General features: G+C 51.1%; 3 protein-coding genes and 2 pseudogenes across 5 annotated transcripts; 2 read left to right on the forward strand and 3 right to left on the reverse strand.

Annotated features, from left to right (window-relative positions):
• Positions 1 to 7,525: 7,525 nt before the first annotated feature.
• LOC126938704 (uncharacterized protein FAM215A-like) lies at positions 7,526 to 7,863 on the forward strand (annotated as a pseudogene).
• Positions 7,864 to 12,718: 4,855 nt separating this feature from the next.
• LOC126938310 (leucine-rich repeat-containing protein 37A3-like) lies at positions 12,719 to 16,833 on the reverse strand (annotated as a pseudogene).
• Positions 16,834 to 22,313: 5,480 nt separating this feature from the next.
• LOC126938311 (uncharacterized) lies at positions 22,314 to 28,708 on the forward strand. Its single transcript, XM_050762366.1, has 5 exons — positions 22,314 to 22,408; positions 22,469 to 22,540; positions 23,346 to 23,368; positions 27,874 to 28,150; positions 28,312 to 28,708. The coding sequence occupies exons 1-5, from the start codon at positions 22,314 to 22,316 to the stop codon at positions 28,463 to 28,465; spliced, it is 621 nt and encodes a 206-aa protein (XP_050618323.1). The 3' UTR covers positions 28,466 to 28,708.
• Positions 28,709 to 30,824: 2,116 nt separating this feature from the next.
• On the reverse strand, positions 30,825 to 34,071 carry PPY (pancreatic polypeptide). Of its 2 annotated transcripts, XM_050763166.1 has the most exons (4): positions 33,984 to 34,071; positions 31,478 to 31,668; positions 31,164 to 31,235; positions 30,825 to 30,973 (listed from the first exon to the last, which is right to left on the reverse strand). In XM_050763166.1, exons 2-4 carry the CDS (start codon positions 31,666 to 31,668, stop codon positions 30,949 to 30,951), a joined length of 288 nt encoding a protein of 95 aa, XP_050619123.1. In that variant the 5' UTR covers positions 33,984 to 34,071; the 3' UTR covers positions 30,825 to 30,948. The 2 variants fall into 2 exon arrangements, with proteins under 2 accessions (XP_050619123.1, XP_050619122.1); XM_050763165.1 differs by lacking the exon at positions 33,984 to 34,071 and having other exon boundaries at positions 31,478 to 31,835.
• Positions 34,072 to 43,663: 9,592 nt separating this feature from the next.
• PYY (peptide YY) lies at positions 43,664 to 44,493 on the reverse strand. Of its 2 annotated transcripts, XM_050763168.1 has the most exons (3): positions 44,222 to 44,493; positions 44,042 to 44,116; positions 43,664 to 43,905 (listed from the first exon to the last, which is right to left on the reverse strand). In XM_050763168.1, exons 1-3 carry the CDS (start codon positions 44,437 to 44,439, stop codon positions 43,881 to 43,883), a joined length of 318 nt encoding a protein of 105 aa, XP_050619125.1. In that variant the 5' UTR covers positions 44,440 to 44,493; the 3' UTR covers positions 43,664 to 43,880. The 2 variants fall into 2 exon arrangements, with proteins under 2 accessions (XP_050619125.1, XP_050619126.1); XM_050763169.1 differs by having other exon boundaries at positions 43,684 to 44,116.
• Between the last annotated feature and the right edge of the window lie 9,961 nt (positions 44,494 to 54,454).

The following is a 54,454-nucleotide window of genomic DNA, read 5'->3' on the forward strand; positions in this document are numbered from 1 at the left end:
TTTCCTCCTTGCCTCAGCCTCAGAGGTCAAAAGGGTGCAGGTAGTATCTCTCCTTCCCCCAAAATCAAGATTTTTCTATGGTGGTGTTCAGCCCAGAGTTTTGGGAGTCAAGGCACAGAGAAAAGTAAAACTCAAGAGTGTTACAAATTTTCAGCAGATAAGGCTTTGCACTGAGTGATGTTGCACTTCCTATAATGACCAGCAGGGGCCACCAACAGCTATCCCTAGTCTATCTACACCTACCCTCTGCCGTGGTTCGCCTCCACACCTGCGACTCGCGGCTGCTTAGTTCTGGAAACCTTATTTATGGACTATACTTCTCAGTAAGGAAAAGAGAAAAATTTGGGTGGGGTGCCGTGGCTCATGCCTGTAATCCCAACACTTTGGGAGGCCGAGGCAGGCAGATCATGTGAGTTCAGAAGTTCAAGACCAGCCTGGCCAATATGATGAAACCGTCTCTACTAAAAATGCAAAAATTAGCCGGGTGTGGTGGCAGGCACCTGTAATTCCAGCTACTCTGGAGGCTGAGGCAGGAGAATCGCCTGAACCTGGGAGGCCCAGGTTGCAGTAAGCCATGATTGTGCCACTGCACTCCAGCCTGGGCGACAGACTCTGTCACACACACACACACACAAAAAAGTAAATGTAGAGCCCTTAATGGACTACATAAAATTATATAAATATTTGTCTATAAACTATATTTGTTAGTCAATTAATTAGTATGAATATTAGAAATCACACACGTAGGGATTTTTATTTTTATTTATTTATAAATAAATAAATATATTTTGAGACACGGTCTTACTTTGTTGCCCAGGCTGGAGTGCAGTAGCGTGATCATAGCTCACTGCAGCCTGGACCTCCCAGGCTCAAACGATCCTCCTGCCTCAGCCTCCAGAGTAGCTGGGACCATAGCTGCGTGCCACCACACCTGGATAATTTTTTAAAATTTTTTTATAGAGATAGAGTCTTGCCATGTTGCCCAGGCTGGCCTTAAACTCCTGGGCTCAAGTGATCCACTTGCTTCAGCCTCCCAACGTGTTGGGATTACAGGTGTGAGTCACTGCACCAAGCCAGGATTAATTTTTTAACTATAAATAGAAATTCCAATTTTGTCTTCCCATACCAAAAGGACCATCTTGCACACCCCTAGGTGCACACCCACTTTGGAAACCACTGTTCTAAAGGAAAAGCTGTGCCGCCCTCCCTAGTCCCTGCCTCAACAGGGCATCCAAACAGGAATGGATCCAGACAGCTTTGCCTTCCCACCAGGACTAAACCGAGGCCTCCGGGAAGGACCAAATTTCCTGGCCTCTTGCTCATCACGCAACCTCAAGACAGAAATTGAAGCCCCCTCCACCACTACCACTACCACTACCACTACCACCAGCCTGGCCCGCATTCATGTCAGATTGCCTTTCTAGAGAGCAGAGCCCCAGAACCTCTCTTGGAAGCAGCATCTGTTCCTCCACCTGGCCCAACAATTACACTTTGCCTTGCCTCTTGATTTTAGTCTGGCCACTTCCCTATTGGGGTGGGAAGTTCTGGAACCAGGCAATTTTGTGTTGAAATCCTGGCTCAACCCCATCGTATGTGTGTCTTAGGCCAGTTAAATAACCTTTCCAAGCCTCAATTTCCTCATTTGTATAATGGGGATAACAACTTTGGGAGAGGATGGAGGTAGAGGGGCTGCCACGTGCCAGGCACACAGAAGGTGTTCCATAAATGCAGTTCCATTCTGGGAGTAGGTCTAGGCAGGCTCTAGCTAGGTGCCAGTGGGCTGTGGGTGGTTAGTCCTTATCTCTGGCTGTCTGATGTGTCTTGGCTGACCTCAGGTTCTCCTGCAGAAGGCAGGATCCACCCCAGGGCTTCTGGAGCTCCAGGTATCTGTTACAGACAGCATGTCCTCTTCTCGCTGCCCACACACTCTTTACTGGCACCTTGCCCACATCCATCTGTGCCACCCACTTCTCTTTTCCTCCTCTCCCTCCAGTGCCTCCACTGAAGTGCCAAGGGCTTTGATATGGGCACCACGTGAGGGACCAGTAACAGGTGGCCCATTGCCAAAGTGGAGAAGAGCTTGCAAAAGTCGGTGCATCGGGGTGTGGGGTGCATGCCTGTAGTCCCAGCTACTCAGGAGACTGAGGCAGGAGGACCCCTTAAGCTCAGGAGCTCAAGACCAGCCTGGGCAACATAGGGATACCCCAATATCTCAGTAAGAGTAATAGTAATAGTAGTAATAATAATAATTTTTAAAAGTCAGTGCAAACTCGGAGTAGAGGGAGTCCTGCTAACCACCCCAATGACCCAATGTCTATTGCTGAAGCCCCCCTACAAACCAACCACAATTTGAAGTGTCCCTATAGACCCTGGACAGGGCAGAGATTGATGAAGGAGTGGGTGAGGGAGTGCAGGAAGCTTCTGGACAGCAGGAGTTGAAGAGGGGATCAAAGCACAAAGCAGACCCAGTTAGACGCCCTGGGGACCACATGAGGCACTTGAGTTGCTCTTTGGAGACAGATTAGAGGAGTGTCCCCGCTTGAACTAGTGACCTGGAGGAGAACTGTACATATACATACACATTGCATGCGTGCACACACTCACATATACAGACACACACACATACACACCCACTCTCACATATACACACACACACCCTACACACACTCACATACGCACACACACTCACATACACACATTCTCATATACACACACATACACACTCATATACCTACATACACATGCACACTCAGACACACACACATATATAGACACACTCATACACACACACTCACATATACACACACCCCTACACACACTCACACACACACTCAAATACACACACCACCCTCACACACTCACATATACACACACATACATATCCCTACATACACTCACATACACAGAGACAGGCACTCACACTCAAATACACACATACACACACTCTCACACTCATATATACACACTACACACTCAGACACACGTACATATACAGACACACACACATATACACATACACACATACACCTACACACTCACATACACACTCAGACACACACACTCAAGTGCACACATATATAACACTCATACACTCACATTTACCCATTCATGTACACACACACAGATACACACATACACCACACACACACTTATATGTACACACATACACGCATACACATACACACATATACACTCACAGACACTCTTGGACACACACTCTTGGACACACACATACACTCACAAACACAGACACACACTCAAATACACACACACTCGTACACACTCTCACATACACATACACGTACATGTATGCACACATCCTATGCTGCTTCCCTCCCCACTTGTCCTGGACCAACGCAGTGCTTACAGAGTAGATTGGAGCCCAGACAGAAGGGGGGTCGGGGCTGTGGAGAACACTGGGTGGCCTCAGGCAAGCCACTTGTCCTGGGCTTTCCCTGCTGTTAAATGGGCAGGATAATATCCATCTTGCAGGCTCTACGACCACTGGCACTGCCTGGGCTGATAAAAATGCTTTGTGAGCCATGATGGGGGAGCCCTGGGCACCCAGGCCGTGCCCTGGCCAGGAAAGAAATGCGGGACAGCCCATCCCAGAGCTATTCTCTGCTCCTCCCCTGCCTTGACCACCCAGCGACTCTGTCCCCAGTCCTGCTTGGCACCAACTGCCCAGGTCCAGCCTCCCCCATGTCCCACAGGGATCTTCTTGTTGTCCTCCTCATTGGGGTTCAGCCACCCTGGGCTCACCCTGTGCACCTCTCCTCTCTGAGGTCCCTGGGGACAGAGCAGGGGACCTCCTGCCCATTCCCTGCCACCCCATAGGGGTTTCAAGCCCTCTGGCACCTCCACTTCCAGCTCCCTTCCCTGAGGTACTGGTGTGGGGAGATGTGGAACCCTGGGAAGGGGAGAAGCCACCATCCACTCCTCCCCAAAAATTGCCTTTTTCCGGGCCAGAGCCATTGTGGGGGGCTGTCCCCACCCTCACCAGTACAGACTGTAGGGGCACCCACCATCACCCAAGGCAGACTGGGAATCTGCAGTTCTTGGCAGCAGACCTCAGATAAAGAAACAAGCAAAGAGGTCAAGTAATTTGTCCAAAGGCATCACACTGGTCAGTGTAGAGCTGGGGCTTGACCCCAGGCAGTTGACCTCAGGCTCCGCTGCAGATACTGCACCTCGCTTTGCAGGTACTACCATTACCTTCATTTTATAGATGAAGAAGCTGAAGGTCAGAAGAGTTCAATGACTTGCCCAGGATCACACAGCAAGCGAGTAGTGGAGCCACACTTAGCAGGTAAACTTAGTAAAAAGCTTAGTAAAGAGATTGACTTAGTTTTCCATCAATTATTTTTCAATTGACAAAACTGTGATAACTCACAAAAACAGCTGAACATAAACAACATGTTAATTTGACTTAAGACTATATATATATATAATCAGTGTTTAAAGAAATAAATTCCTGGAAACAATTTGTAATCTTTCTTGTTAATCCTTAGCTGCTCATCATGACTGAATCTAATCTCGAAGGCATCTAGACTTAAGATACCTTTACTAATGCACCCTAAATCTTTTATTAGCTTGACATCAGACACAGGACTTGAGGACAGCTTAGCAGCTCTTGACAGCAACCGGCAGGAATGCTGTAATGTGAGAGTCTTCTGGCTTTCAGAGGCCACTTTCCTCCTCCAGGGCAAAAAACTTAGCTGTTTGGCCTTGGTTTTTGCATCTGTAAAGTGGGAGGTTGGGGGATAGGAACTAGATTACTAAATTCCCTTCCAAATCCATCCATCTAAAGAGACAACTTTGCACTCTGCTCATCAAAAAGATAAAAATTTTCTTCCCAACAGGGATTTCCAAGAAGTGGCCTCTTGGTAGATATTTCTTGAACTATTATTCCATTCAATAAATACCTATTCCCACCTGACTGAAGTTCTTCGAGGACAAAAATTATATCTTAATGATCACTGTAACTCCAGTACCTTATTCAATGCTGGCCATCAAGTAGGTGCTCAGTATTTTTTAATTAATTAATTTTGAGCTGAGGTCTCAATAGGTTCCCCAGGCTTAATCTTGAACTCCTGGTCTCAAGGGATCCTCCCACCTCAGCTTCCTGAGTAGCTGGGACTACAGGTGTGCGTCACCACACCTGGCTCTAGGTGCTCAGTTAATACAAGGTGCGGAATCTCTGGGGGGCAGGGCAACACAACAGTGGTTTGTAATGTTCCCCAGGTGATTCACATGTACAGCCAGGTGAGGCCTGCCAGGCAGCTACATGCAGAGAGGACCCCTGAGACCTCTTTCCTCAGAAGGTAGCTGTGGTCATGGAGGGCACTCAGGGTGGCAAGGCCTGCTCCTGAAAAAGCCATGAAAACCCAGAGATGGAAGAGGCCATCAACGAGGGATGGCCCCAACAGTGCTTCCCAGGGCCCACCTTGCAAAAGGGGCTTCTGTTTAGTACTAAAGACATGGAGTTCAGAGAGGCTGATAACTGGCCCCTGACCACACCCAGCCAGCAGCTCCAGAGCCTCTGGTCCTCACAGTTCCTGGCATTGTATCTGAGAGTAGGGGCAGAGCTAATGCCATCACTAGGAGTCACTTCTGTCCCCTAACTTAGGGGAGACTGCCCTGTCCTTACAAAGGAATGTGTAAGCACAGCTGTTCAACATCTGCATAAGGAAAGATGTTTCTTTATGCATTTCTGGCTCCACCCAGACTTGTGACTTAACCAGTCCCGTGGCCCCCACCCAGAAGCAGACTCAGCAGTCAAGGACCATTTTGCATACCCCTATGTCTGCATGCCCAACCAATCAGGAGCACCTGTACACCTAGACCCTGCTCACCAAACTATCTTTGAAAAACTAATCTTCAAGTTTTGGAGGAGACTAATTTGAGTAATAACTGTTTCCTGTGTGGCCGGCCTTGTGTCAATTACTCTTTCTTTACTGCAATGCCATGGTCTCAGTGGATTGGTTTTGTCTGTGCAGCAGGCAGGAAGAACCCATCAGGTGATTACAGTACCGGCACCCCCAACCGGCTTTGGGAAGAATCCAGCCAAAAAGCTTGAGGCCTGCAGCCTCAGGGTGAGAACAAGACAAAAGGGGGATGGAGGGAGATAGACTCGGTGTGTCTCAGCTCCAGAGCAGCCCCCCAAGCTTCCCAAAGGTTTGAATCCTTCCAAGCGTTTACGCAAATCATCAAAGGGATTCCTTGAGGCAAAAGGTTTGAGTCTGCAGTTCTGAGACCCCCAAGGATGTGAGGAGAGACCCAGGCCTATCTCCTTTGGGAGGGGCCCCAAACTTGGGGGAAGGGGTACTGGATGCCAGCTGAAACCCAAACATAAAATTCTAAGCTCACCCAACCATCTGAATGGACTCCTCCTCTCCTCTCAGCAAAGGGCATTCCAAAGTTAACCTGAAAACTAGTTCAGGCCATGATGGGAAGGGGGGCCCAGCCATGCCTAATTATACCATCCCTCCTTTTGGACTTACTGATAGAACAGACTCTTTAAGTCTGATAAGAAACATTTACAGTCTATTCTCTCTGAAGCCTGTCACCTGGAGGCTTCACCTGCATGATAAAACCTTGGTCTCAACAATCCCTTATCTTAACCCAAACATTCCTTTCTGTTGATTTTAAATCTTTAGACAATAATTTAACTCTTTCCACAATTGCCAATCAGAAAATCTTTGGATCTACTTATGACCTGGAAGTCCTCTGCTTCCCCAACCCCATTACAGTTGTCCAGCCTTTCCAGACCAAACCACTCTACATGTCACATATATTATTGATGTCCTATGTTTCCCTGAAACATGTAAAACTAAGTTGTGGCCTGATCACCTTGGGCACATGTTCTCAGGATCGCCTGAAGGCTGTCATGGGCCATTGGTCATGCATAGTTGGCTCAAAATAAATCCCTTCAAATATTTTACAGAGTTTGACTCTTTTGGTTGACACACCAAGCTCAAGCAGGAAGAACCGGGCTCAAGAACTGTCTCTCTCCTTTCTCTCTGTTAGGCATGGGTGGGGAAGGGAGTGTGGTGTTAGGTATGGGGGGAAGGGAGTGTGGTGTTAGGCATGGGGGGAAGGGAGTGTGGTGTTAGGTATGGGGGGAAAGGAGTGTGGTGTTAGGCATGGGGGGAAGGGAGTGTGGTGTTAGGCATGGGGGGAAGGGAGTGTGGTGTTAGGCATGGGGGGAAGGGAGTGTGGTGTTAGGCATGGGGGGAAGGGAGTGTGGTATTAGGCATGGGGGGAAGGGAGTGTGGTGTTAGGCATGGGGGAAGGGAGTGTGGTGTTAGGCATGGGGGAAAGGGAGTGGGGCTGTGTGCAGAGGAAGACGTGCTTCTTACCTTGTCAGGGTCCCTGACCTGATGGCGACCTGTGGCGGGGTCTTCATAGTGACAGACACCACTGCAAGGGCAGACCGAGTGTGCAACCCCCAAAGCAGGGCTCCTCATGGGATAGATAGACTATTGGCCCCATTCCTCATCCCTACGTGCACCCACCACTTGCCATGGTTTCCTTGTGGGTGGAGGGTACTTTCCCACCCCCTGGCTTCAGGCTTGCCCACGTGGCTTGCACTAGCCATGGAATGAAGCAGAAACGAAAGCCTGCCAATTCCAAGCCCACGCCTGAAGATGCCTTAGGCCGTTCCGCGGGCCCTGTGCGCTTCCACCTTCACCCAGAAGGCCTTTCTGGTGCAGTCGCTGCTTCTTCAGCCTCGGCCCAGAAAGAACGCAGACCCCTGGCCGATCCGCAGGCCTTCAGGGAGCCGCAGAGCGCAGCGGCCGGCCCAGCGTTGAAGCCCAAGCCTGCGAAAACCTTATTACAGCCGCCGTTTGGGATGGTTGATTAGGACGCGCGTTGCTGTGGCGGTAGCTCACCAACCCAATGCGTGCACCCGCTCCTTTATTAGGCTATAGGGCCAGTGGCTGCGACAGGGACCTGATACAACAGTGAGTTAAATAAGGAGATATTGAGCTCTCATGTCGTAAGTCGGTGGAGAAGTCCAGGGCTAGTGTTGGGGCTCCGGCGGGGGCTGTGGCCCCATCCGCGTGGAACCTCCCCGCGGTTCGCAGGTCGCGGTCTTCGGAGCCTTCAGCCCTGCGAGCCGGAACAGTCCACAGGGCGGCGCCAGACCCTCTTCCCAACGCCATTCTTTAAAACCTCGGCTCCAACCGGTTCCACTTCTGCTTCAGGCTCAGGATTTTCACTCTTCTGGAATGGGAGTGGCTCTGGGTAGCAACAGCATCTCCCTTCCTCCAGGATCTCAGAGCCAGAGCTGGGCGAGAGGTCCTGACCTCCGGGATAGGGGTGGCAGTGTCCCTGTGAAGGTGCGGTCCTGCCTCCCATCCCCAGGCTCCCGGCCTCTCCCACCCTCAGCGCCCTGCTCACCTCCAGCTGAAGACGCCGGGGCACCTCTGCTTCCTCCCTGCCCTCTCTGCAGTACCGCAGAGTGAGCATAAAAGGGCTTAATATAGGCTTCACCTGTCGTGGTGGCTCGCGCCTGTAATCTCAGTAACTTGGGAGGCCAAGGCCAGAGGATCACTTGAGGCCAGGAGTTCAAAACCAGCCTGGGCAACAAGGTGAGACCCATCTCTACAAAAGAAAATAAATAAAATAGGTCCCTTTTTCTGGGAGATTGATGTAGGGAAGCAAGCGTGTGAGTTGGAAGGGAGGCACTGAGGATCAGCCATTTAAAGCAGCATACAAGGATGTTCAAGGCTAGAGATCCACAGGTGTATTTTCAGAAACTGAATTTCCTGGCCAGGTGTGGTGGCTCAAGCCTGTAATCCCAACACTTTGGGAGGCCAAGGCGGGAGGATCACTTGAGGTCAGGAGTTCAAGACCAGCCTGGCCAACATGGTGAAATCCTGTTTCTACAAAAAAATAAAATAAAAATCAGCGGGGTATGGTGGTGGGTGCCTGTAATCCAAGCTACTTGGGAGGCTGAGGCAGGAGAATCACTTGAACCTGGAAGGTGAAGGTTGAGATCACACTACTGCCTGAGGCGACAGAGTGAGACTGTCTCCAATAAAAAACCCCAAAACAAACAAAGAAAACCCCTGAATTTTCCTGTGGACACCTTTTCTCTGGCAACCTTTGTCAATGAGGGCTATGTTTTCTCCAATACTATATGGCCTACAGACAGCTCAGCTTTCATTCCAGTGAAAACATTCTAGAAAAAACTCCCAGTCAATCCCAGGTGTTTCTCCAATCAACTTGGGATGATTGTGTGTCACCTGCCACCCAGCTAGAGTGACACCTCTCCAGGCCTCTGACTTAGTTAGGTCTCCACCATGTGACTCCACCGTAGACTCCCTGCCTTCTTCTTTTGCAAACCCTTTGACACCCAAACACCTACCAATTTCACCCCTTTCTGTGCAGCTGCCGGAAGCCCAGGAAGCACACATCAAGGCTCCCTTGCCAGCGGGGTGCTGCCAATAAAATGGAGTCACGTGGGATTTGGAATGTGGAAAGGAGGTAGAAGTCATCCTTTCCTCCCCCGTAGCAGCACATGTGCAGGCTCTGGTCAGCTGGACTCCATACTCCCCCACCAGTCACCAGCCTGGGGACCATGGGGCTGCAAGGACCTCAGCAGCGGTTTCCCGAGTTTCCTGACTTCTTCCACCCTCTGGAAATCAGCTGTGGTAAAGCAGCCTGAAAGCCAGGGGTGCAACCTCCTCCTCCCCAACCTTCACCACCTCTAGCCCCTCCAGTGATAAGCACTAATTGCCTATATACAACCCCTTTTTGTTTGAAATAGCTAGAGTAATTTCTGTTTTCCTATCTGGGGTAGTGTAACATAAGAAGAAATATATATTGGTCTGTGCCCCCAGTTCCTAACACAAAGCTTCTAAAACCCTTGGAAATTCCTGAATGATGGGGGTGCTAGGAGCATTGTCTTCTTTTTTTTTTTTTTAATTTATCATTTTTCTTTTTTTCCAGATTGTTTCCTTTTTTTTTTTTTTTTTTTTTTTTTTAAATTTAAGGGATACATTGCACATTTAACTTTTTTTTTTTTTTTTTTTTTTTTTTGAGACAGAGTCTTGCTGTGTGTCCAGGCTGGAGTGCAGTGGCGCAATCTCAGCTCACTGCAAGTTCTGCCTCCCAGGTTCACGCCATTCTCCTGCCTCAGCCTCCCGAGTAACTGGGATTACATATGCCTGCCACCACATCCGGCTAATTTTTTTTTTTTTTTTTTTGTATTTTTTTAGTATAGATGAAGTTTCACCGTGGTAGTCAGGATGGTCTCAATCTCCTGACCTTGTGATCCACCCGCCTTGGCCTCCCAAAGTGCTGGGATTACAGGTGTGAGCCACGGCGCCCGGCCTAACTTTTTTTTTTTAACTTATGGGATACATGTGCATGTATGTTATATAGGTACACTTGTGTCACAGGTGTTTGTTGTACAGATTATTTCATCACTACCAGGTACTAAGTCTAGTACCCAGTAGTTTTTTCTGCTCCTCTCCCTCCTCCCACCCTCTAGTCTCAGGTAGGCCTCAGTGTCTGTTGTTCCTTCTCTGTGATCATGAGTTCTCATCTTTTAGCTCCCACTTACGTGAGAACATACTGTATGTGGTTTCCTGCTCCTGTGTTAGTTTGCTGAAGATGATGGCCTCTAGCTCCATCCATGCTCCAGCAAAAGACCGGTCATTGTCCATATTCTAACAACAGTTAGATGTACCTGTTCAGGGGAGGAAATGATACGGAAGGGCGTGGTCCCTTTAAATGATACAGAATTGGGGAAGGAGAGTGCTGGTAGAGGAGGGTGTGGTCTCAGGCTAGGGCTCCACCCTCAGGCCTGTGCCCATGGACCTAAGTGAGGACAGGCATTTTCATTTTCCAGCCCAAATGTTGCATTTCCCAAGACCTCCCCTGGCCTGTCACGCCCCCATCCTGTGCCTATAAAAACCCTGAGACACTTGCAGGCACACATACAAGGACATGGACAGGAGCAGATCAGCGGAAGAAGACACAAGCAGCTGGACATTGAGAGGGCGTTGAGGGGAGCACGCTGGGCAGGCCACCAACCGCCAGAACGTGGCAAAGTTTGGCTGGGGCAGTGGGAGGACAGCCCGGGCTGCTCAGCAGCCTGGCTCCAGGGGAAAACCTTCCCACTCCACCCCCTTCTGGCTTTCCCCATCTGCTGAGAGCTACCTTCACTCTATAAAATCTTGCACTCATTCTGCAAGCCCAGGTGTGATCCAATTCTTCCGGTACCCCAAGGCAAGAACCTGGGATACAGAAAGCCCTCTGTCCTGGCGACAAGGTAGAGGGTCCAGTTGAGCTGGTTAACACAAGCCGCCTATAGACGGCAAAACTAAAAGAGCACACGGTAACACATGCCCACTGGGGCTTCAGGAGCTGTAAGCATTCACCCCTAGACACTGCCATGGGATCGGAGCCCCACATCCTGCCTGTCTGTATGCTCCCCTAAAGGTTTGAGCAGCAGGGCACTGAAGAACCAAGTCACTCTCCCTGTCCCATGCCCTGCAAGGGGCACAAAGGAACGTTTCTCGTTTCAATATGGTGTCCAAGAAATGGTGACACATCTCACACAGGGCCTAGGCTCAGGAGGGCTGGAGGATGAGACATTCCCCCTCCCCTGCAAACTTAAAAATGTGGCCAACAATTTTTTTAAAAGATGGCTACTCTGTAGTGCTTTCACTGGACCTATTTAGACAACGCCTTGCACACTGGAGAAGGACGATACTGTGTGAACCTAATAAGTCTACAAGACAATACTTCTCTCTTTTGGCTGTCTCCTTCCTCTCCAGGGTGATGACAACTCGGTGAGGGTGGAGATTATACGTCTCTCATCATTTCAGCAACAAGGAAATAAATTAATGATCCCAGAAGCCCCCAGTGTGCCCCTTTCCAATCATAACCCTCTCTCTAACCCTTATAGGTAACCACTATCCTGACTTTTGTAATAATATTCTTGCTTTTAAAATGAAGCTCTGGCCGGGTGCAGTGGCTCACGCCTGTAATCCCAGCACTTTGGGAGGCTGAGGCGGGTGGATCACCTGAGGTCAGGAGTTTAAGGCCAGCCTGGCCAACATGGTGAAACCCCGTCTCTACTAAAAATACAAAAATTACCCAGGCGGTAGTGGCGTGTGCCTGTAATCCCAGCTACTCAGAGGAGGCGGAGGCAGGAGAATCACTTAAACCTGGGAAACGGAGGTTGCAGTGAGCCAAGATAGCACCACTGCACTCCAGCCTGGGTAACAGAGTGAGACTCTGTCTCAAAAAAATAAATAAATAAAAATAAAAATAAATAAATAAATAAATAAATAAGTTCTGCTGGGCACGGTGGCTCACACTTGTAATCACAGCATTTTGGGAGGCCAAGGCAGGAGGACTGCTTGAGCCCAGGAGTTCAAGACCAGTCTGAGCAATACAGCAGGACCTTGTCTCTAGAAAAATTTAAATATTAGCTGGGCATGTTGGTGTGCACCTGTAGTCCCAGCTACTGGAGAGGCTGAGATGGGGGGATTGCTTTAGCATGGGAGGTCCAGGCTGCAGTGAGCCGTGTTTGCACCACCGCAGACCCTTTCTCAAAAATAAATAAAATAAAATGTAATTTTACCTATTATATATCAGTCATAAATAACATAGTTTAGTTTTGCCATGTTGAACATTATATAACATTATATAAATGAAATCATATTATACATACTATTTTCTGTATCACTTCTTTCACTCAATAATTTGTTTGTACATTTAAGATGTATGTTGCTGAGCAATCACAAGCAAAAGATTGGAGAAGGGGCCTAACATTAAAGGAGAATGAGGAGAAGGAAGAGTTGACAAGAAAAGTGAAAGCAGAGTCAGTTGTCAGGATGGCTTGGGGAGATAAAGGCGGCCCAGGAAGGCGCCCAGGAAAAGGCTGCCATGTGAGGCAGGACACAGAAGACAATTGAGGAAAGGTGATTCTTACAAGATGGTGAAGGTGCCATTGTAGGTGTTGGGCTCTGGCACAGGCACTTGGCAGAGCCTCTGCTTTGGGCTGAGATCAATACACGACAGTGTCTTATCTCCGCAGGTACAGAGCTCACATATGTTGGTGCTTGTGGAGGCCTTCTGTTCCTCTGGTGCAGTTAAAGCCTTATTTTGGGCGTGACTTTCAGGCTGCACCAATGAATCCTGAGTAGGTTCTAGCTCAGTATGTGGATCTCTGACTTCAGTCAGGCTTCGATGCAGAGTCTGAACCTGGTCTGGATGAGGAGCTGTAGTCTTCTCCAGGGCTGTGGAATGTCCAATCTCTATAGTGGGTTCTGAAGTGATGGCAAGCCCCGGGTCTGGAGGCTGAGTTGAGGTCTCCTCCACGGTTGGAAACGGTTTAACCTCTGTAGTAGGTTCTGTAGTTATGGTAAGCTCCAGGGCCAGAGGTTGAACTGTGACTTGAGTCAGGTGTGAATGCTGGTTCTGAACCTGGTCTGGATGTGGAAGTGTCACCTTAGGATGCTTTGGAGGAACCAGAGTCTTCTTCAGGGGTGTAGAATGTCCAACCTCCGTAGTGGGTTCTGGAGTGAGGGTAAGTCCCAGGTCCAAAGGTTGAACTGTAACGCTGGGTGACATTGGATGCTGAGCTTGATCCTGACCTGGTGTTGGAATTGTTACCTCTTGATATACTAGAAGTTGGGGTACAACTTTCTTAGGAGGCTGAGTTGGGGTCTCCTGTATGGTTGGAGAAAGTTCAACCTCCATAGTGGGTTCTGGAATGATGGTAAGCCCCAGGTCCAAAGGTTGAACTGCGACACTGGGCAATATTGAATGCTGAGCTTGATCCTGGCCTGGTGTTGGAACTGTCACCTCATAATGAGCTGGAGGTTGAGCTGCAACCTCCTTAGGTGGCTCTGGAAGCTGAGCTGGGACCATTTGCTGCCTTGAAGATTCTACCTCCTTAGGGAGCTCTGGAGTCTGAACCGTAGCCTCCTGCTGGGTCAGAGAAGGTTCTGCCTCCATAGTGGTCTCTGGAATCTGAGCTGGAACCTCCTGCTGAGTTAGAGATGGTTCCACCTCCTGAGGGAACTCTGGAGGCAAAGATGAGACCATCTGCTGGGTCAGAGAGGGTTCTATCACCATGGGGGGGTCTGAAGACTGAGCAGAGATTGCCTGCTAGACTGGAGAGGATTCTACCTCTTTAGGTGGCTCTAAAAGCCGAGTTGGGGCCTGCTGTAGGACTGGAGATAGCTCGACCGTCTCAGGTGGCTCTGATGGCTGAGCTGCTATCTCCCATTGCAGTGGAGGACTGATCTCTTCAGTGCACTTTGTGGGATGACCTGAGGCTTCCTGCTGGGTTGCAGATGGTTCAGCCTCCTTAGGGGGCTCTGGTGGCTCAGCTGGGAACTCTTGCTGGACTGGAGAAGGCTCTACCTCCTTAGGGAAATCTGAAGTCTGAGCTGTGGCCTCTTGCTGGACTGGAGATTCAGTCTTTTCAGGGGAATGCAGAGGTGGGGAAGGGAGGTCAGGCTGGGCTAGAGAAAAGTCAGCCTCTTCAATAGGAATAGGAGGGTTGTCCTGCTGGACTGGAGAAGGTTCAACCTCCATAGTGACTGCTGTAAGTAGGGTAAGCTCCATATCCACATTTTTAACAGTGGTATTAGGCAAAGTTGAATTACTTCTGAATATTGAAGATAGATTTAGAGGTGAAAATATCATCTCATCATTCAATGAACTTTCAAAGTCTGAGGAGAGCTGAGTTGGAGGCTGAGTTGTGGGCTCTTGATGGATTGAACTAAGTTCATCATTTTCAGGGTTATTTAGCTGCTGAATTATAATCTCTTGCTGGTGTTTCAAATGTTGAAACTGCTCAGGGGACATTAAGGGCTGAGCTGGAGCCCCCTGTTGGGTTAACATTGCAACCTGATTAGTGAAATCTGGAGTCATGGTAACCACGTGATCCACAGGTTTAACAGTGACATTGTGAAATGTTGGAGGTCGAACTTGATCACAATTTAGAGGGGAAACTGTTACCTCCTGATGCTCTGGAGGTTGAGCTACAACTACATTAGGGAGCTCTGGAGTCTGAGCTGGGGCCTCTTGCTGGATTAGAGAAGACTCACCCTCCTCAGGGGTCTGTGGATGCTCAGCTGCAGCCTTCTGCTGCGTTGGAGAGGGGTTCTCATTATTAATAGGTTCTGAAGATTGAACTGAAGTCTGTTGAATTGCTGAAGGTCCAGCCTCTTCCAATGACTCTGGAGGCAGAGGTGGGCCCCCGTGCTGGATGGTGGGACGTTCTACATCATTACCTGGCCCTGAGAGCTGAGCTGTAGCCTCCTGGTGGACTGGAGAAGTTCCCACTTCTGCAGTAGGCTCTGTTGCTATGGTGAGCTGCGTGTCTGGAGGCTTCACAGAGACACTGGGAAAATCTGAATGCTGAGCTTGATGGTGACCTGGAGGTGAAACTGTGACTTCATGATGTTCTGAGGGCTGAGCTGGGGCCTCCTGCTGGGCTGGAGAAGATTCAACCTCCCCAGAAGACTCAGAAGGCTGAGCTGGCTGCTCCTGCTCACTGGGGGAAAGTTCACACTCCATAGGAGGACCTGGAGGCCCAGTTGCGGCCTCCTGTTGGCTTGCAGAAGGTTTCACCTTTTCTGGAGGCTGAGTTGGGGCCTCCTGCTGGGATTCGGTAGATTCTGCCTCCTTGGTAGGCTCTGAAGTTATGGTAACCTCCATATCTGCAGGTTTAACTGTAATGTTGGGGAAGTTATAATGAGCTTGATCCTCACCTGGAGGTTGAAGTATACCTCATGATTCAGTAGAGTTTGAGCTAGACTCTCCATAGAGGACTCTGGAGGCTGAGCTGGGGCCTCCTGCTGGGTCTGAGAAGGTTCAACCCCCCCAGGAAACTCAGAAGGCTGAGCTGGCTGCTTCTGCTCACTGGGGGAAGGTTCAGCCTCTACAGGAGGACCTGGAGGCTCAGCTGGGGTCCCTTGCTGGGTTACAGAGGGTTTCGTCTCCTCAGGGTACTCTAGTGTCTGAGCTAGGGCCTCTAATTGGGTTGAGGAAAAGTCCACCTCCTCGGGGTGCTCTGGAGGCTGAGCAGCGGCCTGTTCCTGGCTTGATGTAAGTTCCTTACCTGGCTCTGGAGTTACCACAAGCTCCACATCCACAGGTTTCACTGTGACACTGGGCAAGCATGAGTGCTGAGTTTCACTCTAACTTTTCAATGGAACATTTACCTCATGATGTATCAATGGCGGAGCTACAGTCTCTTCAGAGGCAGGTTGCTGCTGTGCTGGGGTCTCCTGCTCTGTTGAAGAAGAGTGGACCCCCTGAAGCGACTGTGAAGGCAGAGCTGGGGCCTCCTGATGGGTTAGAGAAGGTTCTACCTCCTCAGAGAGCCATGGAATCTTCGCTGGGGCTTCTTGATGGAGTGAAGAGGACTGGATGTCTTCAAGGGTCTCTGCAGTTTGAATTTTGGGTTCTAGACGGAATTGACAAAGTCCAACTTGCTCAGGGAGTCCTGGAGGCTCATCTGGGTTCACCCAGATTTCTGGGCAGGCAGCCGGGATACAGTATATCCATACGTGAATATTCATTCTGCTGAGGTTTTGATATAAATCGGTGTGGAGTTCCAACAATGTTAGCAAGCTTCCGACGCTGAGCTAGATCTTTCTTCGTGTTCTTGGGAGAAACAATAAACTTGTCTGCTTTTGAATCCTTACTGTCTAGAGGTGGAGCAAGTATTTCATCTGCCTGATGATCTGCAGCCTGATCTAGATCTGCAGTTTGAACCTTACTTTTGAGGTGAGGAGGCTGAACTAGGGTCTGGTTCTGATCCCAGTCCAGCATTGGAACCACCTCCATAGTGGGTTCTGGAGTGATGGTAAGTCACAGGTCCAAAGGTTCAACTGTAACGCTGGGTGACATTGGATGCTGAGCATTGGAACCACCTTTGGGAGCCTTTCTTGTCCAGTCTGTCTATCATTTAGATTCTGGTGTGCAGCCAAGAACTGCTCTGGCTGGGGGGCAGGGCAGCTCTCCAGCTGAATCCATGTCCAGGAACCGAACCAAATTCTCAGTCAATTTCTGGGGTGGGGCTGACATCTGCGAGGAAGCAGAGGGCCCCAGGTAATCAAAGCCCCCGGTTCTGCCAGGGGAGTAAGTGCATGGGGAGATTCCCATGGGAGATAGGATGAGCCGGAAGACCAGGGCTCAGTCGGCTGCAGGGGGTTAGAGGTCCTTGATCCACTCCAGAGGCTAAGCCTCCTTGACTAGTAGCCACAATAGTTGCCATGTGAAGAGGGGCCATGGGCCCCAGAAACGCAGCTGGGACATGACACTCCTGCACTGAGCGGGAGCCTTTCTGGCAGCCCTGAGACAAACCTGACAAACGCGCGCCCCACCCCATCCTTTATGACACCTTTATTTACGCCACCTTTACTAGGCTCGGTCCAGATCTGTCCATGTCACCAGGGCGATCTTATGTCACAATCCCACCCAACGTCCCCTTCCCACCCTGGCCCCACCGGAACACCCCTCCCCTTCCCTTAGCGAGGAAGGATTTGGGCCGAAGACCTGGGTGGTCCCAGGACTCCAGCAGCCTGTGGTGGTGGGGTGGGGTGGGGTGGGGTGGGGTCGAGGCTGAGCTTCCCAAGGAAGTCACAGGACCTCCCCTCAGGATCTTCAGAAGTGCTAGTCCGGCTCTGGCAGCCTGAACTCTTCCTCCTCCAAGGTGAAATCCGAGAATACTCTTCCTTCCAGGGAGAGCAACTGACCTGCAAAATGGGCGCCAGTTCGGGTGGCAGGCACCATGCACATTACAGTCATTTATTCCAAAATGTTGCTGTTTTCGCTAAACTTTCGTTATCTCTGGTTGCATGTTTTGCATGTTTGATAATGAATTCACCACCCTACTAGGTAGGGCTGCCAGGGAATAAGCAAGGACTCCACATTTTCTGTAGGAGGGGTGTTGGGGGTGGACAATTCAGTCTGGGAGAGAAGGCTTTAATCCGAGTGAAGAGCCCTTTGCACTAGCCTGGGAGGAGGCTGAACTGTCATCCTGCCTTGACTCAACACAGCCATTACCCTAGAAGTTACAGCGCCACCCTTCAGAGATCTACCCTGTGTGCACACATGGAGAAGAGGCTTAGGCTGTTAAAGTCAACATGTTAAATAATGTCCTGAAATGCGACTGTAATTAGAACACAGCTGACTTCCCCCACAGCCATTCTTACGTATTTTATTACTGTCTGGCACAATTACCAGCATGTAAACTCCAAGAAGGTGCTTCATCTTATTCCAGTGCCTAGCAGAGGCATAAGGTGCATAGTAATGGTTTTAAAGTGGAAGGGATTCCAAGATTCACTTCATTTAGGGATGGATCTATTGTTATAATCAGATTTCTGAAATCAGTGCTGACTTCCTCTCACATTTCACAGGAAGCGAGACTTCTTAAAGCTTGAGGTTTTCTTGGTGGGTTTTATTTAAATTGAATTAAAATATTTATTTTACAGGGAAAACCTTCAAAATAAAACACTTTGCAACTTTGGGGTGAAAGTTAAATAAAACACTCTAGCTCCAGATTAAGTTATCACTGAAATGAAACACTTTTGCTCCTTTTTTTAAAAAAAAAAAAAAAAGAACATTTCATATGTAGTAAATAACGATTGTTTTCTTTTGAGATTAATTTAGAAACTTAATCCCTATTTAAGAGCTTTCATATGCAGTTATGCGTTGCCTGCCATGTGAGGAGCTTGAGAAAAGTGTCATTAGGTGATTTTACCATTGTGCTAACATCATAGCGTATACTTACACAAACCTAGGTGGTGTAGCCTACAGCACACCTAGGCTATATGGGATGGCCTAGGACTCCTAGGCTACAAACCTGTACCATATGTTACTGTTGTTAGGTTTTGAAGAAAAAGCAAGGGTTAAAGAAAGACACACACACAGAAAGAGGTCAGCTCAACAGCAAATGCAGGTTTTACGTCCAGCATAAACCCTACAGAAGTGGGAGACTAGCTTAATGCCAGAGCCCACCACTACTTACAGGCTGGGGCAATGGATAGGTAAGGGGCAGAGGGGTCTGGGCAGTAGGGCTTGCTGCCTGGCAGGACACCGATGAGATGTTCCCATCATGAGGTGGTTCTGGCCCTTGTTCCAGCAGGATGTCATCATGGTGTTCCTTGGATCTTTGTCCAGCAAGATATGACAAGGATGTTTCTTTTTTTTTTTTTTGAGATGGAGTCTCACTCTGTCACCCAGGCTGGAGTGCAGTGGCGTGATCTCGGCCCACTGCAACCTCCACCTCCCAGGTCCAAGCGATTCTCCTACCTCAGCCTCCTGAGTAGCTGGGATTACAGGCGCGCACCACCATACCCAGCTAATTTTTGTGTTTTCAGTAGAGATGGGGTTTCGCCATGTTGGCCAGGCTGATCTCGAACTCCTGACCTCAAGTGATCTGCCCGCCTCAGCCTCCGGCAATGCTGGGATTACAGGTGTGAGCCGCCGTGCCAGGCCAGGGATGTTTCTTTAGTTGGGCTTTGTCTGCCCTGTGGTCAGGTGGTTAGGTAGGATGTTTCTCACCGCCTGAACCTCTGTGAAATGTTTCACTTTGAGCGAGGTCTGCAAAATAGCAGGGAGCTTACAACATGGTACAGTTTGGACTAACATTTTTGCCTTTTACTTTAATATAAAAGGAAAAGGGGTGTTGCTGATTGGCTGCTTCCTTCTGAATAGGGGCGCTGTACTCAGCATTTGGGTTTCGAAGCAGTGGGCATTCCACGTCAGAGCTGTTTTCCTTGAGGTGCAGATACTGGACTTGGTGGAGGAGAATGATAGTATTCATGTGTTTCTGGGTGGTTGCCTGAACAACGGAGTTCAGCCTTTGGGAGATAAAGCAGGATATGAAGGTGAGTACACATGGGTCAACTGTTAGAATTAGGAGGCAGAAAATTAGGGGTCCTCCAACCGGCTAGCCTGGTACCAAGTGTAGCAGAGATGTTTAGTCCTGCTAACGAGAATGAAGCGTACAGCCCGCTTGCTGTGTGGGGTGGGGGGAGGAAATAGGCATTACTAAAGGAACCTGAATCTGAATAGTTTGGTTGTTAGGCAAAATGTTAATGTTTGGAGATTGAAACACTAGGGTGCATGTTCCTGACCAAGTGCAGCCTAGGGAATTCTGGCACTCTCTAGATGTCAGAGGTCATAATCAAGGATGACGCCTTTAGTTAGACAAACCAACTTTGAGCCTCCACTCTATACTATAGGGGAGTCCCAGACAAGAACACAGCTTGAGCTGGGCGTGGTGGCTCACACCTATAATCCCAACACTCTGGGAGGCTGAGGTGGGTGGACACTTGAGGTCAGGAGTTCGAGACCAGCCTGGCCAACATGGTGAAACCCTGTCTCTACTAAAAATACAAATATTAGCCAGGCATGGTGGCCCGCACCTGTAGTCCCAGCTACTCAGGAGGCTGAGGCAGAAGAATTGCTTGAACCTGGGAGGCAGAGGTTACAGTGAGCAGAGATCGTGACACTGCACTCCAGCCTGGACCACACAGTGAGGCTCTGTCTCAAAAACAAGTAGTAATAATAATAATGTGTTATATATCATATCATATGACATATAATGTAGCTATGATGATATAACAATTATAGCTATTATTCTTAAAACGGCATTTGAGGCAGGTCTTGAAGGATATAAAGCTTCATTGGCCAAAATTTCCATCACTCCCTGCTTGTTCTCCCCTCTGTCAATCAGCTGCCACCAGGGAGGTCCAATTTCTGAAACACAGGAATTGTGTGAGCAGAAGTCACCGTTCACACCAGCCCTCAGTGTGAGGAGGAAGACATTTGAGGGCAAGGTAGCTGCAGCCCCCAAGCTGCCCTCCACACTGGAAGCCAGTCAAGGCGTGGCCTCTTCAGCTACAGTTGACATCCAGTTCTGCTCTGGACCTGCGAAGGCTCTGAGGGCTTCCTGCCAGGCTGCAGGGAGGGGTTTGGGTGTAGACCTGGTGGACTGGAAAATTACCCATTTGCCCCCAGATTAATGATTAACGGGTCCCTGCCCTCACCCTGTCTGGGAGAGGAGCCCAGGGCCAGGCTGGCCAGGGGGAGCCCGATAGCATCTGTCTCTGCTCGGAGGTTTCGGAGATATGCTCCATGGTGGGCTGACTGCACCTGATGAGTGTGGAATCTATGGGTGATTTCTGAGGGCACCTGGGGCCTGGCCAGGCCACATACCCTCCAGTGAGGCTTCTAACTTCTGGGGCATACAGAGAGGGCGTGGCATCCAGTCAGATGTCCTGATTAAGGCAGGTGGCTCCAAACAGGAGAGCTGTGCCCTTGGCTCAGAGGAACGTGGTCTTCTCTGACCACTCCTGGCTTGACCACAGGACTTACCTTGACCAGTGACACATCAGCAACATAAGTGCCACATCTAAGCAGGATGTGGCACCTTAAGAGCTACTGCAGCCAGGCGCGGTGGCTCACACCTGTAATCCCAGCAATTTGGGAGGCCAAGGCAGGTGGATGACAAGGTCAGATTGAGACCATCCTGGCCAACATGGTGAAATCCCATCTCTACTAAAAATACAAAAATTAACCAGGCGTGGTGGCACGCACCTGTAGTCCCAGCTACTCGGGAGACTGAGGGAGGAGAATCACTTGAACCTAAGGTTCAAGTGGAGGCAGAGGTTGCAGTTAGTGGAGATCGAGCCACTGAACTCCAGCCTGGCAACAGAGCAAGAGTCCGTCTCAAATGAACAAACAAACAAACAAAAGGAGCCATTGCCTGGTTCTACCTTTGATTTTCTTTTCTCTTTTTTTTTTTTTTTTTTTTTTTTTTTTTGAGACAGGGTTTCACTCGGTTGCTTAGGCTAGAGTTCAGCCACATAATCTCTGCTCACTGCAGCCTCCACCTCCTGGGCTCAAACTATCCTCCTGCCTCAGCCTCCCAAGTAGCTGGGACTACAGGTTTGTGCCACCATGCCTGGCTAATTTTCGTATTTTTAGTAGAGACGGGGTTTCGCTATGTTGTCTAGGCTGGTCTCAAACTCCTGGACTCAAGCAATCATCCTGCCTTGGCCTCCCAAAGTGCTGGGATTACAGGCGTGAGCCACCACACCCAGCCTACCTTAGCTCTTTTACCCTGGCTATGAGGCCAGGATGTCCCAGAACAAGGTTACTTCTTTTGGGGTGGGCCCTGGAATGACGTATATTCCACCCACACTGGGGGCACCCAAGAAGGCCCCATTCCCTTCACCTGCCCCTCACCACCATCCCCAAGGCTCACCCGTCTCCCTCCTCTCGCCCTCTCCTGCCTGACCAGGCGGGAGGTCCTGATGCCCTTCCCAGGACTGGGCACTGTGGCGGCCCCGGCACAGGGCAGGGCCCACCTGAAGCAGTGTGACCTGCTGAAGTTGTCCTGGCGGCAGAAGTAACTCTGTGGGAGGAAGCCTAGCCTGGCTGAGACCCTGTGGGACGCCGTGCACCTCAGCCTGGAGTGCCAGTTCCAGTTCCGGCAGGAGCGCTGGAACTACAGCTTGGAGGGCAGGACGGGCCTGCTCAAGTAAGATGGGGAGGTGGGCTATGGGAGGAGGAGGGCTGGTGGGGGCGGGGGAAGAAGGCTTCTGGGAGAAGGAGGCTGGGAGAGGCCGCCTTTTCCTCTCCCCTGGCACCTGTGCCCAGACCACACTGCCCTTGCTACCCTAGCACAGTTCCAAATGAGAAGAGTCCTGGGAGTTAATGAGAGACAGTTGAAGACCAGGTGTGGCCCAGCCTCAGGTTTGGGGGAGGAGAGGAGCAAGAAAGATCCAAGAGAGAAGGAGACAGCCCATTCCTGGAGGAGCCCACAGATGAGATGGGGGTCCCCCAGTTACCTTCCTCTGCTTCTTCACACACACACGCAAAACAAGGCACATGAAGACATGAGGACAGGCAGCAGCTGGTTCCAGGCCCGACGACATGAGCCAGGCCATGCATTTGTTCGCTCCTTTATCTGTCCCTTTGTTCATCACATCCATTGATCCATCAGTCCCTCCCTCCCTTCCACTCTCGTTTTACCTCTCTCCCTTCTTCCTGCCTCCCTCCCACTTCCACCCACCCACTAAGCATCCATGGAGGCCCACAGTGAGCCAGGCACTGTGCTAGATGCTGGAGGTTCAGAGCTGAACAAGACCTCAGCTGCCCTCAGGAAGCATGCAGTCTAGAAGGGAGAACACAGGTCACCAAGGAGAAAGGGCTTTGATGGGACATTAAAAAAAAAATGCAGTGATGCTGTACAGGGCAGCCATGCCCCTCCTAGGCCAGCTGCTCTCCACAGTCAGCATCTGAGCTAATGGCCTCTCTCTGTGTCTCTTATGGGACGTCACCAGCACCCAGATGCACTGGAGGGCAGGTAGGAAGTAGTGAGCCGGTGGGAGGCCAGCTTTGGGCCACACCCAGCAGAGAGGAGAGCAGTGGTCCCGGAGTGGGTGGGATGGTCAGTCTGGGGCAAGTCAGCCAGGAGACTCAAGGTCACTCTGTCATTGGGTCCATTCCACAGTGGGTAGCAGAGAATGATATTTGAGAACCATCATGCCTCACAGGAAGCCCATGGGGCTTATCTCAGGGGCCTCAGAAATAGGCTGGTCCAAATGGTCACACACTGACTTGGAGTCAAAATGGTGAGTTTAGCCCCAGCTGTGCCGGCACCAGGTGTCTGAGTAGCTTCTCTTTGCATCAGTGTTCTTCTCTGAAAAGTGGAGGCCATAGCCCCTGGCCTGCTGCACTCTGGGAATTTGGGCACATACTCCACAGTGAATTTGGAAGTTCCATTTAAGTGGGAACTTGCAGTCAGAGTTTAAGAGGCAGTTGACAGGGAGACCCACCCGGAGCTGTGTCCTCAAGCCACATTCACTCATCCTGCCCATTGCAGGGCTGCCACCTCCTGCCCTCAGAGAGCAGCAGGCAGCCTCTGAGCTGCTTCCTTTCCTCTCTTCCCCCTTTCCTCCCTCCCCGTATCCCTCTACAGTTCCTGGAATGAGTAAGGGAGTCTGGAAGAGCTAGGGCCTGAGAGCCTCCAGTGCCTGCAGAAGAGTCTGGGTTTGTATGGGCAGCCAAGGCTGCAAGGGACACATGGTTTGAGCTCTTGGGGGAGGGGAGCTCTTGAGCTCTTCAGCACTGGGCTGTGACTAATGGGGATAAGGCATAGCCTGTGTGCTGGTATTTAGGGTACACTGATCCCCAGATAGCTCCTCCCACCTGTACTGTGGAAATTTATCACGGGACTCTCATTTCTTTTTCTAGGGATTCTTGCCTCCATAGAAATGCGGTCCTGGTCTCACTTGGCTACTGAGTCATCCCATAAACTTCAGTGACATTGACATTGAATTTCTCACCCCCACTCAGAGCAGGGTTGGTTTGTATATTTGTTTGCTGTTGTTTTCAGACAGGGTCTTGCTCTGTCACCCAGGCTGGAGTGCAGTGGCACAATCCTGGCTCACTGCAGCCTAAATTTCCCAGGATCAAGCAATCCTCCCACCTCAGCCTCCCCAATACCTGGGACCACAGGCATACTCAAACTTTTGGGTTCAAGTGATCCTCCCACCTCAGCCTCCCAAAGTGCTGGAATTACAGGCATGAGCCACCATGCCTGGCCAAGGGCAAGTTTTAATAAGAAAAGGCCAGAAGATGAAACACTCTTGGGACAAGTAGAGATGGGAGGAAGGGGTTCTTTTAGGGCCAGGTATGGTGGCTCACACCTGTAATCCCAGCACTTTGGGAGGCCGAGGTGGGTGGATCACGAGGTCAGGAGTTCAAGACCAGCCTGGCCAAGATGGTTAAATCCCATCTCTACTAAAAATACAAAAATTAGTAGGGCACGGTGGCAGGCACCTGTAATCCCAGCTACTCAGGAGGCTGAGGCAGGAGAATCACTTGAACCTGCGTGGCAGGGGCTGCAGTGAGCCGAGATCGCACTATTGCACTCCAGTCTGGGCAATAGGGTAAGACTCCATCTCCAAAAAAAAAGGTTGGAGGGGGTTCTTCTATGAGTGGAGGGGCTCACGCCTGTTAATCACCTAGCATGTGCCAGGAGCTGCCCAGAGGCTAAGCTACATCACCCAACTCCATCTTCACAACAGTCCTATGCCAGGATGCAACCAGCTCCATTTCACAGATGAGGATGTGGAGGCTCAGGGGAGATAATGTCCCCTAATCAAGGTCACACAGTCAGGAGGGAGTGAAGTCAGGATTCTCATCCAGAAGTCCCTGCTCTTCCTACTGTGCCCCTTCTGGGGTTGGGGTAGGCACGAAGAATTGGCACACATTTTACAACTTGCCCCAGAAAAGCAGCAATATTGAGGAGGTAGAGGGTTCCTGACAGGCCACACAGCTGAGGCTCTGTGGCCTGAGGCAGCCAAGGCCTAAGCCCATTATCCAAGCAGCCAAGACCCACCGCCCTCCAGAAGGCTCAGCAGGTCATGCCTCAGGGGCTCCAAAATGGTCAGGCAGGCTGAGAAAATCTCCAGGCTGTGCAGCGGGGCCTGCAATCCTGAAACCAGAAACTGCAACTCCACCCCCTCCCCATGGCAGCAGGCCTAGGGGCAGGGAATAGGGATGCTGGGACCCCAAAGCAGCCCTGCAGGGGAAGGAGGCAAAGGTACCTTGGATCTAGCCAGATGGGGAGGGGTATCTGGTCTCAGAATAACCCCCTTCCAAACTCTGACAGTAACCCCTGGGAAAAGCACAGTCCCCTCTCAACCACAGAGCAAAAAGTTACCTGACACCCCAGGCCTCCCTGCCTCTGCCACCCACACTTCTGGGCCCCCGGCAGGGACTGTGACCTGTTCAGAACAGCTGGTAGCCCATGTGCTTCCACCCCCACCTTCTCTCTGTTCTGGACTTTCAGGTCATGACACAGGGAGGAAAAGAAGACTATGCTGGGAGTGGAGCCTCAGAGGAAAAGGGGGCATGGAGGCTTAGGAATATAAAGGGCCTCAGGTCCGGGCCAGTGACGCTCTGCTGAGCTCCTCTGCAGCTGCCCAGCACCATGGTAATGTCTGGTGGCCAAGTCTGGGCCCGCATCAGCTGTATTCTCTAGGAGCTTGGGGATGGGGCCTGGCACCAAGGGCCCCTCCTCAGGCCCACTAAGGGCATGAAGGAGATAGGCCAAGGCAGCCTCGTCTGCCATTCTGAGGGCCAGGATAGCTACTACGGCTTCTTATTCCTGCTTGGGGTGATGGTGATGAGGGGAGTTCCTGGTTAAAAGAGGGCTGAGGGGCTTAGGAGCTCTGGGGGTGTGCATCATGTTTATGGGCACCATAGTCTGTGAATCATTGTGTGTTGCAGGCACAAAATTCTCTGTGCATTGGGTGTGTGAATCCTCAGACTGGCTTTCCTCTGTGTAACTGTTAGTCATTCATTTAATATGTACTATTGAGTATCTACTAAGTGCCAGGCACTGTTCTAGGTGCTTGTAATCCATCAATAGACAAAATAGGCGAAGAGCCCAGCTGTAATTAATGATGCTTACATTGAGGGAGGATATGCTGCTGGGAAGGGACTCAGACAACAAATATAGTAAGTACAGAATATAGTAAGTTAGAAAGTGCAGGCCGGATGTGGCAGCTCATACCTGTAATCCCAGAACTCTGGGAGGTGAGGCGGGAGGATCTCATGAGGCCAGGAGTTTGAGATCAGCCTGAGCTACATAGCAAGACTCCATCTCTACAAAAAATTAAAATTTAGCTGGGCATGATTGTATGCACCTGTAGACCCAGCTACTTGGGAGGCCAAAGCAAAAGGATGGCCTGAGCCCAGGAGTTTGATGCTGTAGTGAGCTATGATCCCGACACTGTATTCCAGCCTGGAAAGCAAAAGGAGGCCTTGTCTTAAAAAAAAAAAAAAAAAAAAAGAGAGAAAAGAAAAGAAAAAGAAAAGAAAAAACAGTGCAAAAATAAAGCAAGAAAAAGATACAGAAAGATGAGGGGTTGGGTTGCAATATTATGTTATTTATTTACTTTTTAAATTGTAGAGACAGGCTGTCTGTCTTTTGCCCAAGCTAGTCTCGAACTCATGGGCTCAAGCAGTCCTCCCACCTTGGCCTCCCAAAGTGCTGGGATTACAGGCATGTAATCCCACTGCGCCCGACTGGGTTGCAATTTTAAATAAGTGTGCAGGGTAGGACCCATTTAAAAGGTGGATTTTGAGCTAATGCTTACAAGGGGAGACAGAGCTGGCCCATGAGGATGTCTGGAGGAAGAGTCTTCCAGGCAGAGAACAGAGTGACTGTCATTTTGCAGGAACAGCAGGGAGAAAAGAGGGGGACAAGCAAGGAGTTTGTGTGAGAGAGGTCGGTGAGGATAGGGAGCTGACCAATGGCTTTATGCCATCCTCATGTGTCCACCTTAGGGTGTGTCTCCCCGTTCATTTTTTTTTTTTTTTTTTTTTTTTCTTTTTCTTTTCTGGGTTTTTTTTTTTTTTTTTTTTTTTTTTTAGAGGAAGTCTGGCTCTGTTGGGCAGACTGGAGTACAGTGGCCTAATCTCAGCTCACTAAAACCTCCACCTCCCGGGTTTCAGCAATTCTCCTGCCTCAGCCCCCCGAGTAGCTGGGATTACAGGCGCCCACCACCACGCCTGGCTAATTTTTGCATTTTTAGTAAAGACAGGATTTCGCCATGTTGGCCAGGCTGGTCTTGAACTCCTGACCTCAGGTGATCCGCCCGCCTCGGCTTCCCAAAGTGCTGGGATTCCAGGCGTGAGCCACAGCACCTCGATGCTCTGCCTGCATCACAGGGCATGTCCAGGTGTGCATCATTGCTCCGGGCACCAGGATGTTCCTTATGGCGTCTGTGCACTGGTGTGTGTCCCAGAAATTGACACGTCCTTCGGTCTGAGCACCCCTGCACCCCTGCACCCCAGCCTGCCCACCGCGCGGCACACCTGCAAGCTCCGGTCGGGGCGCCGCGCTGACCTCAGTCCCCGCATCACCTGACCGCCCGCGGCTCTGTCTGCCCCGCCCCCTCCAGACGCCGGCTCTGCGTTGCGTATTCGCTCTGGCCATAGTGGGCCTTGTGTTGCTGCTGCTGCAGCCCGAGGGTGCCCTGGGCGAGGAGTTGCAAGTGCCACAGCCCAGGGCCGCCAGTTGGCTGAACTTAGGCTCCTTCAAGAAGTACATAGGGAAGCTCTTCAACAGCAGGTGGGCCGGCGGAGGGCGTGAGGTAGGGAGGAAAGCGGGAGGCGGAGGGGGGGGGGGGGGCGCGGAGGGGGGGACACGGACCCCACCAGGCACCCCCACGCACATCGCAGCCCGAGCTGGGCTCGGGGAGCGGCCTCATGACTGCAAAGACTTGTTCCCAGCCCGAAGAAATCTAAAAACCACAAGAAAACTGCGAACGCCACGAACGCCTCCCCATCGAAAGGCACGAAATACCCTCCATGGACCACCACGAACCCCCAGTGGCTGAATACCTCGGAACCCCGACCACCGACCTCCTCCCGGGGCCCCAGGTAGGACAGCCTGGACGCTTGGCACCGAGCCAGGGGCCTCGGGACTGGGGGAAGCTTGGGTGATAGAGAGAGGAAGCTCCTGGGGGCGGGCATTCGGGGAGACACAGCGCCCAGGCGGGGGAGCTTCGTTCTCCAGGCTGGGCCTTGGCCTCCAGACGCCTCTCTCCCACCAACCCCTTTATATTGAGAGGGGCCTCAACCCCTCCTCATCCCCTCAGTGGAAACAATAAAGACAAATTTCTGTTGCTTCAGTGACTTCTGTGGGCCTGGGGTCAGGGAGGGACCAGTCCATTGGAGGGGAAGGGGGACTCTGGAGTTTCTGCTGTGGGAGAAAAAGACCTCAGCTGTTGGGGGTCCTCCTCTGGTAACCCATCCGCCTTCCTCCACGTCACCCATACATGGCCTTGTGGGTCTGGCCCTCCACCCCGTGGTAGAGACACAGATGCAGGTCCTGGAGAACACACTTACTGCCCCGGTAGTCCTGCACAGATGGCACCAGTGTGGGGGCTCTAACCCGGAGGGAGAGCAGAGGTGAGAGAAGAAACCTCAAAGGAGGGGCTTCAGCTAGACACACCCCAACTCCCACCTGGCTCAAGTTTCTACCAAACAGCCCAGCTTGGGCTGTCAGAGTTGGCACAGTAACAAGAAGAGGTGCCTTTGCCCCTCAGCATGCAGAGTATAGGGGGCCGCCTTCGCCTCCTGGACTTCAGAGCAGGAGAAAGGGTGGAGCCTGGCCAGGGCCTGTCCCTGAGAAGCTGGGTGTGAGGGTGGCTCTCTCTTCTGGGGGCTCCCATGGCCATCAGAGAGACCTGGTGGGGGAAGAGCCCCCTGCCCTGATCCTACCCTCACATCCAGGTATGTCTCCAGGGTGTGAACCCCTGGCCCTAAGAAGTATCCACTCCTCTCCCCATTCACCACCCATCCCCTTAAGCTACCAGAGAAAATGCTGGGACTTCAGACTCCCTCTCCCAGACCCAAACCGTTCTCTTGCAAAACCCTCTCTCTATCCAGACATCCCTTATATTTAAGAATCAACCAGAGGCCGGGCACAGTGGCTCACACCTGCAATCCCAGCATTTTGGGAGGCCGAGGTGAGCAGATCGCTTGAACCCAGGAGTTTGAGACCACACTGGGCAACATAGCAAGACCCTGTCTCTACAAAAATAAAATTAGCTAGGTGTGGTGGCATGTGCCTATAGTTCCAGCTACTTGGGAGGCTGAGACAGAAGGATCGCTTGAGGCCAGGAGGTCAGGGCTATGGTGAGCTGTGATCATGCCACTATACTCCAGCCTGGGTGACAGAGCAAGACCCTATCTCCAAAAACAAAAAATTAATCTGAGCCAAGCAGCTGCATCCTCTAGAAGTTCTTTGTCTTTTAGGATCTGGTTCTACTTCCAGGTCATTTGCACACACCAGATGGAGTAGGACTTGAGGAGAAACACAATTGTGGTGCTATTTCCATTTCTGTGCAAGGTGCTAAGCCCAGAAAAGCGGACCCCTCATCCTCCAAACCCATAACCCCATCCCTTCAGGCCAAGCGTGTGGGGGAGGCAGGAGAAGCCATTCTAGGAACCGGACACATCTAGTTCCCTCACTTCTCCCCTTTACACACACACATGTACACACGCATGCATGCGCGCGCTGTCCCCACCTATTCAGGGTGCCTGAGAAGGGCCAGGAAGAGATGGGTGCTCTGGGACTCTGGGCAGTCCTCCCTGGGGCAGGATCCAGGTCCTCGCCCTCACAGGGCTGGAGTGTGCAATCTACAGATTCGATTCAATTGGCTGGAACTCTCAGTTAATCTAGCCTCCTCCCCTTCCACAGCAGCTTGAATACCTCCTGTGCCCAGGACTTCACTACCTCGCGGGGCAGCCCATTCTCTCCAAACTTCTGGATGGCAGCTCAGGGCCCTGGATGCAGCCAAGACTGCTGTAGCACCAGAATCGTTCTTCCAGGCTGGGCTGTGCGCCTGCCCCCATGCCAAGGATGCTTTAGTATAATTTTTGGTGCTTCTGCTGCCTAGGCTGCAGTAAGGCACTGGTGAGGGGCGCACTTGGGGAAGGGCTGTCATCGGGCCATGTCGGGAAGATCTATGGGTGCTGAACTGGGAAGATTCAAGACTACCAGTTCATAGACTTGCCGAAGGACCATGCAGGACCATCTGCTCAGTGGAGTCCCTGCCTTCCTCTGGCCACCACTTGTCCCTCTGTGAAAGGGAGAGGATGAGCTGAGCGACTCTGATGACCCCACCAATGTTCTGGATGATCCCCTTTTCCACTGCCCTGCCCTCCTCTTTCTCTCCCATGCATTTGGCGCTTCCTGCTGCCCCCACCAGGGGTCCACAGAGACACAGGACAGGCTGTGGCTTTGACTTGCTTTATTGAGCCTGTGCGGGAGCAGGGAGCAAGCTTTGGCCAGAGCCAAGGGTGCAGAAGGGAGAGCTGGGCTGGCACTGCTCATGGAGTCATAGGAGACAGAAGGTAGCATTACAAGTCCAGCGGGCTGAGCTCCCTGTGAGGACAGGGCAGAACATGGCAGTGTAGGCGGCAGGCCTCGTGTCCTCACGAGGCCTCAGGCTGGCTCTGGGTTCCTGTTCTCCCTCTTCCACCCCCCACTACACCTTTCCAAACTCTGATTCGGTCCCACCACCCCTATTTCAGCCCCAGGGAGTTGGACAGACAGGGCAGGGAGTCAAACTCACCTGGGGGCAGCAGCATGCGGGGACCCCCACTCCGAGAAGGCCAGCGTGTCCTCTTTGTGTCTTTTCCCATACCTGGGAGGGAAGAGGCAGCAGGGGCAGGCACTGTGCCCAGGTGCCAGCCCACCCGTTTCATATCTGCCTGTAGGCACCATGTCTCCCAGGGCACATTGGCCTAGGCCTGTTCAGCACAGATGCCCTGTTTTCCCAAGAGCAGGCCTGGAAGGGGCTGGGGCTGGGGATAGGGTGTGGCCAGGAATGTGGAGTGGGCTCAGGGTCCCAGGGGCTGGATCTCTCTCCCCGACTGTGGCACACACCTAGGTCTGGTCAGCATGTTGATGTATCTACGGAGATCAGCCGCATACTGGGCCATCTGCTCTGGCGTGGCATTGTCCCCTGGGTACACTGGCTCCAGCGGGGCTCCCTGGGCACCCAGCAGTGGCTGTAGTAACAGAGCCACACAGGTGGACAGGAGCAGCAGGGAAAGGCAGAGGCGTGTGGCAGCCATCTGAGGAGCAAGCAGAGGGGAGGTGGAGAGCCCGGGCTGCAAATTTCCCATGCCCAGGAAGCAGGGTCCATCTACCCAGCCTCTTAGCCCATCATCCATTTCTCCAAGCCTGGGGACAAGGGGGCAGAGCAAAGGGCCACTCCAAGCTGACCACTCCACCTCCTAGACACTGCTCTGAAGGTGCGGACAGCCTGTCCTGTGAGCAGCCCAGCAAGCCAGCGCCTTGCAAGTTAGAAAAGCATAGCAGAGAAAATGGGGACATGAGTCCTGGACACATGGGACTCATGACATCCAGGGCCTCATGGCTCCAAGGAGGCAGCAGCTAGTGGGAATAAGGCCATGCCAGGTCACCCACAGGGTGGGGGACACAGAATGAACTCGGGAAGCCAAGGACAGAAATCCATGACCTTGTGGGTCTGGCCCTCCAACCTGCAATAGAGACACAGATATGGGTCCTGGAGAAGATGCTATTGCCCATGTCGTCCTGCACAGACCGGCAAAGGCACTCACACAGGGACCCCTGTCACTCACAAGGTCACAGTCACACATTCCGGTTCATGGCCATGCACACGAGTGTGCACATATACGTGCTGTCTTCTAGCGTGACAGGTCTGTCCAGATGCAGAAAGCAAGACCCAAGCAGGACCTTAGGCCTCCCAAGGCCCCTGGCCCTGCGAAGCACCAGCTCCTCTCCATCCGAGGCCCCAGCCTGGGGGAGGCCCCCAGAGCCCCAGGCAGGCTGAGCCCGCTTACCTGGAGTCCAGAGTAAATGGGTACTAGACCAAACAAGCACCTGCCTCAGGCCGGATGGGCCCCTGCCCTCAGCTGGGCCGCTTTATAGCCCTCAGCCCCCCAGAGTCCCCGCCTCCTGTCAGCTTCTCTCGCTCCACAGCCCTCGCCCCTCCTCCAACTGTCTCCCGATATTGTCAGTATCTGAGGCCAGAGACAGGAGGAGGACAGGGCAGTGCTGTGGGTGCCAGACCAGCAGCATAACAGACAAAACTGGACCACAGGAAAAGTCTCCTGTGGGCCCCCATCCCTGACACTCCTTCCCTTTGGGCACCAGAGCAGGCTTGGTTCAAGAAAGATGGGGTTCCGGAACTTCAGAGTGACTGAAAGGTTTTGGTCACAGGCCTTGGAACTAGCTCTCCTGCCTCCCAAGGATCAACCCAAATCATCCAACATATTCCCTCTGGGCAGAAGATTGAAGCTGCAGCTGGAAGATTGAGGCTGCAGCTACAGCCTCCAGGATGAAGAATGGAAACTCAGGCCATCCTCTGAAGCTTGCAACTAGAACAAGGTGGGAAGAGGGAAGGTGCCTCAGGTCCTCAGGCAAGGTGGAAAGGAGTGGGGTACCAAGCTTGGAGAAACCCATTTGGTGGGTGCATAGGATGCAGAATGAGAACTCATGTGCTTGGGTTCAGGGGAAAGGTTGAGGGGGTGCCAGTTTCCCGTAGCCATTTCCCTCCCCATCTCAGAGCCCCCATTCCAGGAAAGTGCTAAAAACCAGCATCATTTGTAAAGCCTCACATTTTCCAAAGTGCTTCCAGTTCAGTCACCTCACTAAATCCCCACAACAACCTATTTTACAGATTCAGGATCTGAAATCTGCTCAGAGATGTCAAATCGCTGGCACCAAACCACACAGCCAGTCAGACAAAGTATTGGTAGAATTTCCCACTTTTTGGCTGAGAAACCTGAGGCTCACAGAGGTAGAGATGCTTGCTCAAGATCTCATAGCTACCGAGGTCCCAAATTCTGGCTTAGATTCTCAACCCCACTAATCCATCCCCACCAGAAGCCCCTGAATCTCCCCTGCCCAGCACCTCCCAACCCCCAGTCTCCTTCCCCAGCTTAGGCCAAGGAGTGGTAACTGGCTGTGTCTGAATGACACGGTGACACCGAGTACGGAGCTAAGGACTTATGACTGCTGATGTTCTGCTGTCCCAGATTAGTACACCAAGAAGTTGGGGGGTGGGGGGACTGTTGGGGAACAGGGAACTGGAGGTGAAACTCCAGGGATCTGGCAGGGTGGGGTTAGAGTCAGACAGAACTGGGACCAAATCCTGGCTCTGCCATTGGCTGGCTGTGTGAGCCTGGGAAAGTAATTGATTTAACCTCTCTACAGTAATTGATTTAATCTCTCTACAGAAGGAAAAGCTTCACTTTTCCTCTCTGTAAAATGAGCTCATCACACCCATCTCAAGATAGGGAGAATAAAGGAAGGCCCAGCAAACATCAGTGTTCTGCCTTAACCCTCCCAATTTTGATTTTTGTTAACAAGAAGAGCAATATTGCTTCACCAGACAACTTACATTCCGCAAGGCAAATATGAAAGTCTCTCTGTCTCAGCAAGCCCGGGCCTTTCTCTGGACGAAGGTTTTCTGCTTGCAAAACAAGGGTGTGAACTGGTGACTGGTCTCAGGCTGGCCTTGGGTTTGGCAGGGAGAGGTTGCAGCTATTGCCGCCAGAGGGCGCCAGGCTCCAACCCTAGTTAAAAGGGTCTGAGCTCCCACAGGACCGTGGCCTTGGAGGGACCTGTTCTGGCTGCTACTCATGTGGGAACCCAGCCCCACTCGACAGACAGTGGATCTAGGGATTGACTCAGATGCCAGGGCCACTTGTAGTTCTGTCCTGTCGCAGAGGTAAACCTAAGTGCCTAACAAATAACAGGTACTCCACAAATGTCAACCAAACTGTAGCTTTCCTTTTTCTCCTGTGCAAACAACAGATTCCTCTTCTGGGTCCTCTCAGGGATGTGGTGACAATCCAGGAGGAAGTGGTAGTAGATGTGCTTTCTACACTGCACGGCCATGTGTGTTCATTTTCATACCGCTTTGAAAAGAACTGTCTGAGGTCAGGCGCAGTGGCCCACACCTGTAATCCCAGCACTTTGGGAGGCTGAGGTGGGCGGATCACCTGAGGTCAGGAGTTCAAGACCAGCCTGGCCAACATGCTGAAATCCCATCACTACTAAAAACACAAAAATTAGCCAGGCGTGGTGGCGCATACCTGTAATTCCAGCTACTTGGGAGGCTGAGGCAGGAGAATCACTTGAACCGGGGAGGCGGAAGTTGCAGTGAACCGAGATGATGCCACTACACTCCAGCCTGGGCAACAGAGTGAGGCTCCATCTCAAAAAACACACAAAAAACAAAAAGAACTACCCGAGATTGGGTAATTTATAAAAAAAAGAGGTTTAATTGACTCACAGTTCAGCATGGCGGGGGAGGCCTCAGGAAACTTACAATCATGGCAGAAGGCGTAGGGGAAGCAAGGCATCTTTCTCACAAGGCAGCAGGAAGGAGAAGTGCTGATCAAAGGGGAGAAGAGCAACTTATAAAATCATCAGCTCTCGTGACGACTCACTCACTATCACGAGAACAGCATGGGGAAAACTGCCCGCGTGATTCAATGACCTCCACCTGGTCTCTCCCTTGACACATGAGGACTATGGGGATTACAATTTAAGATGAGATTTGGTGGGGACGCAAAGTCTAACTACATCACTATGTCTAGAACACAGCAATGGTTCTCACTCATCTTCATGTGTTCCTGTCAGAGGCGTTTGAACCAGAGCGACTCCATCTTGAACAGGGCTGGGTAAAATGAGGCTGCGACCTGCTGGGCTGCATTCCCAGGAGGTTAGGCATTTTTAGTCACAGGACAAGATAGGAGGCCGGCACAACATACAGGTCACAAGACCCTGCTGATAGAATGAGGTAAAGAAGTTGGTAAGAACACGCAAAAACCAAGAGAGTGATCAAAGTGACCGCTGATTGCCCTCACTGATTTTTCTTTTTTTCTTTTTCAGCAGAGATGGGCTTTCACCATGTTGGTGAGGCTGGTCTCGAACTCCTGACCTCAAATGATCTGCCCCCATCAGCCTCCCGAAGTGCTGGGATTACAGGTGTGAGCCACTGCACCTGGCCTCACTGATCGTTATACACTAATTATAATACATTAGCATGCTAAGAGATGCTCCCACCAGCGCCAGACAGTTTAGAAATGCCATGGCAACATCTGAAAGTTACCCTCCATGGTCTAAAAGGAGGTGGAACCCTCAGTTCTGGGAAATCCCCACTTCTCTGGAAAACTCATGAATAATCCACCCCTTCTTTATTAGTATATGATCAAGACATAACCATAAAAATAGCCAGACAGCAGCCGTGGGGGTGCTCTGCCTGTGGAGTAGCCATTCTTTGTTTCTTTACTTTCCTTTTATTTATTGATTGATTTTGTAGAGATGGGGGCTCACTTTTTTGACCAAGCTCAAACGATCCTCCTGCCTCGACCTCCCAAAGTGCTGGGATTACAGGCATGAGCCACTGCACCTGGCCCTTGTTTCCTTATCTAATAAACTTACTTTCATTCTACTCTGTGGAATCACCCTGAATTCTTTCTTGCGTGAGCCCCAAGAACCCTCTTTTGGGGTCTGGGTCAGGACCTCTTTTTGGTAACGTTCCCATAGTGCTTGCCACAGAGCCCTGCTTAAAGAAAGCACCAATTCACCGGGCACGGTGGCTCACGCCTGTAATCCCAGCACTTTGGGAGGCCGAGGTGGGCGGATCACAAGGTCAGTAGATCAAGACCATCCTGGCTAACATGGTGAAACCCCGTCTCTACTAAAAATTTAAAAAATCAGCCGAGTGTGGTGGCACACGCCTGTAGTCCCAGCTACCCGGGAGGGCGAGACAGGAGAATCGCTTGAATCTGGGAGTCGAAGGTTGCAGTGAGCCAAGATCGCGCCACTGCACTCCAGCCTGGGCGACAGAGTGAGGCTAGGTCTCAAAAAAAAAAAAAAAAAAGAAAAGAAAAGAAATAAAGAAAGCACCAATTCCTGGTTTGCAGACCCACCAAATGAAGATGATAGTGGTACCTCTTCCTCTGCCCAACACCACGCCCTCTGGCACAAGGCAGATGGCCACTGGCGGTGACGGGGATGGAGTAAGTGCTATGAGACTAGGAGGGGAACACCCCAGAAACACCTGAGGTCACAGAGTGAATGAAGGCAGGTAAAGGAGCAAAGGGAATGGGGGCCCCTACATACTCGACCCCAGGGCAGCAGCTTGGCCCTCACCGAGTCCTCTATCACACACATTCCCCTGCCCCGCCCCCATCCTGGCTGTCTAACCTCAATCCCTGCTGCTTTCAGTTAATCAACCAATGAATGGTCATTTATCGCACATCTGTTCTGGGCCTCATGGGGGCAGCAGGAGGTGATGAAGAAGCAAGGGTTCTACAAAGAGGTCAAAGCTGCGTGAGAAGCTGGGGGAAGGCTTGCTTTTTTTTTGTTTGTTTGTTTTCAGATGGGCTCTCACTCTGTCACTAGGGCTGGGGTGCAGTGGCAGGATCATCGCTCACTACAGCGATGTCTCCTGGGCTCTGTCTCCTGGACTCAAGGGATCCTCCCATCTCAGCTTCCCAAGTAGCTGGGACCACAAGTGCTTGCCACCATGGCCTGCTATTTTTTTTTATTTTTTTATTTTTTTGAGAGATGGGCTCAAGTATCTACCCAGCTCAGCCTCCCAAAGTGCTGGGATTATAGCCGTGAGCCATTGCATCTGGCCAGGATGGCTTTTTTTGAAAGTGAGGACGTGAAAGTTCAGAAAGGGGAAGAAACTGGCTGTGGCCCTCCAGCAAGCTGGCAGCCATCCCTCAGCTAGCCCTGTGCTTCAGAACCTTACTCACAGGTCATCTTACAAATGCCTCTTTGCTACCTTGTGAGAGAGGCAGGAATTACTCTTCACCCTTATCGGATAAGAAAACCGAGGTCCAGTGAGGTAGCTGAGGCTGTCTAAGGTCACATGGGAGTCAGGAAGGGTCAAAACTAAACCCAGGTCCACATGGTTCCAGCCTGGCTTTATCCCTGTTTGCAGACCCCCCCAATCCCAACCCGCCACTGGCTAGAGCCTGGCCCGGCTCTTAAGCCAATGTCTTATTCCAAAATTAAATGGCAACAGCAGAGGAAGAGATAGAGTGGGGGGTAGCTGCCCCCAGATGCCAGGACCTATGCCCTGGAGAAGCCTTTGGGCTCGGGATAGCTGTGACATGCACACACGTACCTTACGCCCCTTCTCTCACCCACTCTGAGCCAACTCAGGACCCAGTGGGGGCTCACTCCACTAATTTGGAGTCTGGGCTCTGCCTCCACTTCTCTCTGCCCTAGGAACTCCATCTGCCTCCAGGGCCTCCTGAAGACACACAGGGAGAGTTCAATATTTCTCCCTTCCTGTCTCCAGTGTCTGCAATAGCAAATCCTGTCATTACCGCTCCAAATTTTTCTCAAAGAGGAAGGCTTCTTTCTTGCTAAAATAGAAACTAAACTAAGCTACATAATACAGTTTGAGAACAGCCTGGCCAACATGATGAAACCCCATCTCTACAAAAAATACAAAAAATTAGCCAGGCATGGTGGTGGGTGCCTGTAATCCCAGCTACTCGGGAGGCTGAGGCAGGAGAATTGCTTGAACCTGGGAGGCAGACGTTGCAGTGAGCTGAGATAGCAACACTGCACTCCAGCCTGGGCGACAAGAGCAAGACGCCATCTCAAAAAAAACAAGCCGGGCGTGGTGGCTCATGCCTGTATTCCCAGCACTTTGGGAGGCCGAGGCAGGCAGATCACGAGGTCAGGAGATCGAGACCATCCTGGCTAACACGGTGAAACCCCTTCTCTACTAAAAACACAAAAATTAGCTGGGTGTGGTGGCAGGCGCCTGGAGTCCTAGCTACTCAGGAGGCTGAGGCAGGAGAATGGCGTGAACCCGGGAGGTGGAGCTGGCAGTAAGCCGAGATCGCGTCACTGCACTCTAGCCTGGGCAACAGAGCAAGACTCCATCTCATTTAAAAAAAAAAAAAAAAAAGACAGTGTTGGGGAGGTAAACAGGGAGGCCAGGGCAGTAAGGTTCCTGGAGGAAATGAGACCTGAAGTGGCCTTGAAGGCTGGAGGCAGGGGGAAATGCTATTTCACAGAAGCAGGGGTCTGTGGCAATGGGGTTGAGCACTTTAGGGGCACACACCGAGAAATTGCAGGAAATGCCACTGAAGGAGGAAAGGGTGTTATGAAAAGCCTGAGTTTCTGGCAGAGAGTTTAGATTTCATGTTTAGTAGAAACAGAACTGCTTCGGGATGAGGTATCTTACCTCTGTCCCTTATTCTACGGCTTCCTGCAAGCCTCTTCCTCTCCGCCTTGGGATTCCCATTGGTTCAATGAAGAGATAGGCCCAAATGATTTCTAGATGACATTCAAAGGACATCATGTTCCTAGTAGATAATGTTAGGTGCCCAAATATCCACATTCTCCTTTCATCATCAAAAACCTCGAGATGGCACATATGTAGGTTTGTTATATAACAAAAAGATAATCCGGCTGGGCACGGTGGCTCACACCTGTAATCCCAGCACTTTGGGAGGACAAAGCGGGTGGATCACCTGAGGTCAGGAGTTCAAGACCAGCCTGTCCAACATGGTGAAACCCTGTCTCTACTAAAAATACAAAATTAGCTGGGCCGTGGTGGTGCATGCCTATGATCCAACCTCCTCAGGAGGCTGAGGCAGGAGAATCGCTTGAACCAGGAAGGGGAGGCTGCAGTGAGCTGAGATCGTGCCATTACACTCCAGCCTGGGCAACAAGAGCAAAACTCAGTCTCAAAAAAAAAAAGATAATCCATTTATAAATTTAAAAAATTTGTAAAAACAAAGAGCTTGAGATGGGCACACAGCCACTCAGCAAAGACACTTGCCTTTGCAGCTAAGTGGGGCCATGAGACTAGGCTTTAGCCAATGGGCTGAGAGTTAAAGTGGTTTTTGCCATTCTGTTTTTAGGAATGGATGTGCCTGCCTATGGCAGATTATATTTTTCAAAGATGACACAAAAATACCTCCTATCTCATGTGTGATTCTACAGTGGGTCTGTGTCCCCTCTTCTTGAATGTGAGTGCACTTGTGACTGCTTTGACCAACAGAATATGGGATATGGTGCTATGTGACTTCTGAGGCTGGGTCACAAAAAATGGTTGTCGTGAGTTAAATTGTGTTCCTCCTGAAATTCATATGTTGAAGTCCTAACTCCCAGTACTTCAGAATGTGACCTTATTTAGAAAAGGGGTCATTGCAGATATAATTAGTTAAGATGAGGTTGCCAGGCGCGCGGTGGCTCACGCCTGAAATCCCAGCACTTTGGGAGGCCAAGGCGGGTGGATCACAAGGTCAGGAGTTTGAGACCACCCTGGCTGACATAGTGAAAGCCCATCTCTACTAAAAATACAAAAATTAGCTGAGTGTGGTGGCGCATGTCTGTAGTCTCAGCTACTCCGGAGCCTGAGGCAGGAGAATCGCTTGAACCTGTGAGGCGGAGGTTGTGGTGAGCCTAGATCACGCCACTGCACTCCGGCCTGGGCAACAGAATGAGACTCCATCTCAAAAAAAAAAAAAAAAAAAAAAAAAAAGATGAGGTCATACTATAGTGTGTGAGCCCCTAATCCTGTAGGACTGTTCTCCTTTGAAAAGGGGAAATTTGGACACAGAAACAGACATGCAAAGAGGGAAGATGAGGTGAAGAGGCACAGCTCAGACACCCATCTTCAAGACAACGAGAGGGGCCTGGAACAGATCAGAAGGAATTAACCTGCCAACGCCTTCATTTCAGACTGCTAGCCACAAGAACTGTTGCTTAAACCACCCAGTCTGTGATTCTTTGGTATGGCAGCCCTAGCAAACTAAACAGCAATGCCACCTTCATCTGATTCTCTTGAAATACTCTAAGCAGGAGACCAGTTACCATGTAAGTCCAACTACCCCAAGAATATCAGGCTGGAGAGGCCACATGTAGGTACAATGGTCAACATCCCCAGCTGAACTCAACAGCCAGCACCAGCATGTGAATGAGCCTTCTCAGGCATCACCCCGGTGGATCCTTAACTGCAACCCTGCCAACCTCTGGTAGTATCCGCATGTGAAACTCAAAGCAAGAACTGCCAGGAGGAGCACTTCCTGACCCTGACCCACAAAATCCTCAGTGATGTACAATGGTTGTTTGAAGCTGCCAAGTTTTAGGGTAACTTATTATACAGCGTAGTAACCAGAGTGCCTATCTTGCCCTTCCCTCCCTTGCCACTGGCTAGAACACAGATGAGGCCATGGTGGGCTGTCTGCAGTCCTGTAAATGACATAGATGAGGGCATGGGGAAGCCACAAATGGGGAGCCCGGGCTCTTGGATGCCCTCATGGAGTACAACTGCCAACTCCCCAGATGTCACTCACATTTCATGCAAGAGAAATAAATTTCCATCTTGTTTAAGCCACTGTTAATTCCACCTGTTTTTTTTAAGCCAAATCAATATCCTAGTAATATGATATATGTAAAACAAACAGCTCAGTGTCTAGCACATAAATAAGTGTTTTTTTGGGAAAGGTAATTATTGCTATTCTCATTATTATTATACTAATAATAATTATTAATAATATTATTACCCTAAACTGCTCAACACTCCTCAAAATGAACATGAGGTGGACCCATGTGACTGATGGTCAAGCTGGACAGAAATTGTCTGTAGTCATGCCTAATTCATACCAGGTTTCTCTTCCATCCGCCTTAAACTGACTATAGCTCTCCCAGCAGACCAATAGACAGGGGATCAAGGACACCAACACACAGACACATTCTCCCGCTCCCCACCCACACAATGAACCAAAGCTCTGGGCAGCCACTGTGTGCTCCCATCCCACCTGTCCTGTTGCAGGAGAGAAGACAGGAGGCAAAATGGGATGGAAAGTGGGTCCAAGATAATGAGTGGGGAGAGGGAGTCAAAGAAACTAACTTCATCCCCAAGAAATCAGGCAAGGCTTCCAGGAGGAGGTGACTACTATCCTGAGAGTATCTTTCAGGCTGAAGAGAGGGAAAGGGCTCTGCAAGCAGGGAGAGTGGCCTGGGCAAAGGCGCAGAGCATCAGAATCCACATAGCTGGTGACCTCCACCTGCCTCCTCTGCCTCACCCTTTCAGCTCTACCTCCAGGGAGGCTGGAGGACAGCACAGGGGAGGGTGGGTGTCAGAGCCCTCTGGCCCCCAACGGACCTGTGTCCAAGCAGGGACCTTCTCTGCAGCTATGGCACAGTCAGCTTTAGAGTCTTCTCTCCTTCCAGAACCATTGAACTGCAAATAGTCCTTAAAAACCCTGATCCGTTGGCCGGGCGCGGTGGCTCAAGCCTGTAATCCCAGCACTTTGGGAGGCCGAGGCGGGCGGATCACAAGGTCAGGAGATCGAGACCATCCTGGCTAACACGGTGAAACCCCGTCTCTACTAAAAATACAAAAAGAAATTAGCCGGGCGTGGTGGCGGGCGCCTGTAGTCCCAGCTACTCCGGAGGCTGAGGCAGGAGAATGGCGTAAACCCGGGAGGCGGAGCTTGCAGTGAGCCGAGATCGCGCCACTGCACTCCAGTCTGGGCGACAGAGCGAGGCTCCGTCTCAAAAAAAAAAAAAAAAAAAAAAAAACCCTGATCCAGGCCAGGTGCAGTGTCTTACGCCTGTAATCCCAGCACTTTGGGAGGCCAAGACAGGCAGATCACGAGGTCAGGAGATCAAGACCATCCTGGCCAATATGGTGAAACCCTGTCTCTACTAAAAATACAAAAATTAGCCGGGTATGGTGGCAGGCACCTGTAGTCCCAGCTACTCAGGAGGCTGAGGCAGGAGAATCACTTGGACCCAGGAGGTGGAGTTTGCAGTGAGCCGAGATGGCACCACTGCACTCCAGCCTGGGCAACAAAAGCAAAAACTCTGTCTCAAAACAAAAAGCAAAAACAAAACAAAACCAAAAAACCCTGATCTGCTGCAAGGATGCCCCAGCCTTCCTGTTGTTTTTTCACTGTCTGGGTAACAGGCTTTGATTTCCTCCCTCATCTCCTAGCGCCTTGCTTCAGATTTGGGCAGGTCTTGCTGACCTAGAGTCCCAGGACAGAGCCCACAGCTACAGGAGGCTGTGTCCCAGGAAGGAGACATAGGCCCTTCCTTCCTGAGGCCCCAGGAGGGACACAGGATACAGAGACATAGACAGAACTCTTAGTGAACAGAGCGGAGGCCTTGAGAGCCAGGCAGCCAGAGAAGGCAGGAAGAGTGCAATTGGGCAATCAAGGCAAGCTTCTTGGAGGAAAGGGGCAGGGAAGGATGGATGTCAGGGGAGATCGGTCTGCAGGCAGAGGCTCTGGAATAGGTGCAGAGTGGTGAGGGGTTCGAGTTGGATTCCAGTTTAAACATCTACAGAGCCTTTAGGCTTCAGTAGCTAGTCCAGGGGAGGGGGGGTACATGGAGGGTGTCCCTATGGCCTTGTCACTGGGAAAGAATGGTTCATGACATCCACTGAGTGTGAATTCAGCGATATGGGGGAGGGCAGTTTCTTAGGGATAGGGCAGCCTCCACACTCCCATTGCTCATCTACTCAGTGAAAGGGGGACGGTAGAAATGGCCTGCCTCTTCGGCCAGCACACATACAGCCATCTCACCCCCACACAGCTCGTCCTCCACAGCCCCATTTTGGATCACACTTCACCTCCAGCCACTCCAGCCCTGGGCGCTAGTAATACAGCTCCTGGGGAAGTTCCCTAGTGTGTTGGTGCCCGACTCGTCCCCCAGCCGTCTTTGGCTTCACGGGGTGGGGGAGGGACAGCCCTGACCCCATCTGCTCTCCTAGGCTGCCTAGCGGGCTCCCGTCCACGCTCCCCGCCCTTCTTCCAGAGCTCCATCCACCCCTGCCCCAACTCGACCAGAGTTCCTTCACAGCAATTCCTGGTCTGGGCGCTGTCCAGCTCCAGGCTGGGTGGTCGAGTCTTCCCTGGGCTCCGAGCAGAGGGAACCCCGCCGCCCGCCCCAGCTTGTCCTGGGGCGCCTCTGTCCAAGTCGGTTTTCTCTTCCCTGACCCCCACGCCTCTACTCTCCACTTCCACTGGACGCCACCTCCACGAAGGAGAAAGGAAAGGAAGTACAAAGGCACACATTCCGTTTCTGTGGAATTTGCTCTTTATTTTGGGACCACGGAAGGACCACACACAGCCCTCCAGCCCAGGGGGCGGGGGCACCGAGATGCGGGCGGAGGGCCGCACCCGAACCCTGCCCAGACGCCGCCGTCGGGAGGCAGAATCCGGGTTTGTGGGGTAAGGAGTGCTATGCAAATGAGATGGGCGTGGTTGGCAGATCTCCCAGGAGGCCTCAGGGGTCCTCACCACAGGTCTGGGACCTCCGACCTGCGGAAGCGAAGGGGAAGGAATTGGATCTCGGGTAGGCGAGCCTGGGAGACGTCGTAAGTGATGTTGCCAGGGTGGGGCCAGGCCGCGCTCTCGGAGGCAGGATGTGTGGTGACGGGGGCGCTTTTACCGCGACCTGATGGGGCGGTTCTCGCCGTCGGGGAAGAACGTTTTGGAAAGGAGCGCGTCCGGGCCGTCTCTTTTCCCATACCTGGGGGCGGGGCGGGAAGAGCGTGGTCAGATCTGGCCACGCCCCCAGGTGGAGCGGGGCCACAAAGTGAGAGCCCCAGGGGTCCCGCTCCGCGACCACGCTCACCGCTGCCGGGTGACCAGGTTGAGGTAGTGGCGCAGGGAGGCGTAGTAGCGGCTCAGCTCCTCCGGGGAGGCGTCTTCGCCAGGAGCCTCGGGTTTGATGGGGTAGGCGTCGACCAGAGCCCCCAGGCAGACGAGCAGGGCCAGAATCACTGTGGCCAAGACGGGCCACGGCCTGCGCACGAGCACCATCTGGGAAGGCGATACTGGGGGGTGGGTCATTCCAAGCCTCGACCCTCCAGGGCGGGAGGCTGCGGCTGCCGTCGGGGCCGCGCTCCGACGCTCTTCCTGGGGCTGGTACCGGACCAAGGCTCAGCCACTGGCTTGCTGTGTGTTCTCGGGCACTGCACCGTCTCCTGACTCAGTTTCCTCATCTGTGAGAGGGGCATAAGCCCTGCCTGCCTCCCCACCCCCACTCCCGCTGCTGCCCAGAGAGTTAGTTGCTGGCAACGGGACTCCCAGGCCTCCTTCCCACCTCCAATGGCCCCCTCCAATCCAGTTTCCTACCACTCACCCCCAGCTTCCACCACCCATCCTCAGTTTCCCCACAAAACACCCTGGGTTTCCTGGTAGCAGACCATGTTTGAGCCCCCAGCCACTCACAGCGATAGCTTGTGAAGCAGATGAGCAGGAGGTGGAAGGCGAGGAAGTCCCAAGGGCTGCACTGCAGCAGGTCAAGCTGAGGCCTCCTCTGCTCAGCGCTTTCCTTGTGGGGCTTATATCCCCGCCTAGAAAGGGAGGGGGAGTCCTGGGGGAGGGGGAGCCAGCAGGGGGTGGGCCCTTCTTCCTCCCTCCTTCCACCCTCGCCAGATCACTGAGCTTATACCCAGCCAGTGTGTGATGTCTCCACCTCGCAGGAGCTGAGGGGGCAGCTGCCATGCTCAGATTCGGGGTCTCACTGGATGGGGTACCCAGCCTGAACCCCATATTCACCCCACAGCCCCCCAGTGGCAGGTCTAGTCTCCTGAGGAAGTGAAGCTGTTGGGTCTAGACTCCTGGGGCAGCCGCTAAGACCAGAGTTGAGATTCTGTCTTCCCTAGCCTGTCGGTGGGTGGGAGCTGGGGGTGGGAGGGTGGACACATTCCCTCCAGTCTGTGGGATCTATGACCACTCTTTCCAAAAGACGAGCCTTTTCAGCCTCTGCTCAAAGGGTTTGGAGAAGGGCTGAGGAGTGACAGGACCTCTTGGGGAAAGTGTCCTGGAGACAGGGTGGGAGCACCTGACCTTGGCTCCTGACCTGCAGTTTATGGTGTCTTGGGGGAAAGGCCTCTCTGAACACTCCATTATGTCCTCTCTCTATTAAAGAGTTGGAAGAGAGGCAGGCGGAGGCAGAAGCCAATCCCCCCACCAGAAGCAGCTGAGTTGGCCACCTATGTATCCAGACTGGCACACACAGACCCCGGTCCAGCCATGTGTGGCATAGAGCCCCCTCCCAAGGCAGAGTGTCTCCACCCCTATGCAGGTGTCATTCGGGGCACTGGTGTCTTCTGGGCCTGAGTGATGCCAAGGCTTCCCAGGCACATGCCACTGTCCCCGGCCCATGGCAGTTTCCACTGGGCTCTAAGCCCAGATCCTTTGAAGGAAAGGACTCATGTTTATTAAGCACCTACTGTGCACCAGGTAGTACATAATTTCAGGCATCACAAGACGATGAACTGAGTGTATCTCCATTTTCCAGATGAGCAAACTGAAGTCCTGGGAGGTGATGGAGCAGCCAAGGTCACCCACGATTCAAACAGGAAAAGGAGGGTGAGGCAGACCCCAGGAAGAGGACCTCTCAATTGTGAGGGGCAGAAAGGCTCAGCACCTGGAGTAGCCATTGGGGCGCCAGAGGCAGGCCTGGGAGCAGGGACCCGAAGACTAAGCCTGGGGCCCACCACCCACTCTGAGAGGCCAAGTAGGGGAAGGGCCTCCGGACTGCCAACCCCCTCAAACCCACCTGCCCAGGAGGAGAAAGGGCTGTGGGAAGGTCTCCCCATAAAGTCCTTCCAGCTTCCTCTCCCTGGCCCATGGGGGCTGACAGGGCCAACTTGTCCAGGCCCTTGGTGCTGAGCCAGCCCCTCCAGCCCCAGGACAGATGGCTGTTGGCGCTATTTTTAGAGCTCTCCTGAGATGGGGAGTTCAGGGCTCTCTGTCACCCTTTTATGGGTTCAATCACCTGCATTCTCCGGAAATGGCTCCTTATCAGCCAGTCAGGCCCCGTGGGACTCCACATCCCAGGAAACACCAGGGTGCCCTGCTGAGCATGGGGGTGGAAGAGGATACCAGGACAAGGGGACACAGATCCTGCCCTTGGAGGGAGGAGAAAAATCATTCCTTTTAGGAAGCCCTCATCCAGGGGGCAAGGCACACCCCTGTCCTTTAAGAACCCCAGTCTCAAAGGAGAGACATGGTCATGTCATAGGGGAGCCCTAGTCTGAGGGGCTCCCAGAACATAGATACAGAGAGACAGAGACAGCCTTTGTCCGGTTTGGAGGGAGACAGCGGAAATCAAAGAATTCCATTCCTCCATGGAAAGACAAAAGACAGGCGCTCACCCTAGGATGGAGGGGCCAGTGGGGCTGGTTAGGACATCTGTGATCCCAGGGGTCAGGGCCTAGAGAAGGACCCTGCAGGCTAACAGGGGCAAGGATACCAGAGAGTAGGTATTTGCTCTTCTGATCCTGCGGCACTAACCCTGGTGGTTGTAGGGGGTTTCTAGTGCACCGATCCCAGGCAGAGAGAAGAAGGAATCTGTGAGATGGCCACAGGGAATCTGACATCCCTGGAACCCTGTTATGTCTTGGGGAGCGTGGAGTCCAAGGACAGATGGGAAGAGAGGACAGACACTGTAGAAGCTAGAGGGCATGGGGTGGCCTAAATTCAGGCTACAACCTCTGAAGAAGTCACTTCCTCATTTATAGCCAAAGTAAATGGGCCCCTAGGTGGTCTCAGTGTGGACCAGGAGCCAGCCGCACATCCCTGCAAACCGTCTCTATCCATCATACCCCCACCCTCCAATCTTAGTCCCCAATTACAGGGCAAGCTGATTGGTTCATTAATCACCGCCTCCTCATTGAAGAGCTTATTAACTTGTTGATTAGCGGGGAAGATGTCTCAGCCCTCGATCAATGGGCTCAGCCACCCCCCATCCACACACCCACACCCATCATTGCTGCATGACTCAGTGGCCATGAGACATGTCTGCGGTGTGAGGGGGGAAACTTCAGAAACAATCGTTTTTGTAGAAGTGATCCCAGGTCCCAAGTGAGACCAGGACCTGCCTCCAGTTTGTCTTTGAAGGGTAGGGGACAGAATCAAAGGGGGAGGGGACAGAATCAAAGGGTTCCTTTGGTCCCCATTCTGAGACCACCTGGCAAGGCCACCCCAAGTCAGGGAGACCATGGACCTGGACCCCAGCCAACAATTCTCCTTGTCCAGTGGGCTCAAGGGCCACTCATCAAGATGGTGTAGCCTCTGCCATTCATCCCCAGAGGCTTAGAATTCTGTACCCCATCACCCACCTGCCTGTACCCACTCTGCACACAAGGCCTCTCTTTGATCACCATGCACTGTGCAGCACTGCTCCACTGCTTTCCACCCTCAGGCATTTCCTTATGCCCAGGGTCCTGCAGACAGCAGGTTGTCATACAGCAAGTGTAATTCAGGCCAAGTGTGGTGGCTCAGCACTTTGGGAGGCCCAGGCGAGTGAATCACGAGGTCAGGAGTTCCAGACCAGCCTGGCCAACATGGTGAAACCCCATCTCTACTAAAAATACAAAAATTAGCCAGGTGTCATGGCGCGTGCCTGTAGTCCCAGCTACTCGGGAAGCTGAAGCAGGAGAATTGCTTGAATCCGAGAGGCAGAGGTTGCAGTGAGCCAAGGTCGCGCCACTGCACTCCAGCCTGGGTGACAGAGCGAGACTCTATCTCAGAAAGAAAATAAAAAGAGTAATTCAATCCTCACACAATAAGCACTTATTAAGTCCCTGCTGTGTGCCAGGCACTGATCTAGGCACTGGGATAGAGCAGTGAACAAACAGGCAAAATCCTTGCTCTCATAGAGCTCACATTCTAGCGACAGGAAATAGAAAATAAATAAGCATGGAGGCTGGGTGCGGTGGCTCACGCCTGTAATCCCAGCACTTTGGGAGGCCGAGGCAGGTGGATCATCTGAGGTTAGGAGTTCAAGACCAGCCTGGTCAACATGGTGAAACCCTGTCTCTACTAAAACTACAAAAAGTAGCCAGGCGCAGTCGCGGGCACCTGTAATCCAGCTACTCGGGAGACTGAGGCACAAGGATCACTTGAACCCAAGGAGCGGAGATTGCAGTGAGCCGAGATGGTGCGACTGCACTCCAGCCTTGGTGACAGAGTGAGAATCTGTCTCACATAAATGAATAAATACATAAATAAATAAGCATGAAATATGTCTGGTAAGTGCTATAGAGAAAAATGAGAGCTGGCTGTAGGGGCTCACATCTGTAATCCCAGTGTGCTGGGAGATCAAGGTGGGAGGATCACTTGAGCCCAGGAAGGAAGTGAGGAAGCAAACCATGAAGCTACCTTGGGAAGAGTGGGGCGTGGGTTTAGGAAACAGCAATGCCAAGAAGGAAGGGATTTTCACTTTTTATGGTAGCAGCTCCCCTAGGAGCCCTCCCTCTTACCTGAAGCTTCTGCAAAACAGTAACAGATACCTATGGTGTGGTGCGTGCTCAAGGCTCAGGCTTCGCTCTAGAACAGAGGTAGGCAAACTCTGTAAAGGACCAGATAGCAAATATTTTAGGCTTTGTGGTCCATACAGTTTCTATTGACACCGTTAGGTTCATCCACTGTAGCTTGAAAGCAGCCATGGAATACACCAAAAAAAAAAAAAAAAAAAAAAAAAAGGGCATGGTAGTGCTTCAGTAAATCTTTACTTACAGATGTTGAAGTTTGAATTTTATGTAATTTTCATGTCATAAAATTTTTTTTAGTTTATTTTAACCGCTTACAGATTCAACCACTTTAAAAGCCATTCTTTTCATTATTATTGAACTCAAGGGATCCTCGGGCCTCAGCCACCCCAAATGCTGAGATTATAGGCATGAGTCACTGTGCCTGGCCTAAAAGGCTTTTTTTTTTTTTAATTTGAGACAGAGTCTTGCTGTGTCACCCAGACTGGAGTGCAGCAGCATAATCTCAGCTCACTGCAACCTCTGCCTCCCGGGTTCAAGAGATTCTCCTGCCTCAACCTCCTGAGTAGCTGGGATTACAGGCACATGCCACCACGCCTGGCTAATTTTTGTATTTTTAGTAGAGACGGGGTTTCACCATGTTGGCCGGGCTGGTCTCCAACTCCCAGCCTCAAGTGATCTGCCTGCCTTGGCCTCTCAAAGCGCTGGGATTACGGGTGTGAGCCACCACACCTGGCCCCTAAAAGGCATTTTAACCCATAGAATGTACAAAAACAGGCCCACAGAGCTATAGTTTGCTGACTCCTGGTCTAGAAAAGCAAGAACTCAACTACCTCTGGGTTGAGTTGTCTGTTGGTTGGATGTGTCCCTAGCCTGTTTATGCCAGGTGTATTCGTCATTGTAATCATATAATTGAATTAAATATTATATAAACTGATGAAATATGAGTGCATAAAGAATTGTTTCCTTGCAAACTACGTTAAGTGCTTTGGAAGTAATACACAAAGAGATTTGCTGACATGTTGAATTAGGTGTGAAAGATAAACTATTAAGGGAAAATCCTAAAAATCTAGACGTGTGCTACATCAGATTGCTTCACAAGTGTCTTTAAGTTTAAATAAATTGGAAATAATAGGTGACAAATTATAGGATTGTGGGTGTGATTTATGCAAGAAAGTCAAAGGGGGATTTGAGTCAAGATACCCAAAGAAAAATTTGTGCCTGAATGTGTATTTTGTGTTTGAAGTCAAAACAAAGTGACTAAGACCTGTATGTGTTTTTATGATTGCCTACTTAAACTGACTTTTTCAAAACACTGGTCAATGACTCAGACCTGTTTATACCAAAACAAGGCTTCTCCAGTACTTTATATATTTCCAATATAGTTTGAATGTTTAAAGGGTATTTCTATTTAATGGCTTAAATAGCAACCAAAGAATTTTTTAAAACCCATAAAAATAGGCTGGTTGCAGTGGCTCATGCCTATAATCCCCGCACTTTGGGAGATCAAGGCGGGCGGATCACCTGAAGCCAGGAGTTTGAGACCATCCTGGCCATGTCGAAACCCTGTCTGTACTAAAAATACAAAAGTTAGCCGGGTATGGTGGTAGCACGTGCCTATAATCCCAGCTACTTAGGAGACTGAGGCAGAAGAATCACTTGACCCTGGGAGGCGGAGATTGCAATGAGCCAAGATCGCTCCACAGCACTCCAGCCTGAGTGACAGAGCGAAATTCCATCTCAAAAAAAAAACAAAAACAAAAACGAAAAACAATAAAAATAAAATGCTGGTGTGTGTTGCGAAGCCTGAAATCAGATACTGTGAGGGTCCCTGGGCTCCAGCCCCTGGGAGTTCTGTGCACATCCCCTCCACATGAGTGCTCCTGTTCTCAGATGAGCTCCTGTTTGAATCCAAAACTTTTTCAAGGGCCCAACAGTCTCAAGAGGCCTGTGCTGTAGGTGCAGAAACTCAAGTCCTGAAAGAGGTATGGATTCAAGGAGGAACAGTTCTGACCTATGTCAGACACTGTCGGCTCCCTTATTCACCAGGCCCTTGTGGACTTGTGTCTTCGTGGCTCCTGGCATCTGATGTGATACTGGCACGTGGTGGGCTCCTAGGTTATCGAATCAGTCAACTTGTGAACATATTAGTTAAGATATTCCTGCACCTGCCTTAATAGATACCAAATAGCAATAGCTTAAATATCATAGATGTTTATTTCTCTCTCATGTAAGAGACCAAGCTGGCAGCCAGGAGGTATGGTGCCTCTGATCTACAAGGAGCCCAAGCACCATCTATCTTGTTACTCCAAGATTATGCACCCATCTACATGGTTTAAGAATGTTTGGCCAGGCGCGGTGGCTCACGCCTGTAATACCAGCACTTTGGGAGGCCGAGGTGGGTGGGGCACCTGAGGTCAGGAGTTGGAGACCAGCCTGGCCAACATGGTGAAACCCCATCTCTACTAAAAATACAAAAAAATTAGTCGGGAGTGGTGGCGGGCACCTGTAATCCCAGCTACTCAGGAGACTGAGGCAGCAGAATTGCTTGAACCCGGGAGGTGGAGGTTGCAGTGAGCTGAGATTGAGCCACTGCACTCCAGCCTGGCGTCTCAAAAAAAGAAAAAAAAAAGAAAAGAGAAAAGAAAAGGGTGTTTATTACCCCACATTCACATTCCAGGCCACAGGGATGAGAAACAAGGAAGTAGAGGGCAAGCGTTTTGCCCTTTAAGAGTTGGGTATGGTAGAGGTCAGGTTCCTGGCCCACACCTGTAATCTCAGCATTTTGGGAGGCCGAGGCGGGAGGACACTTGAGCCCAGGAATTTGAGACCAGCCTGGGCGACATAGCAGGATCCTGTCTCTACCCAAACAATAAAAAATAAATTAGCCTGGTATGGTGGTGCGTGCCTGTAGTCACAGCTACTTGGGAAGCTGAGGTGGGAGGATTGCTTGAGCCTGAGGGGTCACAGCTGCAGTGAGTTGTGATTGCTCCACTGCACTCCAGCCTGGGCAACAGAGCAAAACCCCATCTCAAAAAAAAAACAAACAAGCCAACCAAAAAAGTGAAGTTGGGGAGGAAAGAGAGTATCAGGAAGAATAGCTAATGGTTGCTGGGCTTAATACCTAGGTGATGGGATGATTCGTGCAGCAGACCACCATGGCACATATTTACCTATGTAACAAACCTGCACATCATGTACATGTACCCCTGAACTTACAAGTTGGAAATAAAGAGTATGATGAGGAAGCTGCATTGCTTCTTGTGCTCCTGTCCCATTGGCCAGAACTTAGTCACGTGGCCATGCCTAGCTAGAAGGCTCTTGGCCTCTGTTTTGCTCTATTTTCTTTTTCTTTTCACTTTTTTTGAGATGGAGTCTCACTCTGTCACCCAAGCTGGAGTGCAGTGGTGCAATCTCAGCTCACTGCAACCTCCGCCTCCTGGGTTCAAGTGATTCTTGTGCCTCAGCCTCCTGAGTAGCTGGGATTACAGGCTCTTGCCACCACACCTGGCTAAGTTTTGTATTTTTAATAGAGACAGGGTTTCACCATGTTGGCCAGGCTGGTCTTGAGCTCCTGACCTCAGCCTCCCAAAGTGCTGGGATTATAGGTGTGAGCCACCGTGCCTGGCCTGTTTTGTTCCATTTTCCCCAACCCTCGTGTCAGCCCAGTTTCTGTCTTCTCTGCCTCCAAACTCACCTGTCTCTTACCACAGTGAAAGTGGCCTTCACCTCAGCATACAGCCTCCTCCTCCCTCAACCCCCTGCCTGGAAGTGGGAACCTGTCACCTTACCTCACCCATCTTTTCCTTTCACTCTTTCCCATCACTCTAAGTAAAGAGACCGTGAGTTGTTCCCCAGTACCTATTTTCCCCTTCTTCCCTTACAATAGAGTTTAGCTGAGCATATGGCTTCCCAGCTAAAAACTACATTTCCCAGTCTCCCTTGAGCCAAGTGACTTCTTGTGACTAAGTTCTGGCCAATGGATGTGAGCAAGAGTGATGTGTGCCACTCCCAAAATGTGCTATTAGAAGGAATGTGGGTATCCTCTCACTCTTCTATTTTTCCCCTTCCATGACCCTTAATGCAATGTCAAATGGAAATGTAAAAATGAGCCATTTTTCAGCTTTATTGAGGTATCATTAACAATAAAATTGTATATAGTTAAAGTGTACAATGTGATGATTTGATATATGTATACATTGTAAAATTACTGCTATCAAATTAACACATCCATCACCTCACATTGTTACTTTTTCTTATGTGAGAATGCTTAAGATCTACACTCTAAGCAGATTTCAAGTATACAGTAGAGTATTATTAACTATTAACTATAGTCACCATGCTGTACAAAAAATGAGCCATTCTTGACCGTGTGAATGAAGGAATCTTTTAGTCACAGGAGTGCCCTCAGACTGCCAGGACCAATTTGTCTGCATCACGTTGGAAATGCCTGGGGCTTCCCCATTCCCTAGGAGCGGCTTTCACCAATGACTGATAATGTAGGGGCATAAACACTTCATTTTGCCTCTGATTTGTATGACTTGAGATGTAGTCAACAGATGTTACCTGGAACGTGCGATGGGCATTTTTGTGGGGGGGGGCGGCACACAGCTGCTGAAACACCCATCACAATAGCAGACGAGGGCAAGGGCACCAATGCCCTCGTTCCAAGTCTAAAGGGCCTGGAGAAGTTCTTGTCCCCTGAGCTCTCGGCACTGACCTGCCAGGGCTCCCTTATAGTACTGAAGCTGTGGAACTTGCAGCTCAGACCATAAACTCTGGGGCTAGGATGACTGGGTTGGCCACTGACTAGCTGTGTAATCTTAGGAAAATTACTTAACCTCTAGGGACCTCAGTTTTGTCATCGGTCAAATGTAGATAACAATAATATCTACTTCATATGGTTGTGACAGTTTAAAAAGCTATTAGGTTCCAGATGAGATGGAGTAAGCAGTCTCAACAATAAGAAAACCAACACTCCACTTAAAAAAAAAAAAAAAAAAACATGAACAGACACTGCACCAAGGAGGACATAAAGATAGCAAATAAGCACATGAATAGATATTCAACATCATTAGATGTTTCATTAGACAATAGAAAGATGCAATTTTTTTTTTTTTTCAGGACAGAGCCTTGCTCTGTCACCCAGGCTGGAGTGCAGTGGCACAATCTTGGCTCACTGCAACCTACACCTCCTGGGTTCAAGCAATTCTCTTGCCTCAGCCTACTGAGTAGCTGGGATTACAGCCATGCGTCACCATGCCCGGTCAATTTTTGTATTTTTAGTAGAGATGGGGTTTTACCATGTTGGCCAGGCTGGTCTAGAACTCTGGATCTAACGTGATCTGCCCACTTTGGCCTCCCAAAGTCCTGGGATTACAGGTGCAAGCCACCACGCTCGGCCGGAAAATGCAAATTAAAACCATGACGAAGTGCCACTATCCACACATTAGAATGGGTAATATAAAAAATATTGACAATCTGAAGTGCTGAGAGGGTGCAGAGCAATTAGAACTCTGGTCCACTGATGGTGGGAATGCAAAATGGTACAGCCATCCTGGAAAACATTTTGGCACTTTTTC

Source organism: Macaca thibetana, chromosome 16 (assembly GCF_024542745.1).
Source record: "Macaca thibetana thibetana isolate TM-01 chromosome 16, ASM2454274v1, whole genome shotgun sequence".
NCBI lineage: Eukaryota > Metazoa > Chordata > Mammalia > Primates > Cercopithecidae > Macaca > Macaca thibetana.

What these genes read in the sequence shown, in the direction of transcription:
- PYY (XM_050763168.1), bottom strand. Translation starts at nt 44,439, where the DNA reads ATGACCCACCCCCCAGTATCGCCTTCCCAGATGGTGCTCGTGCGCAGG. An exon ending in AACCTGGTCACCCGGCAGCG is followed by an intron (nt 44,117 to 44,221) that starts GTGAGCGTGGTC and finishes CCCCGCCCCCAG; the next exon opens with GTATGGGAAAAGAGACGGCC. An exon ending in GGCGAGAACCGCCCCATCAG is followed by an intron (nt 43,906 to 44,041) that starts GTCGCGGTAAAA and finishes TCGCTTCCGCAG; the next exon opens with GTCGGAGGTCCCAGACCTGT.
- LOC126938311 (XM_050762366.1), top strand. Translation starts at nt 22,314, where the DNA reads ATGCCCTTCCCAGGACTGGGCACTGTGGCGGCCCCGGCACAGGGCAGG. An exon ending in GGCAGGACGGGCCTGCTCAA is followed by an intron (nt 22,541 to 23,345) that starts GTAAGATGGGGA and finishes GGACGTCACCAG; the next exon opens with CACCCAGATGCACTGGAGGG. An exon ending in CCAGATGCACTGGAGGGCAG is followed by an intron (nt 23,369 to 27,873) that starts GTAGGAAGTAGT and finishes CCTGCACCCCAG; the next exon opens with CCTGCCCACCGCGCGGCACA.
- PPY (XM_050763165.1), bottom strand. Translation starts at nt 31,767, where the DNA reads ATGGATGATGGGCTAAGAGGCTGGGTAGATGGACCCTGCTTCCTGGGC. An exon ending in AACATGCTGACCAGACCTAG is followed by an intron (nt 31,236 to 31,477) that starts GTGTGTGCCACA and finishes CTTCCCTCCCAG; the next exon opens with GTATGGGAAAAGACACAAAG. An exon ending in CCGCATGCTGCTGCCCCCAG is followed by an intron (nt 30,974 to 31,163) that starts GTGAGTTTGACT and finishes CTGTCCTCACAG; the next exon opens with GGAGCTCAGCCCGCTGGACT.